The 72,089-nt window shown below is 37.7% G+C and overlaps 4 protein-coding genes, 1 long non-coding RNA gene and 2 other non-coding genes across 7 annotated transcripts; 4 read left to right on the top strand and 3 right to left on the bottom strand.

Moving 5' to 3' along the window:
- The first annotated feature begins 9,061 nt into the window (after nt 1-9,061).
- On the top strand, nt 9,062-9,168 carry LOC117278851 (small nucleolar RNA R71). Its single transcript, XR_004509212.1, has one exon. It is a non-coding gene; the product is annotated as a small nucleolar RNA R71 (small nucleolar RNA).
- Nucleotides 9,169-33,988: 24,820 nt separating this feature from the next.
- On the top strand, nt 33,989-34,417 carry LOC138892927 (uncharacterized). Its single transcript, XM_070176683.1, has one exon. The coding sequence runs from the start codon at nt 33,989-33,991 to the stop codon at nt 34,415-34,417; it is 429 nt and encodes a 142-aa protein (XP_070032784.1).
- A 4,288-nt stretch (nt 34,418-38,705) lies between these two features.
- LOC104090255 (uncharacterized) lies at nt 38,706-42,580 on the top strand. Its single transcript, XM_009595315.4, has 5 exons — nt 38,706-38,942; nt 39,046-39,119; nt 41,002-41,137; nt 41,253-41,567; nt 42,121-42,580. The coding sequence occupies exons 1-5, from the start codon at nt 38,799-38,801 to the stop codon at nt 42,391-42,393; spliced, it is 942 nt and encodes a 313-aa protein (XP_009593610.1). The 5' UTR covers nt 38,706-38,798; the 3' UTR covers nt 42,394-42,580.
- Nucleotides 42,581-43,149: 569 nt separating this feature from the next.
- On the bottom strand, nt 43,150-46,406 carry LOC104090253 (annexin D2-like). The gene is made up of 5 exons (XM_009595314.4): nt 46,131-46,406; nt 44,974-45,119; nt 44,591-44,809; nt 43,825-44,037; nt 43,150-43,636 (listed from the first exon to the last, which is right to left on the bottom strand). Exons 1-5 carry the CDS (start codon nt 46,204-46,206, stop codon nt 43,340-43,342), a joined length of 951 nt encoding a protein of 316 aa, XP_009593609.1. The 5' UTR covers nt 46,207-46,406; the 3' UTR covers nt 43,150-43,339.
- Nucleotides 46,407-50,890: 4,484 nt separating this feature from the next.
- LOC138891822 (uncharacterized) lies at nt 50,891-51,951 on the bottom strand. Its single transcript, XR_011408155.1, has 2 exons — nt 51,253-51,951; nt 50,891-51,127 (listed from the first exon to the last, which is right to left on the bottom strand). It is a non-coding gene; the product is annotated as an uncharacterized lncRNA (long non-coding RNA).
- Nucleotides 51,952-56,775: 4,824 nt separating this feature from the next.
- TRNAR-ACG (transfer RNA arginine (anticodon ACG)) lies at nt 56,776-56,848 on the bottom strand. The gene has a single exon. It is a non-coding gene; the product is annotated as a tRNA-Arg (tRNA).
- Nucleotides 56,849-56,971: 123 nt separating this feature from the next.
- LOC104116812 (oxidation resistance protein 1) lies at nt 56,972-62,517 on the top strand. The gene is made up of 8 exons (XM_009627749.4): nt 56,972-57,378; nt 58,378-58,883; nt 58,991-59,063; nt 59,732-59,812; nt 59,899-59,962; nt 61,102-61,189; nt 61,724-61,808; nt 61,997-62,517. The coding sequence occupies exons 1-8, from the start codon at nt 57,205-57,207 to the stop codon at nt 62,078-62,080; spliced, it is 1,155 nt and encodes a 384-aa protein (XP_009626044.1). The 5' UTR covers nt 56,972-57,204; the 3' UTR covers nt 62,081-62,517.
- The last annotated feature ends 9,572 nt before the right edge of the window (nt 62,518-72,089 follow it).

The following is a 72,089-nucleotide window of genomic DNA, read 5'->3' as shown; positions in this document are numbered from 1 at the left end:
CCCCAAACTCCATCACACACGCACGGGGCATATCCTCTAATGTATGAATAGTGCGTTGGAACTGTCCATCCTTCTGAGCTCAACTCCACTCGAGTACCCAAATCATGTTGCACGGCCCTCCAGAACCATGATGTAAACTGCGTACCCCGTTCAGAGATGATAGGTACCGGTACACCATGAAGCCTGACGATCTCGCGGATATACACCCGAGACAGCTGCTCAGAAGAATAGGTAGTCATCACAGGAATGAAATGAGCTGACTTGGTCAGCCGGTCCACAATCACCCAAACTGCATCAAACTTTTGCTGAGTCCGTGGAAGCCCAACAACGAAATCCATAGTGATCCGCTCCCATTTCTACTCCGGAATCTCTCACTTCTAGAGCAACCCACCTGGTCGATGATGCTCATACTTCACCTGCTGGCAATTTAGACACCGAGCTACATACTCCACTATGTCCTTAGTCATCCTTCTCCACCAGTAATGCTGCCTCAAGTCCTGATACATCTTCGCAACACCCGGATGAATAGAATACCATAAACTGTGAGCCTCCTAGAGAATCAGCTCACGCAAACCATCTATATTGGGCACACATAGCCAGCCATGCATCCTCAATGCACCATCATCCCCAATAGTGACATTCTCAGCATCACCGTGCTGGACCGTGTCCTTAAGGACAAGTAGATGAGGGTCATCATACTGGCGCTCCCTGATACGATCATAAAGAGAAGACCGAGAGACCAGAAAAGCCAATACTCGACTCGGCTTAGAAACATCCAATCTAACAAATTGGCTGGCTAAGGCCTGAACATCCAATGCCAATGGCCTCTCTGTTGCTGGAAAATATGCTAAGCTCCCCAAACTCTTCGCTCAGCAACTCAAGGCATCGGCCACCACATTGGCCTTCCTGGGATGGTACAAAATGGTGATATCATAGTCCTTAAGAAGCTCCAACCACCTCCGCTGACGCAAGTTAAGATCCTTCTATTTGAACAGATGCTGCAAACTCCGATGATCAATGTAAATCTCACAATGGACCCCTATAAGTAGTGCCGCCAAATATTCAAGGCATGAATAATAGCTGCTAACTCAAGGTCATGGACAGGATAGTTCTTCTCATGGGTCTTCAACTGGCGCGAAGCATAAGCAATTACTCTACCCTCCTGCATCAGAACATATCCAATACCTATCCGCGAGGCATCACAATACACTGTGTAGGAACCAGAAGCTGATGGCAGAACTAGAATTGGAGTCGTGGTCAAGGCAGTATTGAGTGTCTGAAAGCTCTCCTTGCACTCATCCGACCACCTGAATGGGGCACTCTTTTGGGTCAATTTGGTTAAGGGCGATGCAATAGATGAAAAACCCTCCATAAAATGACGGTAATATCCCGCCAAACCAAGAAAACTCCTAATCTTCGTGGCTGAGGATGGTATGGACCAACTCTGCACCGCCTCTATCTTCTTCGGATCCACCTGAATACCCTCACTGGACACCACGTGCCCCAAGAATGCCACTGAACTGAGCCAAAACTCACACTTGGAGAACTTTGCATTAAGCTTCTCCTCCCTCAATCGTTGTAACACAATCCTTAGATGTTGGGCATACTCCTCCTGGCTACGAGAGTACACCAGGATATCATCAATGAATACAATGACGAACGAGTCTAAATACAACTGAAACATAATGTTCATCAGATGCATGAACGATGTTGGGGCGTTGGTCAGCCCAAAAGACATCACAAGGAACTCATAATGACCATATCGGGTCCTGAAAGTTGTCTTAAGAATGACTGAGTCTCGAATCTTCAGCTGGTGATACCCTGACCTCAAATCAATCTTGGAGAACACCATCGCTCCCTGAAGCTGGTCAAACAAATCATCAATACGCGGCAAAGGATACTTGTTCTTGATTGTGACCTTGTTCAACTATCTGTAATCAATGCACATTCTCATAGTACCATCCTTGTTCTTCACAAATAGAACTGGTGCACCCCAAGGTGACATGCTAGGCTGAATAAACCCCTTATCAAGGAGTTTCTGAAGCTGCTCCTTCAATTCCTTCAACTCAGCCGGTGCCATACGATACGGTGGAATAGAAATGGGCTGAGTACCTGGCACCAAATCAATACCGAAATCAATATTTTTGTCGGGCGGCATGCCCGGCAGGTCTGCAGGAAACACATCCGGGAAATCTCGCACCACCGGAATAGAATCAATAGCAGGGGCCTCTGCACTAACATCCCTCACAAAGGCCAGATAAGATAGATAACCCTTCTCAACCAACCGCTGAGCCTTCAAGTATGAAATCACTCTACTGGGAACATAGTCTATAGAACTGCTCCACTCAACTCTTGGCAACCCCGGCATTTCTAACATCACAGTCTTAGCGTGACAATCTAGAACAGCATGACATGGAGACAACCAATCCATACCCAATATCACATCAAAATCGACCATACTGAGCAGCAAAAGAACCATTCTGGTCTCTAGACCCCCAATATTCAAGAGTAGATACATGAATAGATGAAATTAAAGACTCACGGGACATATCTAGAAAATGAGCGAAATATGAGGAAACATATGAATAAGTGGAACCAGGGTCAAATAATACAGAGGAATCTCTGTGGAAAACTGAGACAATACCTGTAATCACAGCATTTGAAGCAATGGCATCTGGTCTGGCATAGAAATGGGTGGCCACCCCCTGATCTGCCTCCCCCTCTCGGGAGACCCCTAACTAACTGGGCTCCACCCCGAGCTGGCTGAGCGGGTGGTGAAGAGACTGGTGCTGATGTCGTAGACTGGCTCCTCTGCTGAGGCGGACCTCCCGTAAGGAGGGGACAATGTCTCCTGATGTGGCCAAACTCTTCACACCCATAGAAACTCCCCGGTTCTGTTGCTGGGGACTGAAGGGAGCCCCGAGCACCGGGATGACTGGTAGAAGGACCCGGCATAGACGAGCCCTAACCCGATGGAGCACGGGACGAACTCTGAGTTGGGAGGGCACTGAGAGATGAATGGACCTGTTGATAACTGTGTGAACCAGGGCCAGATAATGCACCACGGTGGACCGAGCGAGCTGTCTGAGCATGTCTGAAAGGACGACCCCTACCGTGGTGGAACTACCCCCAGAAGGAACACCGCTAAATCCACCATGCTCACGAGGCCTCTTGGCCTCCCTCTCAACCATCTCCTGACTGCGAACCATCTCAATCTAAAGCGCAATGTCGACAATCTCATCAAAAGTAGCACCAGACACTCTCTCTCTGGTCATAAGCAATCGCAGCTGAAAAGTGAGGCCATCTATAAACCTCATGATCCTCTCCCTGTCTGTGGGAACCAACTAGATAGCATGACGGGCCAACTCCAAGAATCACGTCTCATACTGCGTCACAGACATATCACCCTAACGAAGCTGCTTGAACTGCCTGAGAAGCTCCTCTCTGCGGGACTGTGGCACGAACTTCTCCAGGAATCGCTCGGAGAACTACTGCCATGTAAGGGGTGCTGCGCCGACCGGCCTACGCCTCTCATAAGCCTCCCACCAACTGAAGGTAGCCCCAGAGAACTAAAAAGTAGTGAACGAGACCCCACTAGCCTCTAGAAAACCTATTGTACGGAGTATCCTCGGACACCTGTCCAAGAAACCCTGTACATCCTCTCCTTTGGTACCACTGAAAGATGGAGGGTGGAGTCTCCCAAACCTCTCCAATCTATGCTGCTCATCCTCAGGCATAGCAGGAACCACATAGTCCTGAGAAGCTGCAACTGGTTGGGATGGTGGTGACCCCGATGTCTGGAATCCCTGTACCACTTTCTCTGGCGGCGGGCGGCGGGAGTCTGAGCACCTCCCCCAGCCTGAAATGTGGCTGCTGCGGCCAGAAAAGAGACCGCCTGAGTAAGACTGGTACACGCGATCAGAATCGAAGTTTCCTAAGGGTTCGGCAGCCTCTCGAAGATAAGTACGGACGTCTCCGTACCGATCCGTAAGACTCTGCTAAACCTGCTCATGACTCGTGAGACCTATGTAACCTAGGCTCTGATACCAACTTGTCATGACCCAAAACCTAACCCGTCGTGATGGTACCTATCGTGGTACTAGGCAAGCCAACCATTCCAAAATACTTTCAAAATTTAACAGAAATGAATTAAGACATTTAAAATAACCAGAGTTTTTCATAACACGAGGGTAAAACCCAATTAATACATAAGTGCGGAAAAAAATAGCCTGACATCGGGGTGTCACTAAGTCACGAACATCTAACAACCAATCTAGAAACAGAGTCTATTACAGTCTGTGCCAAATGCCAATACAAGAAAGAAAAGATAATAAGAAAGGAGAAACAAGGACTGCGAATGTCGGCAGCTACCTCGTGAGTCTCTGATAATCAGCCCGCGCACGAACTCAATGACCGCCAGAACCGTACACACCTGGATCTGCACATGAAGTGCAGGGTGTAGCATGAGTACAACTAACTCAGCAAGTAAAAGAATAAAATAAGGAACTGATAAGCAATGACGAGCTATAAAAATACAGTTCATTTCAAAAGTTTTCAGTAAAAAGTGAACATGTTCTCAATTCCGGTGGTGTAAGTCAAATCAGTTTGAACTCAAGTAAAACAGATATGAATCTTCCAGAAATTTCACCAAAACAACAGACAAAAACTAAGTGCAACAATAAATAAAAACAAGTACAGCCTCTTAAGGCAACAGTCACTCAACTCATCTCAACAACTCATACTCTCGGCTCTCAACCCTCAATACACACTCTCAATAGGTACCTGCGCTCACTAGGGGTGTGCAGACTCCGAAGGGGCTCCTTTCAGCCCAAGCGCTATATCGCTGCGGCGTGCAGCCCGACCCAATCATATAAATAGCCATAAGGCTCGTCGCGGTGAGCAACCCGGTCCACAATCCATAAATACCCATAAAGCTCGTTGCGGCGTGTAACCCGATCCATATAACCTCACATAGCTCACAGCTCGGCACTCAGGCCCTATCTCAGTCACTAACCTTTCCAGCCCCTCGGGCTCACATAATATCATAATAATCAGCCCAAATAGAGAATACAACTAGTATCAACAAGAACTGAGAGGGAATAGAGATGTAACACAAAAGTAAGACTGTGACTGGGTACAAGACAACAATTAGTAGTCAATTCAACGAGTATACGACCGATGCGGGTCTCAACAGTGATATCATATGGCATGGTTTCTAACATGAAAGGCACTCAATTGCTCAAAGAGAAGGAAAAACAAGTAATAATAATGGCTATTCGACTTTACAGTCTCACGGGATGGACCAAGTCACAATCCCTCGCGGTGCACGCTCACACGCCCATCACCTAGTATGTGTGTCACCTCCAAACACTCACACCATATCAATTCTCGGGGTTTCATACACTCAAACCTAGATTTAAGACTGTTACTTACCTCAAACCGAGCAAATCTCTACTCAGAAATGCCTTTGCCTCTCAAATCGGTCTCCAAACGTCCCGAATCTAGCCACAAGTAGAACAATACAATCAGTATAGGCTAAAGGGATCAATTCCACAAGAAAAGTACTAAATTATAGCCAAAAATCCGAAATTGGCCCGAACCCTACTCCCGGGCCCACATCTCGAAATCCGACAAAAGTCACAAGACCCAAAAGCCCATTCACTCACGAGTCTAACCATACCAAATTTACTCAAATCCGATAACAAAATCTCATTCAAAACCTCAAAATCCTAACTCAAGAGTTCTTCCTCTTTTTCCCCAATTTCTTACCCCAAATCACAAATTAGATGATAAAATTAAAGATGAAATCATGGGATTTAACCAAAACCAAGTAAGAATCATTTACCCTAATCAACTCCAAGAAAATCCCTTCAAGAATCGCCCAATTTCGTGTTCTTTGGCTCAAAATATGCAAAAATGGGTTCAAACCCTCGTTTTTGAAATTAATACTGCCTGCCCAGATATCCTTCATCGCGATCGCGGAACATTCCTCGCGATAGCGAAGCACAACTATGCTGCCCTATATTTTTACCCTACGTGATCGCAGAATCATCCACGCGATCGTGGATCACTGCCTCTCATACCTTCGACGTGAACGCGATCTTAGCCACGCGTTCGTGAAGAACATCTTCGCACACATACGCGATCGCGTTCCTAACTCTGCGATCGCGTAGAACAAACTCACCTCTACCCCAAATAAGATTACATGATAGCGAATGAATCCCTGCGATCGCGTACAAGGAAACCAGAACCTGCTACAACCAGAATTTCAGCTATCAAGCCAAGTCCAAAAATGATCCGTTAAGCATCTGAAACTCACCCGAGGTCCCCGGGACCTCAACCGAACATACCAACCAATCCTAAAATACCATACGAACTTAGTCGAGCCTTCGAATCACTAAAAACAACATCAAAACACCAATTACACCCGGATTCAAGCCTAAAGAACTTCTAAACTTTTAAATTCCACAAACGACGCTGAAACCTACCAAACCCCATCCGATTAATCTCAAATTTTGCACATAAGTCATATTCAACATTACATACCTATTCCAACTTTCGGAATCGAAAACCGACCCCGATATCAAAAAGTAAACCCCCGGTCAAACTTTCCAAAATTCGACTTTCGCCATTTCAAGCCTAAATTAGCTACAGACCTCAAATTCATAGTCCGGACACGCTCCTAAGTACAAAATCACCCAACGGAGCTCTAAGTGTCCCAAAACACTCCGAAATAAAAAAACAAAACCTCCCGGCAAGTCACATCAGCAGAAACAGATACGGGAAAATAATAAATAGGGGATCGGGGCTACTACACTCAAAATGACCGGCCAAATCATTACAGATTTGCACAGTTGCGGCGCCCCATGCGCCGCAGAAGTGAGGTCTTCTCAGAGTACGGATCTTTCTTGCGTTTTGACGTCCATACTTGGTCCTCGACCTCCGAACACAATCCCGGATTAATCCCTTTGGCTTTTACTCAGATTTCAAAGCTCCAAATCACTCGAATTCATTCCATAACATCTAAATAGCTCGAAATCAATCCTACAAGGCATAAAACAAACAATAAATGCAAAACACTATCAATTAAAACTCAAAATGAGTAAAATACAGTAAATTAGAGTGCAATAAGCGACTAAAACCTGAGATTATAGCCTGCCATCAACCAGATTTTGCTCATGTGTACCTGTCAAGTCAGCAGAAATAATCACAGAAAAATTATTAGTTTAAAAAAAACATATTTCAAGTGAGTGGGGAGGACTTTCAATTCCACATTAGGCTTAGAAGCCTCCTCTTTTAGTTCCTCCACATCAACCAATTGATCCTCAGTTTCAAGAGCTTCAATCTCTTTCTTTAGTTCAAGATCTTCATCCTCCACTATACTAGACTGAGTAATACACCTCTCTAGAGTATCTGTCACAAGCTTGTAAAACTTGTATTTTTCAGCCAATTCCCCAAAAACATCTAGCTTGAAGCACGAGTAGGCAGACACCTCATCACTGGGGTATTTCATCATCCTCTTTATCTGGAACACTACTTTTTCATTTCCCACTCTGAGCATAAGTTGCCCCTCATAGATATCAAAAATAGCTCTACCTGTACAGAAAAATGGCCTTCCTAGAATTAGAGGCACCTCCTTGTTCACCTCCATATCCACCACAATAAAGTCTACAGGGAACACAAACTTGTCCACCCATACTAGAATATCCTCAATAATTACCTCAGGTAAATGGTGGTCTGGTCAGTCAGTTGTAGGGACACTGGTATTAATTTGATCACTCCAAGCTCACCTTCCAATTTCCTGAATACAGACAGAGGCATTAGATTTATAGACGCACCAGAATCACAGAGGGCCTTTTCGAATTTCTCACTCCTCAACGAGCATGGTATGGTGAAGCCTCCTGGGTCCTCACACTTTTGGGGAATTTTATTTTGTAATATGGCACTACAGTGGGCATTCAGCTTGATCACTGTTGTCTCCTCCGATTTTCTCTTGCTAAACAGGATTTCCTTCAAGAACTTTGCATAAGCAGGCATCTGAGTGAGTACCTATGTGAAGGGAATGTTCACATAGAGTTGTTTGAGCATCTCTAAGAATCGCCCAAAATATTTGTCAAATTTTTTCCGCTTCATCTTTTAAGGGAATGGTAGAGCAGGCATATGTATACTTTCTTCAATATTCTTTTGTACCCCACTATTCTGGCCTTTCTGCTCTTCACTCTTTTTCTCTTCCAGTGCCTCGGGTCTTGCTTTCACCACTGGTCAACCAATGTTTTGCCACTTCTTAGAGATACAACTTTGATGGTTTCCTTTGGGTTCTTTTCAGTGTCAGAGGGTAAAGTTTCAGGAGCTCTCTCAGATAATAAATTTGTAATCTATCCCAATTGTCTTTCTAAATTTCGGATGGTTGTGCCCTGCTCTTGGATGGATGTGCCCTGAGTCTCAAATTTTTCATCTGATTTTTTGGTGAATGCCTTCATGGGATCTTCCATACTAGACTGATTTGACTGTTGTGGATAGTATTGTTGCCTCTGCTGGTTCTGAAAACCTGGTGCTCCTTGACCCTGGGGTCTGGGATTATTTTGTTCCCATGAGTTTAAGCTCCTAGTAGGTGAACTTCACGAAAACCTGGATGTATTTGACCCATAGCATTATAGTTGTTCCCACCTTGGTAGTTTCCTCTGTTAAAGTTCCCCACAGCGTTGACTTCCTCAGCTGATGCTTAACACTCATGTGTAGGGTGTCTCATTCCATAAAAGCCATATGTTGCTTGCGGCTCACTCTGTACCTTGGCCATTGTCAGCTTTCTTATCTCCTTGGCCATAGTGTCTAGTTGGGCTTGCATGGATATATTAGAGTCCACCTGGTGAACCCCAACTGATTTTCATCTGTCATTACTCGCAGCCGGCTACTGGTTAGCATCCTTAGATAGTTCATCAAGGATAAGACAACCTCCTCCAGAGTTTTCTTCATTAGTAGACCTCCACATGCAGTATTCAGAGTTCGTCAAGAAGAAGGTGTCAGTCCATCCCAAAAATCTTAGAGTTACATCCACAAATTAATGCCATTGTGCTGACACTTTTTGACTATCTCCTTGAATCTTTCCCAAGCTTTGAAAACTGTTTTTGTCTCCTTCTGGCAGAAATTGTGGATTTCCCTTCTGAACTTCCTTTTTTTTGCAGTTGAGAAGTACTTGTCAAGAAACATTATAGTCATATCATCCCATGTCCTGATTGAACCTGTGGGTAAGCTACGAAGCCAGTCTTTCAATGAAAAGGGGAATGCCCTTAAGTAGACTAAATCTTTTGATACTCCGTTATATTAGAATGTGTTCATGATTTCTTCAAAGTCCATCAAGTGAGTGTTAAGATCTTCGTTCACTTTTCCTATGAAAATGCAGTTGTTTTGGATAGTTTGAAGCAAGCCTTGGTTCAATTCGAAGTTGTTTGCTACAATGGGTGGAGGTCTGACACTTGACATTCCTTGATAATATACTGGCCTAGCATAGTCACCCAATGATCTTCCAGGACTGGGTGCTGCATTCTCGAACTGGTCTTCAACCAAGGGTCTGTTTAGATTGAATCTTCGACCCCCATTATATTCTACAATCTCATCAGCAATTCTCCGGGCTGCTTCAGATGCTATCCGTACAGCTTCTTGGTGTGCTGCCTCTCTTGCAGCTAAGTCTACTCCATTATTCTCTTTGTTTGCCATGGTATATTGAGTCGAAGTTTGACCCAAGAATTTTTCTGTTAATTCTCTTTCTTTTCTCAGTTGTCACATGTGTTTCTCCAACTCTGGTTCATAGGGTATCACTTCTTGTAGTACTAGAGTCATACACTAGAGAAATCAAACCTGCATCTTACACACAAGTGAGAAAACGTGAATACACTAAAGTAAGAATTGGTTCCTGAATTAGTACTAAAAACTATTTTAAACACTATTGATTGCAAATCTCTGGCAATGACGCCAAAATTTGACGAGTGCCAAACACAACATAAAATTATTGCTTCCTAATCAAAGATAGTATAGATTAATTATCGCCTCTACATGGATTGGATTTAAACAGTGTTCAAATAATCTCCAGTTGATTACTATCCAGGAAAATTAACACTTGATTTGATGACTATTACTGTAATTAACTACTAAAAATTAAGCAAATAACAATTGATCACAAAAGACAGCAGATGAGCAATGAAGAAATATCAATGAGAGGAATAAGGGTATTTGACTAGATAGGTGCAAGATAACTGACTCGGGATCCAATTCTTAAGTTAATTCATTTTATAATATGGTTGATTCTCACGAATTCAACCGATAATCAGATTACACTTGAAGTTAATATTCCTCTTTCGATTAAATGTTAATTTCAGTAATTAATCCAATTGAAGCACGGTAAACAATTGCAACAATAAAATGATGGTTATGATCTAAAGGGTAACTTCTCACGAATATTTCCCTATTTTCTAGTTCGATTAACAATTCAAAAGGCTCTTTCGATAACCTATTTGAATCACAAATTTGAACTAGAGCGTAAGATGTGAAGAAATTCAATATCAGACTCCTCTTTCGATTAAGCAAAATAATAAATAACTCCACAATACAAATTAAAGCTCCATCAATTTATTCTAACAATTATCAAGAATCTACACTATTCTCACATTCCACTTAATTTGCTACTATTTCTTTTTCTGTTTTCTTTCTTATATTTTGTTGAAGAATAATTGGAAATATGGAGTGATATATAATGTAAGGAGAATCAGCTTTTCCATATTTTATCTATACTCGATAGGTATCTGAGACGCACTTGATGTTGAAGTTAATGGAATTTAGAAAAAGATCTCTTATTTTTCTTTTTCTTTTTTCTAGATTTCTAACGTAATTTTAATTTCTGTTTATGAAGTTTTATAAAGTGATATTACAACATGGGGTCATGGACTAACACAAGATTGTATAATGCAAAGCAGCTGAAGAATATAAGTACACGAGTCATGATATGTGGGTATAATTCCATAGTTTCGTACATTATTTACCTTGCATTTTACATGCATTAATAATAAATTACACTTTATTTGCGCGTAATGGAGTCTATTTTATGTGTAGGTGAATTAGAGATGAAAGTAGAACAAAGGGGATACTTAAACATTGAAAGTGTGCTCGAGAACAGTGAAAAGGAGAAAGCTGGCGACGCCGGGCTTGTATGCAGGCGTTAGACCTGGTGAGGCTAGGCAAAGGCCAGCTTAACCGGGCGTTAGACCTGGTGAGGCCAGGCAAAGGCCAGCTTAACCGGGCGTTAGGCTGGCACTGCAAGGCAAAGGCAGTTTAACCGGGCGTTAGCTTGGCGACGCCAGGCCTAGGGCGAGGTCCAGTCCGAGTTTTAAAGATTTATTTCGTCTCCTGGTTTGACTGGGACTTGACCTACACGTTTATGTCTTTTCCTACACATATAAATAGACCTCAAAAGCCACTTTGAGGAGTTTTTTGACGACCGGAGACAAGAACATCATGTGGACAACTTTTGGAGGAGAAAATTATGAGTTCTTCATCCCTTTATTTTTTCTTTGTAATTTGTTTATGCAAAATACTTGAAAAATTATTACTACAAACATGAGTGGCTAAGCACTCTACGTTCTAGGGTTGTGGTTAACATGATTATTAACGTTTATTAATTACATTTTCGTTAATTCGGATTATCATCTTGTGGTTGTTTCATTTATTCTAGTTTTAATTTGTGAATTGTTGTAGCTACCAATTCATACTACTATCTATGCTATGCTTGGGAAAGCCGTGTTTAGATTAGAGTAGAATTAGAGAGAGCTTGTTTCTGAACCCGTGGCTCGGGGAAAGATTTCGCGGTTAGGATAGAAATATACCTAACATTCTTGCTTAATTAAATACCGTATTATATTCGTTCATGATAGACTTAATACCATAAGAATATAAGATTGATATATTGTGGGCAGACGAGTAGTATTATGGGAATATGCTATTCATATAAACGAACCGGTTAATTAGCAACCATAGATAATCTGGATTAACGAGTGTGATCACTGAACTTAATAGGATTGATAAACCAACCACAACCCTGGAATTTTCATCTCCTCTGAAGTAAAATCTCGTCATACAAAATCGTATTCTTGATAATTTAGTTGTTATTTGTTTAATTTCCGTAATAGTAGATTAATAAAAAAATATCACTCTTAAATACCTTGGACAATTAATTGATTTTAGTTTGCTTAGTTAACGATCAATCTAAGTCTTTGTGAGTTCAACATCCGACTTTCGAGTCACTTTATTACTTGACGACCACGTATACTTACGTGTGTGTTTGATCCCAACAAGTTTTTGGTGCCGTTGCCGGGAACTTAGTTATTGATTGTTTATCTAAGTTAAGCTTTTAATTGATTTCTGTTCAAGTTTTTAATTTTCCTGTTTTGTTATTTTTTTATTAGACTTTTACTTTTATCTTTACAGGTTTTGCTTATTTTTTCTTTTTGTAAATATTTTAACAATTTAATTTTTCTCTTAGTGTGTTCATAGTTCTCTCAACATGACATCTGGGGATGAAATATCCAGAGGTAAGGTTATTGATGAAGACGCTTGGTTGACAGAAGACTTTTATGGCCCGTCCTTTTGGGCTTGTCATGACCTGAACTATGGGAGGTCTGAATTTGAATATGGGAGTAAGGGTTGGTATTGAGACGAATATTCACGATTAAGGAAATATGAGGAACGGCGTTATCTTCTAACAAAGTTGGTGAATGATTGGTCGAAGGAGAGAGTTGATCTTGCGCAGGAAATTGATAAGTTTGGCTTGGCTTTGCACAACTTGGATGCAGATTTGAGTGCAAAGGTTGATGCGTTCAACGCCAAACAATTTAATGATGAGTTGTGTGAAACTGAAAAAAATCTTCTAGACCAAATTGAGGAGCTAAAACGAGAATACTAAGCATTAGATCATATTTTTCTTGAGGATGCCAATGCTGAGATGAGTGGTCTAGATTCATGTGAGGAAGTAGATAATATTATAATTGAAGACTCTAGTCTGTGTACATATGAGGATATAAAGAGTAATACAATTCTAGAGTTAAGGCTTATTGGTCCTCATTCCATACATTTTTCAACATTGTGTTTGGATAATGACATGGAAATCGAGTCATCCGAGCCTTTGAAAGAGCCAATGGACGAGGAACAGGGTGCCTATATTCTTGAATTTGTTGTGCCAAAAAGCAAAAATTACATTCCTCATCTAAAGGTCAAGAGGTATAGAGCGAAAATTTTATTGCTTGGCCTGGTTTTCTTTGTCCACCGAAGGAGCATAGCCACAGACTAGATACCCTATTGGGGGTTCAATTTATAAGTTCGAGATGGAGACAAAAAGTGCTACAAGTCGTGCCGCGACGTTAAATTAGGCGCCTGTTGGGAGGTAACCCATCTTTACTGCTTTCTTTTATTTTTATTTTTATCTTATTATTGTTGTAAGGTTGTTTTGTTTTGTAGGATTATAAGAATAGGAAGAATAGCCTTTGAAAGAACGCAAAATCAAGCTAGATGGTGAGAACTAAGTGTGGGGTGCCCGCATAAAGGATCATGCTTGGGGAAAGTCTGAGTACCCCGTGAGCCGCTATTGCTTCAGCCTTTGGACTTTCAGGGAGTTTTTTGTCCACCCTTGTTATTATTTTACTTTATTTATGCATTGGGGACACTGCACTCTTTTAAGTGTGGGGTGGGAGAAATCTCTAGATAATTAGTAGTGGGATGTAGAAAAATATTAACTTCTTATTTTTGTTTTCGTAGTTGTGTAGTATTTTAGTAGCAAAAAAAAAAAATCGATAAAAAAGGTAGAAAAATTGGACTCTTCCCGACGATAGATCTCCTAGACAGTTTTCTTGAGGGATTTAAGTCTAAAAAAAAAGGACAAAAAGATTTTCTTTGTAGGTAGTGTAGTAATTCCCCCTTGGTTTTTCTTTGTGCCGTGGTTCTTTTCCAAGGATTTTGTTTGAACCGGGTGTAGGTAGTTTTTTTAGGAGTAGGATCCATTGTGGTATGAATTGAATTGAAGCAATATCTCTTGACTTTGTTATGCCTTGAGAATAGTGAGTACTTTGGTTGTGACGCTTAGGCTCAGTTTTTAACTCTAGCATAAGTACCTTAAATTGTATAATTTTAAATTTGCTTAACTGCTTTGGCTAGAGTATCTTGATGAAACCAATCCTGAGTGAGTTATGTGCCATGTGTGTGAGAGGTTTGTGTGTTATTCTGTGCATTGCATTTGATGTCTAGAACTTGCCCCGTATATTTGCAAAGCGAAATAATAGTGTTGTTCAGTCTTGGATGTGATATAGGTATTTCTTTGTTGAGCCAGTTATATGATTTTACCCGCCTAATTATTATGTATCGTAGTTAACACCTTTTGAGCCTGTAATTCTATTTCTTTGGCAACCACACTACAAGCCTTACCCACTTGTTTGAATTAACTATCTATTTGAACCTTTTCACCTTTCATGAGCACTTGAATTGAAATGAAATTTGTAAAAGTTAAAGAGTGGGGTGGTTGGTTTGGCTTTTGAGTAGAACTAAAGAAATAAAGAGAAAGGTGCACTGTTTTGAAAAAATAAGAGCCACTTGAAGTGAAAAAGAAAAAAAAAAGAGGAAAAAATAGTTGTATTGCTGTGGAAAATATTCCTTGATCGTGGTGACTCTTGATGTAATTGTGCTTAAAAGAAGTATGGAGTTAATATACATTGATGTGAAGGTGGAGTATGGTTTGACATAAGTAGTGGGTTTGGACGTTAAAGTATATGTATTAAAGTACTTAGGGAGGTGTCGTCACTCGTATATCCAAATGTATCATATCCGACCCGCAGCCTACATTACAACCAATTAAAGTCCTGCTTGATCCTAGACTGAATGAGCTCAATTAGTCGAGTATTAAACTATGGGCAAGCCTATGGTGCTTCTTTTGTAGCATATGAATGTTATTTCTGAGAGTGAGTGAATTCTTTCTAACTTGAGTTCCTAATTGTTCTTAAAATTTTATTGTGTGTGGAACTACTCTCTTTTGTTGTGTGAGGGCACTTGATTCATGAAGAAAAGGTAATGTCATTGACCTCTAGGTTAGAGTAAGTGAGTGAGTTGTGAAATAATGCATGGTACTTGTGAGTCAAATCTTGAGGTGAAGATGTTACCCCCTTGTGCTTAGTCTATTTTAAAGATTCTTGGTATAATGAGTTAAGGGGATTGCTTAATAAGTTGTGTCTATAAGTGTAGTTTGACTGCTCGAGGACGAGCAATGTTTAAGTGTGGGGTATTGATGTGTGGCTATAATTCCATAGTTTCGTACATTATTTGCCTTGTATTTTACATACTTTAATGATAAATTACACTTTATTTGCGCGTAATGGAGTCTATTTTATATGTAGGTGAATTAGAGATGAAAGTAGAGCAAAATGAATACTTAAACGTTGAAAGTGTGCTCGAGAATAGTGAAAAGGAGAAAGCTGGCGACGCCAGGCTTGTATGCAGGCATCAGATCTGGCGAGGCCAGGCAAAGGCCAGCTTAACCGGGCGTTAGGCTGGCGACGCCAGGTCTAGGGCGAGGTCCAGTCCGAGTTTTGAAGATTTATTTCGTCTCGTGGTTTGACTGGGACTTGACCTACACATTTAGGTCTTTTCCTACACATATAAATATACCTAAAAAGGCTACTTTGAGGAGATTTTTGGCGACCGGAGGCAAGAACATCATATGGACAACTTTTGGAGGAGAAAATCATAGAGTTCTTCATCCCTTTATCTTTTCTTTGTAATATGTTTATGCAAAATACTTGGAAAATTGTTACTACATACATGAGTGGCTAAGCACTCTACGTTCTAGGATTATGGTTAACATGATTATTAATGTTTATTAATTACATCTTCGTTAATTCGAATTATCATCTTGTGGTTATTTTTTAGTTTCTAATTTTAATTTGTGAATTGTTATAGCTACCAATTCACCCTACTATCTATGCTATGCTTGGGAAAACCGTGTTTAGATTAGAGTAGAATTAGAGAGAGCTTGTTTCTGAACCCGTGGCTCGGGGAAAGATTTCACGGTTAGGATAAAAATATACCTAACAGTCTTGCTTAATTAAATACCGCATTATATTCATTCATGATAGATTCAATACCATAGGAATATAGGATTGATATATTGTGGGCAGGCGAGTAGTATTGTGGGAACATGCTATTCATATAAACGAACCGGTTAATTAGCAACCATAGATAATCTGGATTAACGAGTGTGATCACTGAACTTAATAGGATTGATAAACCAACCACAACCCTGGAATTTCCATCTCCTCTGAAGTAAAATCTCGTCATACAAAATCGCATTCTTGATAATTTAGTTGTTATTTGTTTAATTTCCGCAATAGTAGATTAATAGAAAAATATCACTCTTAAATATCTTGGACAATTAATTGATTTTAGTTTGCTTAGTTAACGATCAATCTAAGTCTCTGTGGGTTCGACATCCGACTTTCGAGTCACTTTATTACTTGACGACCACGTATACTTGCGTGTGTGTTTGGTACCAACAAGTCGTTAAAAAATTAAATATCACTGAACTTACTGCTTAGCAAGTAGTATAAGTACAATCACAAATTTAAGATGTAGTATTTGAGAAATTTTCGAATTTGTAAAAGGTTAAGATCCGAGATTTGCATTGGATGGTTTCAGGACTCGTGGTATTTCTGTATTAATATGGATTCTACATTTCAGTATCAAATAGGTTAAGGAAACAACTTTAGATTCACATAAGGTCTCTTTAGAGCGGGTATCTCCGATGCGGTACTTTTGGGTGTTAAAGAGGGTATACAACGACTTATGGGCCTTAAGACGACGTGGTTTCATGTTAGGATATCTTGTGATGACGTTTGGTTAAGGATCATGATGTATTGGCAAGGAGAAGTGTTAACTTGAAGGCAATTCGGAAAGAACAAAAAATTATATGTAAATTAAATTATCAAGAATCTATATAATTAATTGCTTAGATGGTCACTCAACAATAAAAATTATCTTAAAAAGTTAATTTTTTATTTTGTAATCAAAAAGTCACTTTGTTAATGCTATTTAACACACAAAGTCACTTTTTTTTTTACCCAGTACACACAGAGTGCTCACCACAGAATACTCATCCGAAAGACAGGGACTGTGACAAAAGCTGTAGCGGCTACGAATTTTCTTTGGTTCCCAACATTCCACCAAGATTTTCTTTTTCTGACCCCATCTTTTCCTTAAAATTGGAAGATACGTAAGGCAGCTACTCCAGTAGTCAAATGACTTTATAAGGAGAAAAAGAAAGAAGAAAAGAAACACAGACGATAATGCAAAGGTATTAAAATGAATATAAGTCACATGTTAAATTGGGGTGCCATATTTTAATAGCTGACTGGACGTTCCTGCATATCAACCCACTAATTAAGACTTAGTAGATGCCACATCTACAAGAAACATTCTACCTCAATGCTTATCCTAAGAGACGTTTCACACATTTTTAACCTTTCAAGAGTCCAAAAACAAATATTTACTTTAGCTGCATGAAGAATCCTTTACGAGATTAGCACTAATTCTCATTGGGTGGGTACTTCTGTTTTTCTTATATTTTATAAGGACAATTATTATTCCAGCTAGCTAGTTGCTCCTTCCTGGTAAAGTTACTCCACTTTCCTTCCACTGCCCAAAGTGAAGCATTTTAATTTTTCCAACTATAAATACCCCCATTAACTAAGTACTTCCCATCACCAAAACAAACCATCTCTCAAAGAAAATAAGACAACCCTAACAAAGAAAAACCGTATTTTTTTCAATGGATAATACTCAAAATTGTTCATCTATTAGTTGTGAAATACAAATCATAAGAGGAAGAAACATAGAGCAAAGCTTTTTAGGAAAAAGCAACCTGTTTGTTAGATGCTATCTTCCAGCAGGAAACAACCAAAGAATTCAGCTAAACAGCCAAGAAATTTCATCATCAAAATCCGACAACTTTTTTTGGGATGAATCTTTCTCATTGGATTGCATGGGAACTCAAGAATCCATTAACATGCTGAAGCAAGGAACAGTCGTTTTCGAGCTCCGATCAAGAAAATATATTCCAGTTTTGGGGGAAAATATTGGTGGATCACAAGTGTTGGGGAGAGCTGAAATTCCATGGAAAAGAGTGTTTGAGTCAACAGAAATGGAGATTGAGGAATGGGCAATATTCATGGCTACTACTTCAAAGAATAATAAGCGTTTGCATAATGAAGATGTGAAACCTCCAGCAATTAAAATAGCAATGAAGGTTAAAGTAAAAGAGGCATTTAAAGTTACTAATAAAAATGAGAAGTTGAGAAGATCATGGGATGAGTCATGTGCATGCAAGGGTTACTGTGGGTGCAATGGTAGTAGTATTTTCAGTGCTGATGATTATGAAATTTTTGCACTTGGAGCTGCTTTAGATGCCCTTTAATTTAAGGTGATAGGCTAATTTTAATTTGTACTAGTGGTTTTAGGTTTTACAGTTTCTAGAAATTTTATGCCTCTGATAGAATACAAGCTTTTGAAAAAAATCTTTTCAGAGAAATTGTTCTGAGTTAACTTCATTCAGTTTCCTTAAAGTGAATCATGACTTCTTATTTTTAACTTTCAGCACCACAATGGCACGATAATTAACATATCATATATATGTGATTTCTTACAATTAAATAAATCACTATCTAATACAAATGACAAAGTTACGTTGTTCATGCAAATTAAGATTACGAAAAAAGTTTAGACCCCCAGTGGAAGAAACTTTTAAGAGTCCAGCAATTTGTTTCTGTTGGTTCTTTTAAAATTTGGAGCCGAAAAAGTGTTTCTGGGAATGGGGTGTTGAAGGCAAGTAGTCAAAGCAGAAAGAGTTTAAGGGTCAAATGCCTAACCCTCACTACGATAGTGGTATTTAAATTACCTATTTGATTGGGCATAGAGTTTAAGAAAAAATGAAAACTTTTAAAATTTGTGGTTCTAAACAAGTCAAAAAAGGGTCGAGAGTATTTGTGTGGTTATAAAAGCTTTTCACTAAGGGTAAAATTAGGAGTCTAAGCTAAATTATTTCCAAATTTAGAAATGAGTCATTCTTTTTGGAACGGACCAAAAAGGAAATAGGTTCACATAAAATGAAACGGAGGGAGTATTAAAAGAAAGAAAAAAAGCAGTCTACCCACAAAATAGAGGGATTTATGTGTTGTGTATGAGATGCAGTTTTTATGAGATTACACAATAACACCTCTCTATAACATCCTTATATAATAACTATTTACTATAAAATCCGAGTTATTCTCGGAACCGAATATTATATTATGTTATAATATATGTCCTCCATAACAGCACTTCACTATAGCAGTCAAAAGATTTCGGAACAAATGAGGTTGTTATAGAGAGGTTTGACTATAGCCTGTTTGGCCAATCTACAAAAATTAGCTTATTTTGAAAAGTATTTTTCTCAAAAGTACTTTTACTGAGAAGCAGTTAGTGTTTGGCTAATTTATTTGAAAAACACTTTTGAGCAGTAATTATTATTTGGCCAAACTTTTAAAAATTGCTTCTAAGTGTATTTTTCTCAAAAGTATTTTTCAAAAAAGTGCTTTTAAAAAAAAACTACTTTTTTCTGTTTTGCAAAACTGTTTCTGCTTCTACTCAAAAACACTTTTTTTTTCTTCTAAAGGCTTGGCCAAACACTTAAACTTTGAAAAAAAATATTTTTTTTGCAAAAAAAAAAAAAAAAATACTAATTTGGAGAAGCTTTGCGAAACATGCTATTAGATATATAGATTGTTTCATATATACCTGAAGCATAGTTAATGTACGGATGATAAGTACCTAATGGAATAGTACCGTCTCTTCACACTGCAATTAGATACTCTTATATACTTTACTACTAGTATGCTACATTTATTCTTCCTTTTACCGCAAAGAATATAAAAGGTAAGAAGAGATATGCGATTGCGGCGAAGATTTGATCTAAAACGAAGCATTTCGTCTATAGGCATTGTAGAAAGGATAAAATTTGAGCCTAATTATTTTTCTCAAATCGTTTCAGTACGATGAACCAGGGGCTAGAAAAAATGCAACACTGATAGAAAAGTTCGCTCCGCCGCGTAAGATACTCGAATCTACCACGACTACCATTTGAGGTCCATTTTCGTTCTCTTCCATGTCCAGAAAGGGGATCAAATAAAGGTAGTATGCTTCTCTCCTGGACGGATGACGATTTATGTAGTTGGGCTATGTCAATAAAAGGTAATACCTACTAGTTAGGAATATAATTTAGATTTGTTAGAGAACTTCTCTCTCTCTCTCTCTCTCTCTCTCTCTCTCTCTCTATATATATATATATATATATATATATATATATATATATATATATATAATTTTATTTTATTTTTACTCATCTTATTTTATTTCGGTATGATAATTATTTTGAGTTGAGTTTCAAGGAAGAAGTGAGGATTTATATCGTCATCCCCAACTTGTTTGGGACTGAGGCATATTTATTATTTTCGTCGTCAATCATTGGGTTTCTATTTTCTACTTTAACAGATGAAAATTTTGAATACTTGAAAGATTCGTTTTCAACCTCCGATCTTTCTACTATTAAAAATCCTCATATTAAAAATCTTCATTTGTGACCAAAACAGGTTAGTGCAAGATCATGTGAGTAAATTAAGAACAGTATACCACAGACAGAAAGACTCCTTAGGCTCCATATTAAGACCTTAACTTGTGACTTAAAAGATCTTACCAACTTCACATGGCGTCTGCTAGTAGCAATTTTTTTAAATTAAAGTCATCACCAAAAGCTATACTAACTTGGGATAGAGGGTTTGGAAGGGCTTTACCTATCTTTAGAAGCATGCTTTGTTTAATTGATTAATGTGATATAATTTTTCTCATTAGTTGTTAAAGGGGCCTCAAATATTGAGCAAGCAGAATCAATATCAAGACATAGTACATATAGTTGTCTAGTTGTATAAAATATAGTTGATTATAGATTTTTGGTCTAGTTGTATAAAATATAGTTGGTTATGGTTTTTTATCCTTTTTTTTAATTTTTATATAGAATTGGTTATGGGTCTTTGTCTCTTTTTGTTTCCCATTTCTTTGTATAAGTAGAGGTACATATACAATGTGCAGACATAATGTTGAAGTAAAAGGTGAAAAATATTCCTACTGCTTTCATGGTATCAGAGCAAGTGCTCTAATTTAGAGATCTTATTTCTCTATCTTTTGTTATTTTTTTCCCCTTTTGTTTTCTCCTTTCATCTTTCTGTTCTATCATTTCCTTGCTATGGATGTTGCTTTAGAATCTGGTATTTCATCTGGAGAAGTCACACCCGGGACTGTCCTTGATGCTGTTGTTGGGAATACCATAGTAGTAGCTTCAAATTTGGTGGATGGAACACATTCATATTTTCTCAACTCTTCTGATTCTCCTGGAATGGACTTTATTAATGTCAGTTTCAATAGAACCAGTTATAGAAATTGGAGAAGGGGAATATTAATCTCTCTTTCTGCTAAAAACAAACTAGGATTCATCAATGGTTCATGTTAAAAACTAGTTAAAAACTCACCTCTGTTTGCACAATGGAGGAGATGCAATGACATGGTCATTGCTTGGTTGTTAAACTCCTTAAACAAGGATATAGTAGAAAGTATCATTTACTCTCAAATAGCTGAAGAACTTTGGGCTGAGTTAGAACAAAGATATGGCCAAGCTGATGGTGCAAAGTTATTCCAGCTGCAAAGAGAACTTAACAACATTTTGCAAAGAACAAATGATGTTGCAGTATACTTTACCAGGCTCAAAAGAATCCGGGATCAAATGAAAGTTCTTAATCCCTTCATGACTTGTGGGTGTGAGTGCAATTGTGGAGCAAAAATTCACAATCACAAAATGAATGAAGATCAAAAGCTAATCCAGTTCTTGATGGGGCTCAATGAGGGATATTCTGGAGTAAGGGGGAACATCCTCATGATGAAGCCTCTTCCTTCCACAGCACAAGTTTATTCAATCATTTTACATGAAGAGTCTCAAAGGGAGGTACATTCTGGTCACCATATGTCGGCTGAGCCTAATGCCTTCAAGGTTACTACAAAAAAAAAAAAAAAAAAAAAAACTAACAGTGAGTACATCGGTAAAAATTATAACAGTAACACTAACAGTGAGTATATCAATTAACTCTAATCAAGTAACAAAATATTTCTAATGATCAAATTTATTCTTTTATGTACAGTTTTCTCTCTCTAGGTTGATATTTGCTAGTTTTGGACAAAAATTTTGTCAACAAATATTTTTAGATTTATACTTTTGAGTACTTTAATTTAGAATATTATAGGTTATAACTTTATGCACTAGTTAGTATTCAAACCGAATAAACCGAAGTTACCAAACCGAATAAACCGAAACCGAAAGGAGAAAAACCGAACCATACCGAATTTAATTAGGTACAGTATTGCATTTTAAGAAATCGAATACCGAAAATACCTAACCAAAATGTCTAAATATCGTATCGTACCGACCGACGAACCCCTAGTTGTTCCTATTGTGCAGTACAATGGGCCTCAAATACTACGGAAGTGACATAACAGATTTTTATGGTTAACTGGAAATTAGGCCCACCAACGCTGGCCCATCCTTGGTTCAGAACGATAGATCGATAATGTCATAAATCAAGAATAGATATTTTGGCAAACTCACACTTGGCGGAACACAACTATGTGAAAGAAATCGCCGGCCGGATGGGGGGGTTAGGGGTGACACAACAAGGAAGGGGGGAAGTGGTTGCCGGCCGGATCTGTCGTTGGCGGAACACAGCCCTAGCTAGGGTTTCTAAAAGTAGGGGAGAAAAAAATCGAGGAAAAAAAAAAAGAAGAAAGAGGAAAGAGAAAGGAGGAGAGAGGGAAGAGAGAGGGAGAGAGAAAAATAATACACAGAGTATTTAATGACTTAAAGGTAGGAAGTGGTCATAAATAGATATTTTGCTATAAAAATTAAAAGGTAGCTATATGAGATAATTTTTTAAAAGTGTATTTATCTATAATAAATAAGGTATCAACCTTTATTATAGGAGGTAAAATTTTCTATTTTAATCAACATTTTCGCCACTTCAGAGATTATTTTTAATCATGTTTTTGGTAGATTACTCGAATAATAATTAACGAATAACTAACATTAATAATTACTAGTTAACTCTATTAACAGTTGTATATTAGCTAAACATGATTATTTTCCATAAAATAGCCAAATAACGACCTGCATAAGTATTGGTTTGTGCAGCATAAACTCCCAAAATCGTTGCATATTGTAATTAACGATTTCTTATCTTTTTCCTGCAATATCTTGACTTGGAACCAAACGCAAATAAAACATAAATTAAAACGAAAAAGAACAGAAATAAGAAGAAAAAGGGGAAATGACCAACAACAAAAAAAATGCAAAACTCAAAACCATACAACGAAAAACTAACCACCAACTAGTTTTTGAAACTTCAAATATGAAGTTGTCTTTAATAGAAAATACCGAATTAAAAACTAAAAAAGAAACTTCGGACAAAAAGGACCATGAATCATGTTCAAAGCATTTTAGTCAATCATGGCAAAGCTGCAGTTAGCAAGCACTACTTTTTCTTTGCCCTCACATCAATGTTTGAGCATTAATTTGGTCCCCATTTTCCATTGATCGATTCTTGAATTTACCCAAACCCTGAATTTGAAAAAATAAAGTTGTAGGCCAGACCCTAACAGAACCACCAACACCTTTAATTGCTTCCATTTAAGAGACCGAAAACAGATAATTAATGTGTGGGCTCATTTCTACTTGGCATGTATACTAAAAATAAATTTTTATTTTTACTTGTCACTTTACACATATCAAGAGAAGACAAATTTCTTTTCCTGTTATACCCACAATATTTATTACTCATTTTAAATAATTTTTTTAAATCAAATAAAATATACATCAATTAATATAGGTATTATGGTAAATTATGCACTTCATTTATTATTTTTTTAAAGGGCGTTTAAAAACAAAAGTGAACAGGATGCATATGGCTATAGATATGTGGGATAAGTTTTGCATGTATGTCACTTTTTTCTTTTACTTCACTATTGCATTTAAGTGTGATGTGTAGGAGGCGGGAGGCCCCCCAAGATACTTTTGAAAGTATAGACTACTAATTAATGGTCTCATACTGTCAAATATGCCAAATTTGAGTTGGTTTAAACAGGTTGAAATAACAAGAGATTGGGTCATAGTATATCCAAACAAATTTAGGATTTGGATAATTTTTTCTTTCCCATGTTCTATGTATCAAATCAAACACAAGAGTTTTTTTTTTCTATGTTTGACAATTTATGCAGCACAATTTGATCCAAGTTTTAGATGACTTTGCTTATTTTATTCAGATTGACTCGCTCAATCTAAGTCGTCCAAGTTTAAATATATTAGAAAAGTTATTTTTTCATAGGTTAAATTTGAAATCCCTGATATATGAGTTGTCCCTACACATGCACTGCAATCTTTTAGTAATGAACTACAAGAACAAATATAGTTATTTTAACTTTGTTTTTGGTTGCCAATTATCTATTCAATTTCTATTTTGCGTATTACCACTTGAATTGCAATGATGATCTAAAACCAAAAGATTGAAATATTGTTGAGGTTTTTGTTTTTAAGATGAAATAGTCTTAAAATGAGGGTGAATGGGAAATGGAGGGAAAATGAAATTTTTGAGTAAAATTTTAAGTTTCCCCCTCTTGACAATGAGACATTGTCCCATATTGGAAGATGAAGAGATTTTTGGTGGGTATATATATAATTGCTCTTCTTGTAGCTCTTAAAGAGTTAAGAAGAAAGCAAGCCTCGCGCCGTCGTCGTCGTCGTCGCTCGCTCGGCTTCGGCTTCGGCTTCGGCTTCGGCTTCGGCTTCGGCATTTATTTGTTAATAGTAAATATTAACGTAAGATTATCCGTATTTGTAACGGATATTTTTCAATCTGTGTATTGACTACAAGGTAGCCGCCTAATGCTCTTCCCACTATAATTGTGCTTGCTCCACAAACAAGCTAATGCTTGCTCCACCATGGAGCTGTTGAAGAAAGACACACAAGACACAAACTGAAATCGCTCAACAGATTTGGCTATACATTGCACTCCTTCCTCTCAGCATTTCCATACGATTTTCTGAGTATCTACTCCTTCGTTCTGCATTGTTTTAACTTCAAACAAAGCAACTGTAAGTGTGATTTGCTACCGAACTTTGTGTTCGCTGAAACACTGGGGTTTGAAGTACCGCTACACCAGTGTGTGATTCGTTCTATCCTGGGAGGAAATAATCTATTACCTTGGGTACTAGGAGGGGATTAAATTCCTTAAGGAAACACTGTGAATTCAGTGGGCTCGAATTAGTTACTGTTTCATTACGATAACTTATATTTTGCAGAATTATTATTTACAAATACAGCAATATTGGCGGGAATAACAATCTTAAGGAATTTAATATTTATTTTTGTATTTGTGTTATTCTTATTATTCTGCAAACTAAAACCTTTTTGGTTTTGTGTACTCCCATTTTGGAGAGTAAAGCCTTCGTGGCATTTTGTTAGAGATTAAAATCTACGTGATTTTTACTCCAGTTTGAAAACGTGTATTAAACGTTTGTTTGTGTCATTATTTTACAGAAAAGATGACGACTGAAAGCGAAAACCAAGCTATTCTGATGGTGACTACCAACGCATCAACAAGCCAAACACCGGCGTTGGCACCGGTGGAAAAACCCGAAAAATTTTTCGGGATTGATTTCAAGCGCTGGCAGCAGAAGATATTCTTTTACTTAACTATGTTATGTCTACAAAAGTTCATCAAGGAAGATGTTCCTGATCTTCCAGATAAAACTCCAGAGAATGAACGCTTTCTCGTAATTGAAGCGTGGAAGCATTCTGATTTTATATGCAAGAATTATATTCTTAGCGGACTGGATGATAATCTGTATAATGTATACAGTAGCGTGGAGACGTCAAAAGAATTGTGGAATGCGCTTGAAAAGAAATATAAAACTGAAGATGTCGGGATGAAGAAATTCGTTGCCGCAAAATTTTTGGACTCCAAAATGGTAGATAGCAAGTCTGTTATTACCCAAGTCCAGGAATTGCAAGTGATTATTCATGATCTACTTGCTGAAGGTCTTGTCATCAACGAAGCATTCCAAGTAGCAGCAATGATTGAGAAGTTGCCTCCGTTGTGGAAGGACTTCAAAAATTATTTGAAACACAAACGAAAGAAAATGTCCCTTGAAGATCTCGTTGTTCGGTTGAGAATCGAAGAGGACAATAAAGCTGTTGAAAGGAGAGGCCGTGGTAATTCAACAATAATGGGAGCAAATATTGTTGAAGATAACAAAAAGAGGAAGAAGGCTTCTGGTCCGAAATACAACCCAAGCAAGAAGCGGTTCAGTAGAAACTACTACAACTGTGAAAAAATCGGACACAAATCTACGGAGTGTCGTGCTCCGAAGAAAGACAAGAAAAGGGGTCAAGCAAACATGGTAGTAAACCATGATGATGTTGATAACTTGTGTGCCATGCTTTCTGAATGTAACTTGGTGGGAAATCCTAAACTGTGGTGGTTTGATTCAGGAGCCACTCGCCATGTTTGTGCAGTTAGAGAAGCTTTTGCTACTTATGCTCCTGCTGGACCCGGAGAGACAGTTTATATGGGAAATGCTTCAATAGCAAAAGTTGAAGGATATGGGAAGATATTTCTGAAAATGACTTCTGGCAAGGTCATGACTTTGAACAATATCCTTCATGTTCCCGAAATGAGAAAGAATTTAGTCTCTACTGGACTTCTTGTTAAGCACGGTTTTAAGTGCGTTTTTATGTCCAACAAGATTGTCATTAGTAAGAATGAAATATTTGTAGGAAAAGGTTACCTCACCGAGGGCCTTTTCAATCTGAATGTAATGGTTGTGGAAAACAATAATAATATTTCAGCTTCTTCTTACTTACTTGAGTCAAATGATTTATGGCATGTACGTTTGGGTCATGTCAATTATAAAACCTTGCGAAAAATGATTAACTTGGAAGTACTGCCCAAGTTTGAATGCGAAAAATCAAAATGTCAAACATGTGTGGAATCTAAGTATGTTAAACATCCTTATAAGTCAGTTGAAAGGAATTCAAATCCTTTAGACTTAATTCACACAGATATTTGTGACATGAAGTCAATACCATCTCGCGGTGGAAAGAAGTATTTCATAACTTTTATTGACGATGGTACTCGATATTGCTATGTTTACTTACTGAATAGTAAAGATGAAGCAATAGACGCATTCAGGCAATACAAAAATAAAGTTGAAACGCAACTTAACAAGAAAGTAAAAATAATAAGAAGTGATAGGGATAGTGAATATGAATCTCCTTTTGAAGAAATAAGTTTAGAATATGGAATTATTCATCAAACAACAGCCCCTTACACGCCCCAATCTAATGGGATTGCGGAAAGAAAGAATCGCACATTAAAGGAGATGATGAATGCGTTGTTGATAAGTTCTGGTTTGCCACAGAACTTGTGGGGGAAAGCCATTCTTACGGCTAATCGAATATTAAATCGAGTGCTCCATAGCAAAACACAATCTATTCCATATGAAAAATGGAAAGGAAGGAAGCTCAACTTGAATTACTTTAAAGTGTAGGGGTATTTGGCAAAAGTGTAAGTTCCTAAACCCAAAAGGGTAAAGCTAGGACCGAAAACCGTTGATTGTGTTTTCATAGGATATGCGACAAATAGTAAAGCATATCGATTTCTGGTTCATAAATCAGAAAATTCCGACATTCATAATAATACGGTTATAGAATCAGATAATGCTGAGTTCTTTGAAAATATATATCCGTATAAAAAGGAATGTGAGTCATTTGGTGAAGGATCTAAACGACCTCGGGAAGAAATAAAAGAAAGTACATGTAATCAGGAGGATCCAAGACGTAGTAAACGTCAAAGAACGTCTACTTCATTTGGACCAGATTTTGTGACTTTCTTATTGGAGAATGAGCCTCAAACATTTAAAGAAGCTATGACTTCTTCGGAATCATTATTTTGGAAAGAGGCAGTCAGTAGTGAAATAGAATTCATATTGAACAACCATACATGGGAATTGGTTGATCTTCCTCCTGGAAATAAACCTTTGGGTTCTAAATGGATTTTTAAGAGAAAAATCAAAGATGATGGCACTATTGATAAATTCAAGGCAAGACTCGTAGTCAAAGGGTATAGACAACGAGAAGGTCTAGACTACTTTGATACATACTCTCCAGTTACAAGAATTACGTCCATACGGATGTTAGTAGCATTAGCTGCAGTGTATGGTCTTGAAATTCATCAAATGGATGTTAAGACGGCCTTCTTAAATGGAGAGTTGGAGGAAGAAATTTACATGAAACAACCTGAAGGGTTTGTGGTTCCAGGTAAAGAAAAGAAGGTATGTAGACTTGTTACGTCTCTTTACGGACTAAAACAAGCACCCAAACAATGGCATACAAAATTTGACCAAACAATATTGTCAAATAGTTTTAAGATAAATGAATGTGATAAATGTGTGTACATTAAAAATGTTCCAAATCACATAGTCATTATTTGCTTATATATGGATGATATGCTGATAATGAGTAATGACATTGCCAGCATAAATGCTACTAAGCGTATGCTCAATAGCAAGTTTGATATGAAAGACTTGGGAGTTGCTGATTTAATTCTGGGAATTAAGATCCATAAGACTCCTCAAGGTCTGGCATTGTCACAATCTCATTATATTAAGACAGTACTTGAAAAATTCAAGCACTTGGGCTTTAAAGTTGCAAAGACTCCAATTGACGTGAATCTTGCATTAGCAAAGAATAAAGGCCAAAGCATATCACAATTGGATTATGCTCGTGTGTTGGGATGCTTAATGTATATCATGAATTGTACACGACCAGATATAGCTTGTGCTATAAGTAAACTGAGTCGATATACGAGCAATCCAGGCCAATCTCATTGGATGGCAATGAAACGAGTTTTGGGATATTTAGAACATACCCAGAACTTTGAATTGCACTACAGTAATTTTCCTGCGGTGATTGAGGGATACTGTGATGCAAATTGGATCACCGGTTCAACTGATTCTAAGTCCACGAGTGGATATGTATTCACTATTGGTGGAGGAGCGGTATCTTGGAAGTCGTCCAAACAAACATGTATTGCCCGCTCTACAATGGAGGCTGAATTCATAGCCTTAGATAAAGCCGGTGAAGAAGCTGAATGGCTCCGAAATTTCTTGGAAGACATTCCATTTTGGCCCAAACCGTTGGCACCAATATGCATACATTGTGATAGTCAAGCGGCAATTGGAAGGGCTGGGAGCGTTATGTATAACGGTAAATCTCGTCATATACGACGAAGACATAAAACCGTTAGGCAATTACTCTCTAGAGGAATTATCACGATTGACTATGTAAAGTCAAGTGATAATGTGTCGGATCCACTTACAAAAGGCCTAACTAGAGAGGTAGTTGAGAAATCATCAAGGGGAATGGGGCTATGGCCGAGAACAAGTCATTGTGGCGGTAACTCTACCTAGAAGACTGGAGATCCCAAGATCTAGGTTCAAGGAGATCAAACAAAGTCATTAATGACGGTTCAACATTGTCAAATAAAATTTTAGTCTGTTCTCGTGATGAGACAATGTTCAGTACCAAGGATAAAATATTAAGGCTTTTTAATAATTTCTAAATTTGATACGAGGTATATCAAATAGTGTATCTACAGGATGACACGTTTAGGAATCACCTATGTAAGTGTGAAGTGTTAGCCGCTTCAAGGAGAACTTTGTAAGGCCAGTTCTCTACGCACTTATGAAATCAGGCGGTGTTTATGGCTGAAACGAACACAACAATGAGAACCAAAGACGGTTAAGGATTGATTGTGTGACTTATGGTTGTCTAGGTATACACCAAAGATCGACGGTTCAAAGATATCAAATCTACCGATTGACCGAGTATATCCGACATAAGTTTACTACGGAAAGTTCAAAGAGAAACCTACTTATCCAGATGCGATTAATCCTTGCTTGTAAATCACACAGTTTTTCCATGCATACTTCCGTGATATAGCCATTCCCCATTCATGTGGGGGATTGTTGAGGTTTTTATTTTTAAAATGAAATAGTCTTAAAATGAGGGTGAATGAAAAATGGAGGGAAAATAAAATTTTTGAGTAAAATTTTAAGTTTCCCCTCTTGACAATGAGACATTGTCCCATATTGGAAGAGGAAGAGATTTTTGGTGGGTATATATATAATTGCTCTTCTTGTAGCTCTTAAAGAGTTAAGAAGAAAGCAAGCCTCGCGCCGTCGTCGTCGTCGCTCGCTCGGCTCGGCTTCGGCTACGGCTACGGCTTCGGCTTCGGCTTCGGCTTCGGCTTCGGCTTCGGATTCGGTCAAATGATCGATTGATTGATTAATTTTTTGGACCAAATTTATTTGTTAATAGTAAATATTAACGTAAGATTATCCGCATTTGTAACGGATATTTTTCAATCCGTGTATTGACCACAAGGTAGCCGCCTAATGCTCTTCCCACCATGATTGTGCTTGCTCCACAAACAAGCTAATGCTTGCTCCACCATGGAGGGTGGACGATTGTTCTTCTTCAACACTAGCTGCTATATATATATATATATATATATATATATATATATATATATATATATATATATATATATATATATATATATATATATATATATGTGCAGCAGCTGTTGAAGAAAGATACACAACACACAAGACACAAACTGAAATCGCTCAACAGATTTGGCTATACATTGCACTCCTTCCTCTCAGCATTTCCATACGATTTTCTGAGTATCTACTCCTTCGTTCTGCATTGTTTTAACTTCAAACAAAGTAACTGTAAGTGTGATTTGCTATCGAACTTTGTGTTCGCTGAAACACTGGGGTTTGAAGTACCGCTACACCAGTGTGTGATTCGTTCTATCCTGGGAGGAAATAATCCATTACCTTGGGTACTAGGAGGGGATTAAATTCCTTAAGGAAACACTGTGAATTCGGTGGGCTCGAATTAATTACTGTTTCATTACGATAACTCATACTTTGCAGAATTATTATTTACAAATATATCAATATTACGGGAATAACAAATACACCATGTGATATTTTGATCTGCTTAGTGTCCTAGTGGACATCATGATTGAACGTATCTTACGATGTTTAGCTGTAAAATGAAATAGAACAACGTATACTAGCTATAGTTTAATAATACTGAGAAATGGTCATAAAATTTTCATATCTCCTTTCACTAATCCATATATCTTGAACAAATTAATATGCACTAGGTGTTTTCTGTTTTATCGCTAATCTTGGTCCTAAAGTTTGTTTAATATCAATGTTTTATTTGTTTTCTTTTCACATCTTACAAGTTACTATCCAAAATCTCTCCATGCTGGAAAAATTAAATACGCACGAGGAGAGGAATAAAAACTCCAGTTTCTCCGCAATAGATTACTCATAAATCATATTAATATATGTTCTACTTGAGTAGTGTTTCCGACGAATCCTTCCTTAATTCTTTTCATTTATATTTAAAGGCTAAAATTTCGATGCCGATGAATATAATAATATGCTAATAAGGGAAGACTTAGAGTAAAACTTAGGAAAAGGTGCCTGTAGTCTATGATTTCCTTTTCTTCCTTTGACTTTTTCTTGCTTAGCATTAGTTGCTTACTAAGAAGAAACATATATAGTTGGCTCTTAACTTGCTTATTTTAAATGAAATAGATCAAACCTTTGTAATATTAGTATAATTAACATTATTTGCTTTTCTCTCTTTTCGAAATAAACTTTGCCCTCACTTTGGCACGTTTTTACTTCTCAACAGCAATCCAACCCTAGGTTTTTATTTTAATCATTTTCTCCTATCGTGTTAAGATACAAACTCTAGTCTTTCAAATAGATTAAAAGATGTGATCTCTTTAAGAAATTAAATTTTTAGATAAGATAGTCACATACTTCAACATGATGATATAGTAAAAAAAGGTCTTGAAATCAAGTCTCACGGCTACTCTTTATCAAAAAGAATTTTCGGGAGTTTGGTCTATAAAAAGAATCAGCCCTCGATGCATTTATATATAACGTTATGTACTCTCAATGATATTCCTTTGAGGTTACTCTTCTAATTTCTTGAGTAACTAAAGTCAAATTAAAAGATGTTATCGTTTTAAAGGTCAAAGCAACTCGATAAGGACATGTATATTAAAATAAACAACGAAATTTGTCTGAATATTCGTGAAATAAATAAATAAATCTAATTATTAATAATGGTTACCAATTTATTGCGATTTGAACTGATAATGAGGTGAGAGAGCGGTTACCGAAAATCTTTCTGGATATGTTAATGTTAACTCCTAGAATCACATGGGTTACGAATGAAATTATTTGAATTGTTGCATGTATTAAATTATATTAACTCATTATAATTAACTATTAACTATTAATTATTAATAAGAGAACATATTAATTGACCATAAGTAAGTCATAAAGTTATATTGAAGTCGCTTGCTATACAGTTAGGAGTTGTTTGGTTCATATAGGAGTATTAGTTATGCAGTATTATAATACGGGAATTATTTATGCGGTAAATAATAATAATGAACAAACTGTTATGAGATGAATAAAAATACGAGGAGTATTACCCGAGGTTGATAATATGAGAACGATTTACAAGAATTATTTACTGTAAGAATATTTTTATCTTTAAATATTTCTATTCCCCCGTTCCTAATTCACGTTATCCCATTCAAAACTACTCTCGTCCGGTCCACTTTAATTAAATTTTTTGACTGTTTTCATATATATATATATATATATATATATATTAAGAAATCCACCTTTTAACATTAATTAATAATAATATTAATGCTGTGAAAGAATACTAGTACTAGATAAAATGTTGAAGCTGTAAAATTATACTGTTATTTTTCTCTCTCTAGAGTATTTTCTCTCGACACATGATAGGAGAGCCCTTATCGTACGCCTCCGCCGGAAATGCCTAGAGGCCGGCAAAAAAAGCAAACAAACAAAATTCAGCTCTCGGAGGTTAAGAAACTCAAGACAAATCGACGAATACTTACAAAGGAAGCGCTAGTAATTGCATCTGAGGAAGAGGGTCGGCACGAGCTAGGAGCTATGACTGATGGAACCCTAAGGGGAAAATCAGGGGGTTCTGCTAGAGAGCACGTGGTCACAATGAAGAGTCCTGCTACATCCAATTTTACGGCGGCACTGACTACAAGTATACCCGAGAATGTAGCTAGTCCTAAATTACCTGGGCAATCAAGTGAGATGAAGATGACCCCGACAGGAACTCCAATGAATAAAATTGCAACGGGTGCAGCAAGTAGTGCATCTCGGTCTAACCAAAAGTTGAACGATATGCCAATTGAAGCACAGAAGACAGCAATTCTAAATCAAACACAGAGAGGGAATTCATGGGCCCACCTATTCTCTGAGAACAAATTTGCCGCAAGAGGTATGGAATTGAGCTATATTGCACCTATTATTATATAGGGGGAGATGGTTGCACGACTGTTACAGGAAAAGGTGGACAAGAAAACTGAGAAATGGAAGCATGCTTTGATTATGTATGTGGTAGGTAATTCACCTTCCATTGGAGCAGTTGAGAGGTTTATTGCCAACAACTGGAACTACATTGCTAAACCAAAGGTATACTATAATAATGAAGGATACTTTATGGTGAAATTTGCTAGTATTGGGGACAGGGATGAGGTTCTATGCTCTGGGCCACACATAATGAACAATCGACCAATAATTGTTAAGGTTTGGGAAGCAGATTTTGATTTCAGCAAAGAGGTATAGCGGATGATCCCATTACGGGTTAAATTCCCTAATCTCACTCTTAATTGCCGGAGTATGAACTCTCTAAGTCGAATTGGTAGTGTGTCGGGGAGACCCCCATATGCGGATGAATGTACTTCAAAGGTAGATAGGGTTTCTTATGCTCGTATGTTGATAGAAATAGATGTTACTAAGCCTTTACCAAACACGGTCAAAGCCAGGGATCCAATGGGGAAAATATTTGATCAAGAAGTTGTGTATGATTGGAAGCTGGAGTATTGCCCGACTTGTCTGTTAATTGGACATAGTTGTCAGAATCCTCCTCAGAAGAAAACTGCAAATATGGCTCAAGGGATGCCAACTAAGCAGAAGACTGTCTGGCAAAAGAGAGAAGAAACGACGACTGCACCTAAGGACAATGGGCAGAACAAGACCTTACAGACTATACCATAAGTGAATGTGCAGAATCAAAATCAAAAGGGAAATTAGATAGAGGTAAGGGGGAAGTTTGCTAGTAAGAATGCTCAATCTAAACCCAAAGATGGCAGGCTAGCTATTACAAATGGTTTCAGCTCATTGGAGGTAGCAAATACTCAGCAACAACAAAACCACTCAGGAGGGGGAACATCGGGGAGCAGCAGTGGTTACATGGGTACTGGTACACGACCTCCTGACGTTTGTTCTCAATGAAGCTTATAACATGGAATGTTAGAGGTGTTAATAAAGTATATAAGCAAGTAGAGTTAGCAAAGTTTATTAGAAAGAATAATATAGGTGTACTTGCCTTGCTTGAGCATAGAGTTCAAGAGATATATGTTGCTGGGATAATTAGGAAAGTGGCCCCTGGTTGGCATTGGTGCTCTAACTATAACACTTCTGAGAAGGCTAGAATATCGATAATATGGAATTCAAATGAGTTTGAGTTTACGGAGATCATCAACCACACATAGCTTATCCATGGGAAGATCAAAATTAATTCGCTGAATGTAGAGTTTCATGTGACAATTATGTATGGCTTACATACGGTTAGGGACAGGAAAGCATTGTGGACTGAATTGAGATCAATTGCAAGTATACAGCAAGGAGCTTGGCTTGCTATGGGTGACTTCAATACCATCAGACATCTTGATGACAGACTAAATGGGAACCCAATCCAGGAATTTGAGGTGGCTGATTTTCAACAATTCCTAGTGGACACTAATATGACAGAGCTAAAGACAATTGGAAGGAGGTATACTTAGAGTAATAATCATGCACATAGCAAGATCGACTGGGCATTGGGTAATAGTAAATGGATCAGTCGATGGACACACTTGGAAGCTACTGCTCTTGACCTAGGATTTTCAGACCATGCATCACTAGTTATGGAGTTTGCAGACATCCCTATTAAGGGTGCATTTGGTGCAACACCCGGATTTTCTAATTCTGGTGGGCAATGAATGGAGCAATGGAAGACATAAATAAGGGATGCATAACATCTGGACTAGATTGCAATAGGTGAAGCAAGGATTGAAAAACCTAAAAACTAAGGGGTACTCAAAGATAGGTGAGAAGGTGGAGGAATGCAGGAAACTCTTGGCTGAAATCCAAGTCCAAACAAGAGATCCAAATGAACAGGTGGTACTAGCTGAGAGGGAAAAGGAGTTTAAAATGCAGTTAGAAAAATGGATATCCATTGATGAGAGCATTCTCAAGCAGAAATCAAGAGTTAAATGGCTACACCTGGGGGACTCGAACAATGCATACTTCTTTGCGTGCATGAAGAACAGGGTGGCACAGAATCAAATAAGACGATTGAATACATTGGATGGCAACATTGCACACACAGAAAGAGAGGTGGAGACAGAAATCTTAGAATTCTATCAAAGTTTGCTAGGATCTGCTGCAACATGTCTGCCTATTGTTCAATTGGACATATTTCAGGAAGGAAATAGACTTATCAGAGATCGACAATTGCAGCTGATCGCACCTATGACTGCTGAGAAAATTTTGAATGCTTTGATGGACATTGATGATCAGACGGCCCCTAGATATGATGACTTTAATGCATATTTCTTTAAGACAATCTGGCAGGTCATTTAGGGAAAATCACTGAGGCTGTTGATAACTTCTTTAAGACAAGAGATATGCACAGGCCCATCAATTGCACTGTAGTGACACTCATACCAAAAGTAAGGAACCCTCTTAGTGTGAAAGAGTCTAGACCTATTTCCTGCTGTACTGTGCTATATAAAATTATATCCAAGGTGATTACTAAGAGGATGAAAGCTCTTATGCCTGAGTTAGTTGATAATAGTCAATCTGTATTTGTGCTGGGTACAGTTATTACAGACAATATCATCTTGGGACATGAACTTGTCAAAGGTTATGGTAGGAAAGGGATACCTCCCAGATGCATGCTCAAAATTGATATGCAGAAGGCATATGACTCTGTAGAGTGGGTATTTATTGAACAGGTACTACAAGATTTTCACTTTCCAACAAAGTTTGTGAGCTAGATCATGACCTGTTTGAAAATAGTGTCCTACTCAATCAATATTAATGGCAAACCAAGTAGACCTTTTGCAGCAAAGAGGGGACTTAGACAGGAGGATCCAATGTCTCCCTATTTATTTGTGCTTGTGATGGAGTACTTGAGCAAACTACTAAAAATTATGATAGAAAATCCAGCATTCAAGTTCCACCCTAAGTGTGTTAAACTTAGGATCACTCAGCTTGGATTTGCTGATGACCTACTTCTATTTTGCAAGGGTGATAAGACTTCAATGCAACTATTATTCAATTGTGTTAGGGAATTTTCACGGGCATCTAGACATACTGCCAATCTTACAAAGAGCTCGGTATACTTTGGGGGAGTTAATCCAGTGCTTCAACAACATATATTAGCTATACTAGGATTTTCAAAAGGGGAGCTTCCATTCAGATACCTGGGGGTGCCCCTAAGCTCTATGAGGCTATCTATTACACAATGTCAGCCATTGATAGATAAGATGTTGGGTAAAATCACAAGCTGGACCAGTAAGTTTCTCTCATATGCTGGAAGAGTAATGCTAATTAAGAGTGTCTTGTTTGGTATTCAAACATATTGGTCGCATGTTTTTTGTTTTGCCAAAGAGGATAATCAACTTGATAGTGACAACATGTCGAAGATTCTTGTGGATTGGAGATACAGGAAGTTATAACAAAGCACTTCTTGCTTGGAAAACTTTGTGTTATCCCATGACAACGGGGGCAGTAAACTTTGTTGATGTAGAAATATGGAACAGAGCTGCCATTTGCAAATAATTATGGAACCTATGCAAGAAGAAGGACAGATTATGGGTGCGCTGGGTTCATGCTTACTATGGTGCAAACATTTCAATCTGGGAAGCTAGGTGTAATCAGGCGTCGTGGTTGCTACAGAAAATAGTGAAAGCTAGTAAGTATGAAGATTCAAGCTGGTATGGGCATGCAAGATTTGATCAATATACAACAGTTCTCCATCAAAGACTACTACAAGAAGCTAAGGGGGGACTTCCCTAAAGTAGCTTGGAAAAAATTGGTGTGCAATAATTATGGTGCACCAAAATAGATATTCATTCTAAGGCTAGTTGCTCATAAAAGGTTATATACTAGGGACAGGTTGATGCAATGGGGTATCACCACAAACTCAACTTGTCCTTTGTGTGATGTAGAGAATGAAAGTGTGCTGCATTTGTTTTTCCAGTGTGTAATATCTGCGAAGATATGTCACCAACTGCTATAATGGCAGGGAATAATCAGACGACCAATGGGATGGCATGATGAGGTAGCTTGGGCAGTCACCCACTGTAATGACAAGAATGTAGATGCCGAAATCTACAGAATTTCACTTGCAGGCTGTGTTTATTTCATATGGCAGGAGAGAAATCAAATGTTATTTCAGAACAAAAGGCGAGGCAACCACTGCATCATCATAAAGATAATATAGGAAATATTTCACCAAGGGACCATGAAGCCACATTTGTCAAGAAAACTAGATAGCTACCCTTAAGCATGAGAGAGCACTAGTGTAATGTCAATTAGAAGTAACTTGTTGGCGTAGATGGTAAGATAGGGAAACTGTAGTCTGGGACTATGTCTAGACTATTTCTGGTTCTTAGTTTTGTTTTTCTCTTGAGCTGTAAATATTATTACTTGGTAATGAAAGTTATTATTTACCAAAAAACTAAATAATAATATTAATCATATTAACCTTAATTTGTTCATTGGAAATATAATAAATACTCCTAGACTCTTTATTCCAATACCAACTTTAGAAAAATAATTTAATTACTTTTTGATATCTGAAAAAGTAAAATATTATGGACCACGAAAAAAGGCTAAAAATTTAATTAACGTGCACCGAAAATTATATAAAATCATGTATAACTTACTATGTGTATTTCACTAATACCGCTAACCAGGCGTTGCATCAAATATGAAGAATTTATTATTTTATACAACCTTAAATGTTGTATTAGGTATGTAGTGACTAGTGAATACTTATATTTTACTATCACTTCAATCAAATAAATATAGTACTAATATCTTATGTTAGGAATTAGGATTAGTTTACCAAATTAGTTGGGTGCATACTTAACGCAGTGTCTCACTGATTGCAATAAGTTTTGTAGCAGCTTTTACGATGCACGTTCCATACTTTACCATGAAACGTGGGTCCCACAGGCCGTAATTTTCCAACTATCCACTTGACCTGTAACCTTAGCAAACTTCACATCAAATTAATTCATTTCAAATTTCTTCTTGGATAAATCAAACATTTTCAAAAACACTCAAACACTCTTTCAGCTGCTTAGCTTTACACACACAAACAATGGAGAGAGCAACACCTGTACGGAAACCCCACACCAATACCGCCGATCTGCTCTCCTGGTCCGAAGTTCCGCCGGCAAACAACTCCTCCGCTTCCTCCGTTGCCTCCGGCAATGCCTCTCGCTCCAGCGCGCGTTCTCATCAGGTAAAACATTGCCATTTCACATTTGTGTTATTTCCTCATATGATTCGTTAGTGATTTATTTATTTATTTATTTGTTATTATTAATTACTTTTTGTTTTTTTAGCCGTCTGACGGAATCAGTAAGACGCTGTTTGGAGGTCAAATCACTGATGAGGAAGCTGAGAGCTTGAACAAACGGTAAGTATATACGCGATCTGAGGATAAAGTGATTTCAATGTGTTTTTCTTATTGTCATTTTTATTTTGCATTTTTATGTTTTAAAAAAAATTAAATATGTAGTGAGTTTTCTTATATGCTTTTTCGTGATGCTTGTGATTTCGATTTCAAAAAGTTTAGATCTTTACTTGAAATGTCCAAATTTTCTCTTTTCTTTCCAAAGCTTCGATGATTTCTTAGATCTGGTAATACATTTTCTTTTTTGCCTTTTCCACTTTTTAATGTTCCTGTCATGGTCTGTTGCCCTTCCTTGTTGGGCTGCTCGGGGTTCTGGTTTACAAATTACACGTGTGATAAAGTGGCCAAATGAGCTTGTTCCGTGTCTTCTTGTTTTTAGTTCCAGTGATAAAGTGGCCTCCACTTCCAACCAAGAGGTTGTGAGTTCTAGTCACCCCTAGAGCAAGGTGGTGAGTTCTTTGAGCGAGGGAGCCGAGGGTCTATCGGAAACAGCCTCTCTACCCGAAGTTAGGGGTAAGGTCTGCGTACACACTACTATCCCCAGACCCCACTAGTGAGATTATACTGGGTTATTGTTGTTGTTTTTCTTTCTCTAGTGAAATACAGAAGAAGAAGAAGATGAAGGAGAGAAGAAAGGGAATCAATATTTGAAAATCTGAAAAAGTGGGGTGCATGGGCTATGTTGCTCGGACTCTCCGAAAATGTTGCCGGGTGCGTGTCGGATCCTCCAAAAATAGTGTGATTTTGGAAGATCCGACACGGGTGCGGCATCATTTTGGAGAGTCCGTGCAACATAGTGCATGGGGGTTCTTTTTGAAATTTCAGATGTTTTAATAATTTCCCTCAAAATTTTAGTAATTCTGGTTTTTACATATCAGGAGTTAGGGAGAGCTCACAGAGTCCGCTATTCAGTACTTCACTTCGGCGAAAACTTTGCTTGATATCATAACTCTACTATTATGTAAATTCTGTTGACAAAGCAGGTCCCATGATTTTTGAGTTGCTTGTTTCTGAGAGGATCAGCATCTCTCGACATTTCAAACTGCTGCTCTATTGATGTTCATTAAATAGGTAGGATATCCGTAGTTAGGGGGTGTTCATAAAAACCCGAAAAACCGAACCAATCCGACCAAAAAAGTTTCTATCCATAGTTAGGGGGTGTTCATAAAAACCCGAAAAACCGAACCAAACCAAAAACCGAACCAATCCGACCAAAAAAGTTTCTATCCATAGTTAGGGGGTGTTCATAGTTAAGAGTTTCATGGCTGATCTCATGTCCTTCCTTTAGTTTCTTACTGATCATGATTTAGCATCCAGAGACCAATGGTGGGGCATTGTCGTGAAGGTAGTCCATGAGAGAAATAAGTGGTTTACAATTTTATATGATTCTCTCTCTGTATTGGGTGGAGGCCTTAGGTGGGAATCAAAGGCTTTTCTTCAAGTCTTCTTTTCTTTGATCACCTAAGTCCTTGAGTTTGGCTCAAATGAAGTCATCCCATCAACTTCTTAAAGTGATGATTATTTTCTTGTTTGGTCACATTGAAATTTGCAGCCATAAGAACCGTATTAAATCGGCTAATGCAATACATGCTTGCTTTTAGGCTGGAAACCTAATTTAGTAGATGTAAAAATGAAAAGCGCCCAAATTCAGTGAAGCTTCTCTGTCAAAGTACGCGTAAAGTTGAGAGTTTTTTCTTCTCCACCATTTGCAACTAGTGGAATCAAAATCTATACATGGAGATCTGGAATATATTTTTGGGTTATAACTAGTTTCATTGAATCAAGAGGTTCCAATGTTTGGACAATAAAAGAAGAGTCCAGAGATTAATGGTCTCTAAGTGAATGTGCTCTGGTCCTAACCCTGCTTGAAACATGCTGTCTTCAGGAAACCTTGTTCAGGGTATAAACTGAAGGAGATGAGTGGTAGCAATATTTTTTATGCTGATGGTGAAGATGATGCCTCAGAATCTGGAACTGTTAATGGTAACTTTAACAACCGGACATCTGTCCGCATTGTTCAGGTACTATTTTCTTCTTTAGGGTAAAATTGTGCTCTTGTGTGGATAGCAATTTGAGCATGCTACAAAATAATCTAGTATATGGAAATTTCGTCTAAGGTTTTGTATTTCATTGTAGCAAGCTGCAAACGGGATAAGCCAGATTTCATTCAGTACTGAAGAAAGGATCTCTCCCAAGAAACCTAGCACTCTGACTGAAGTGGCAAAGCAGAGAGAGTTGAGTGGAACACTAGAAAGTGAGTCAGATAGCAAAGTGAAAAAGCAGCTGTCAAATGCAAAGAGCAAGGAACTCAGTGGAAATGACATCTTTGGCCCTCCTGCAGAAATTCCTCCTAGATCTTTGGCTGCTGCCCGATCCATGGAGTCAAAAGAAAGCAAGGACATGGGTGAACCTGCTCCACGAGCTGTACGGACGTCTGTCAAGGTTTCTAATGTGAGTTGTGTATTAGACTTGTTTTCTTTTTTCTTTTTCCAATATCTGTCTACAGTCTTCATTCTTCACTTAACACCTCTTCTAACCCTCCGCCCTCCAGACCAAAAGAAGTACGTTTATGCAGTCCACTGAACTATCTTTTTTCTCAAATGAAGCCAAGATATTCAATATGGTAATATATGAGTAGGTGTTGGGAGAAACAAGAGGCTTGCCGGGCCTCATTTTGATTTTAACTTGAACAAAGATTGGGATCAAGTAGATATTTGGTAATTTACTGAAAAACTGGCATAAAATATGTAGAAGGATTTAAATTTAAAGCGTCAGGCAGATTGAAAGTTGAAGGAGAAAGAGTAGTAGTTCAGTGAGGTGCTTCTCAATATACCATGGAACTGGAAGAAATCTATCAAACAACTACTAATTTTTTTGTACTTCCTCTATGTCTAAAACAACTGTATTTCTTGAGAATCTTTTTTTTCTTTTCCAAAATTGGGTTTTCTCCTTATTTTGGCTTATTAGCTGTTATGAGCTCTCATGTGGCTGTGTTATTCTGTAGCCTGCTGGTGGTCAAAGCAATATCTTGTTTGGTGATGAACCTGTTGTCAACACAGTAAAGAAAATACATGACCAGAAGTTTGCAGAGTTGACCGGCAATGACATTTTCAAGGGAGATGTCCCTCCTGGATCTGCAGAAAAGCCACTGAGCAGAGCAAAGCTGAGAGAAATGAATGGCAATGATATTTTTTCTGATGGCAAAGTTGAATCCAGAGATTACTTTGGTGGCGTGCGCAAACCACCGGGTGGAGAGAGCAGCATTGCACTAATTTAGATATATGCCACCAAACTGCTTTTATGTTAACTTATAGTGTTCGTGCAACATTTCAGCTGCTGACTAGTGATGCTTTTAGTGTTTCGTGGAATTAGGACTGAGGGTTGTAGACTTTGATGTGTTAACCATGTCGTACGAACAACTTCCAAAATCTAATTCACATCAATTTGGAGGATTATTAGCCTAACGGAGTATTTTCACAGATTTTGCTCTTTATGCTTGTAATAAGCTGTTGTGTTTGTTGTAGATTTTAGTAATCTAGAAAGCACCTAGCCCATAAACTTGGTCCTAGCGGGCTTGATCAGTTAGGTTTACTTTTCCGTTTTTCCTTGAGCTGGGGTCTATCAAAAACAACCTCTTTACTTTTACAAGATAAGGGTAAGGTCTGCGTACACTCTGCCTTTCAAATCTCACTATGTGGAGATTACACTAGGTTTGTTATTGAGATTATAGTTGATTCTCTTGAAACGAAACTACAAAATGAAAAGGCTACCGAGGAATCCACTTCCCATTGGGTTTCTTGAGAAGAGCGTTGAATTCAATCATAACTAATAGTGTGATTACGTTTGTCTAGTGAGTTTCATGAAGCACAACAATTACTACAAATCTAAGATAAAGAAGGGAGTTGTGGTAGGTTGATAGTCAAGATTTGTTTGGGCAATTCCAACCACTTTTTGGGAAGCTCAATTAGTTGATTGGAAAAAATAATTGGCAGTTTGGTATGCTGACCTAGATGATAAACAATAAGATCACTGGTTGAGGAAGTCAGAATATATAGAACCAAACCATGACAAGTGAAGAAAAAAACAAAACACAACACCTGGATTATTTAAATCCATATAATGCAAACCAAACTCTGGGCATACATGCCACACATCATCAAACAAATTCAAACTTCAGACATTAGGAAATAGTTTCTTATCCAATCTTAGAACACATATTCCATTCAAGCATCTCCATGCCCAATCAAAGCCAGAAGCATCCTTTCATAGTCTCCTGAAGTGTCTCCAGCAATTGCACGGTCCAATGGAACACTGTTCCTCTTATGGTACTCTTCTTTGATACGTTCCATGTCAACTTCAGCCCGAGTAGTGACAACTCTAGTAAGGTCCCATTCGTCTGTGCCTGTACCCTTGATAGCCAATCGAAGAACTTTCTCAAAGTGTTTCTCTGGGGTTTTCAAGCATTCTATTGCTGCGCTGAGTAATTTCAGGTACTCATCATCAGAATCAGTTTCCAGATCCTGCATCCGTGCCCAATACAATAAATAGTTATATTTGATATGAGTTGCCAAATAAGAATCAATATGAAGATATTGAAGCAATGATTCAAAGTGAGCAAATAGAATTTCAAAGATGGAATAGCAAATAGATCCCATGTAAACAATGGTAAGTAATCAAATTGCAAGTCTTTCTAATGTTTGAGTTCTACCTTGTTGATTTCACTGCCATGTTGGTCAAGGTAGTGGTTGAATGTTGCATTCAGCTGTGCTTTACTCCTAGTAGAAATAATTCGGATGAGCTCCTCATCATTGTAAGCCTTGTCAGAGATCTTCTCGTGTAGTATATTTGCCTCCTTTCTTGCCAATGTCATGTTCGCCTCTTCTCCTTCGTATCTGAATGCAGTTAAAAGAGGAACCAAAAGCTGTTCGGGGATTAGTTTACAGTGAAATGAGCAGATCAAGAACGGTGATTGTAAGACTTATTTGTTGCGTGTATTCTCATTATTCATTGGAACAACGACAAACAATGTGAAGGTTAAGGTGATCATCTAACTTTTGACAATGTTATCGCAGAGACTGTGTACCATTCAACCTTTTCTTTTTTCTGGACACAGTAAACTCTATCCCCAATTTCCCCTTCCCAGAAGCCCAACGGTAATCATTTTCCACTTTGTTCCATTGGTGATCTGAATTCCCAACATTTAGGCGGGAGGTGGATGGTCGTTACCCCTAGGCTATCTATCCGTTGTCACCATTTATCATTCATCTTAACATCACAAATGTAACCAATAGGTGCAACAGCATATATGGTAGAAAGAATCATCCCTCAGAAATCATAGTAAGCAAAGAAAAGAGTTAATGAGCTTGACTTGGCAAAGGACATACTGGTCCTAAAATGAATAAATAGTTAAACTAGGTTCACTAGCACTAGAATAGCAATGAATCAATTCAGGCACTGCAGATCTTATGAAGTACCTTACGGAAATCCCCAGTTGTGTGATAAGCAACATCTTCTTCAAGTGATTTCTTGTATCGAGCATGGTAGGCCTGCCTCGCCTTAAAGAGATCATCAGAAGACCTTGTACAAGCAATTTCCAAGATAACCCAATTGCTAGAAGTCAGACGTTTGGTAGCTTCATTAACCAAGTAGGCGTCGCGCTCAGCAGGACTCAAAGTCCACAGAAGCACTGCACGCTGCAATGACATGTGAATCAAATTATATTCTAGTCAAAGCAATCTTTGCCATAGGTTAGTAACGTAAGCCAAAGCACGGCTTTAAACATTCAATACGCTTCAATGATTCATAGACGGGGTATTTCAATACAATTTTGCACAAAAACGGGAAAATTGAGCCCAACCTGAAAATCACTTGTCAGTTCAGCATCCAAGTCCTTGAGAAGATCCTCTCCATAAGCTGCAGCATAAGTTTCTCGGATTAACTTGCGTTGTGCTGCATTTCTATGTGCCAGAATCTGAATAATAAGTGCCTCATTTGTACCCCATCCTGCATAACATTTAGCAACGATCAGACATTATCAGTTCTCGTCTACTATCAAAGACAAAATTTGTCTCCTTCCCTGCAAGCCCACTAAATCAAAACAAGCATTGTCTAATGAGATTTTCCTTTTCTTGTTGTTGTTTATTTTTTTGTTTAACCATCTGGTGGTCCAGAACTTATTGGCCCGACTAATCAGCTTTTGCTCCATAGAAAGCCCACTATTGGGGGGTTTTGGTGATCTCTACCAAAGAGGACTCTATTCTCATAGCTCGAGCCTGAGACCTCTAGTTAATGATAAAGTAACCTTTACCATTCCACCAGCCCCCTTGACGGTCTAATTATCTTTTCCAAAATTACTACGACATTCAATTATAACCACAAGATGGAAATCAACTCTTTTAAACAGCCAAATAAATTATGCAAGAACCTTTTATCAACAAATTAATAAGCATTGCCGAAGCTAGATGCAACTAGACAACAGACAGCTAGACCAACCAACGTCCATATGTTGAGGAATGTTAAAAGAGAATCATAGAGAAATGTCTTATACAAAATGGCTACAGGCGAAGATAATCAATTTCTACCTTATCCTCCAATTACTGAACAGATCAAAAAAAATCTCACCGCCTTTTTGCCCATGCCCACCTTCAAACCGCGCAAATTCAAGATTTAGAGTCAGTGGGCGCACTCAATTATCCATATACGTTTTGAAAAAAAAAATTGGAATATGTATAACAATCAATTATGAAAATCCAAGAATTAATCTCCGTCAACAAGGAATAACAGGTAAGGAAAAGTAAAAGTCAACTTCATGGTTATCAAAAAATTAAATGTCAATCTCAAAGTCTAATTAGTCTTCAGTGATCAATCAAAAAAAGAGCAAATGCAAATGTAAATGAGTAAAATTTCCACGATCATGTTCTAAGATTAAAATTCCAATGCTACATACGACAATAGGGATCTGAATATATTCAAACTGGGACAAAACAATTAACAGAAAGAAAGAAAAAAACAAACCAGCAAAAGCTTTTTTGAGTTGCTCAGCATCTTCATAAGGTTCTGGAACAGATGTTGGAACTTTAAGACTCGCCATTTTTTTGTTTTCTTGTACTGTGGAGAATTGTGGATGTATTGTTGAGTTGATGATCTATGACTCAGTCCCTGTTTATGTACAAAGTCGAGAATAGTAGAAACGTCTTTTTGGTAGGTGGAAAATCGAAATTGGTAGGAAATAAAAGCGGATTCGGACAATTTTTGTAATTGCAAAAGACATTGAGATCCACGCCCCATGACCGTGTTTGATTATTTTACAACCGCTTTTGTCGGAACATGACTTTTATGACTTAGACTTTCATAATACTACTGCCAGCCAGGTAAGCAATTTTCCTCTTTGAGGAAGGTACGGCAACATTTGCTTCAAGAAAATTTGAAAAACTTATCAATCTGATCTATATGCAGCTACAGAATGAAGTTTAATTCTAAATAGTTACTATAGCTAACAATATATACAACCTTCTAACGACTAAATTAACCAACCAACTAAATACAATGTACAGCTGGCCCCAGCTAGTGTCCAGCTCAGCATTAGTGCACTATAGTGCATCTATCTAATTCCTTTACATTCCTCTCAAACTAGGCGAGATGAAGATATTCTTCCTTCCTAGCTTGGATAGAAGATAATATTGATGAGCAATAGGAAAACCCTTAGTCAAGATGTCAGCATGTTGCTCTGATGATGGCACATAGAGAGTGTCCACCAGACCTTGATGAATCTTCTCCCGAATGAAGTGATAATTAATGTCTATATGTTTAGTCCGCTTGTGGAACACGGGATTAGCAGCAATCTGTATGGAAGACTTGCTGTCACTGTGCATAGGAATAGGCAAATGTAAGGAAACTCCCAATTCTTTGTATAGACCTATGAGCCAAACGATCTCTGCCACAGTGGTTGCAAGACTCATGTATTCAGCGTCAGTTGAGCTTCTATCCTGTAACTGACTTTTTAGTGTTAGGGCAGGAGGCCCAGTCTGCATCACAAAAGGCATGAAGTGTAAGAGAGATATGAGATGACATAAGGATACCAAGGCCAGGTGCCTGTTTGACATATCTCACTACCCTGATGGTTGCTTCCATGCGAGAGGCTTTAGGAGCATGCATAAATTGGCTCAAACATTGCACAACAAAAGCAATATATGGCCTAGTGATGGTCAAATAAAGCAGTCTACCTATGAGTCTTTGGTAGCTGCTAGGGTCCTCTAGTGGTAGATCAGAAGATGAGCCAACATGGGCATCAAATTCACTACTGGTAAGCTTCTGATTCAACTCCACTGGTACACCAAGTGGTCGAGCACCTACTAGCCCCGTGTCTGAGATTAATTCCAGAGAATATTTGCGTTGATGCATCAGAATACCTTCATTACTTTTGGCAAATGCTATCCCAAAATAATACCTGAGCTCACCTAGATCCTTGATCTTGAAATTGTTTTGCAGAACAACCTTCGTGGCATTAATAAACTCAAGATCATTTTCAGTGATTAGGAGATCATCAACATAAACCAGAATCACCACTAGTTTGTTGCTTGATTTTTTGGTGAGCAAAGAATAGTCCAAATAACTTTGTGTATAGCCAGAAACAGTCAATGCCGAGATCAACTTAATATTCCATTGCCTGGATGCTTGTTTAATCCCACAAATGGACTTGTGTAATCTGCATACTTGATGTTTACCAACTTTAGAACTGAAACCTTGAAGAAGGTCCATGTATACCTCCTCATGTAAATCACCTTGCAAGAAGGTATTGTAGACGTCCATTTGGTGTAAGGTCCAACCTTCGACTGCAACTAAAGAAACAACTGCTCTAATAGTGACCATTTTGATAATATGAGAGAATATTTCTTGGTAGTCAATTCCCTCCTTTTGATTGTAGCCCTTAGCCACTAACCTTGCTTTAAATCTTTCCACTTCACTATTTGCCTTATACTTGATCTTGTAAACCCATTTATAACATATGCATACTTAATGTTTGCCAACTTTAGGACTGAAACCTTGAGAAAGGTCCATGTATACCTCCTCATGTTCCTCATGTAAATCACCTTGCAAGAAGGCATTGTAGACGTCCATTTGGTGTAAGGTCCAACCTTCAACTGCAGCTAAAGAAATAACTACTCTAATAGTGACCATTTTGATAATAGGAGAGAATATTTCTTGGTAGTCAATTCCCTCTTTTTGATTGTAGCCCTTGGCCGCTAACCTTGCTTTAAATCTTTTCACTTCACCTTGCTTTATACTTGATCTTGTAAACCCATTTATACCCTATGCCCTTCTTCCCCTTAGGTAGTGATACAACCTCCCAGATCTTGTTTTCTTCCAATGCTTGTATCTCAACTTTCATTGCCTCTATCCACTTGCTATCTTTGGCAGCCTCCTGATATGATCTGGGCTCATTAATGATGCGTTCTGGTAGGGCCTGGACAGATGATCATAACTAACCATTATTGAAATAGGATAAAAGCATGTGTTTGCCACTGTCTGTCCCTTGCCTTGAGTTACATAGTCCTTGAGCCAGATGGGAGGCTTGCTGACTCTCTCTAATTGCCTGACTGCATTGTGTATGGGCTTAATATCAACAAGTGGCCTGAGAAATGGGAGCTGAAGACTGAACATGTGTATCGTGAGCTGGTGAAAGAGAGTCAGCCATGGGCAAGACTTCCTGATGATGTGCTTGTTGTTCAATGGGATCAGTGATGAGCCTGTCTACCTCCAGCTCAGGTTCCCTCAACACATGTGATTGCTGACATGAGTGAAATAGCAAGTAGTCTGGGCTGGAAGAACAATCTGTCACGACCCAAAATTCACTATAGGTCGTGATGGCGCCCAACGTCGCCGCTAGGCAAGCCAACGGTGAACTACCAACTTAATTATTTATTTTATTATTTTTAAAATCATAAATCTTATTTAGATAGAGATGTTAGTGCATTAAAATAAATCATAGTTACGCACATTTTAATTAAAATAATAAGTAAAAGCGTATCAATGTAGAACAATCCATAAACAAATTCTAGAACACCCCAAAAACCCGGTGTCATAAGTACTAGAGCATCTACTAGAAGGTACAATAACAATACAACATATGTCTGGAATACATGTTAGACAGAAAAATATAAATAAATTATGATGGAGACTCTGTATGTTGCGGGTCGTAACACAGGATGTATCGCACCGTAAAGTCCCCGCAATAGATGTGCCTTTGCGCCCAGAAGACCACCAAAAATATATACCTACACAATAAGTGTAGAAGTATAGCGTGAGTACATAAATCAACGCGTGCCCAGTAAGTATCTAGCCTAACCCCGGAGAAGTAGTGACGAAGGGTCGACATCGATACTTATTAGTGGTCCGATAAATTAAGTGCAGTAAAAAGTAAACAAGTATGAGGAATGGTAAATAAACAGTGTAAACAAATATAAGTACGTGGTACGATCCTCATCTGAACAGTAAACACAAGCTCTCAACTATCGTTTACCTCCTCAACCAGTGTGTGTGTGTGTGTGTGTGTGTGTATATATATATATATATATACACCGTTAGCTAGACCGTTAGTTCTCCGACAACGGTGCCAAAATTTGATCACGCCCAACTATGCCTTATAAAAAGGACTAAGCGGTCGCTGCAAAAATAATCCAATTCAAGAGTCCGGAGTCGAATCCCACAGAGAACTAAGGTTTAGCTACAAATATTCACTATCACCAAGAAGACAAGCTTGAACAATTCCTAAGTTATAAATATTAAGATTCTTATATCTAACTAATTAACTAATAAACTAAAGCAGTAAATTAACAACTAAAGATACTAAGGGTTGGAGACTAAATTCAGGAGGTCTAGAGTTATGATTTTCCCAATTGTCGGAATCCTTACCGCTATGTTTCCTACAATTTTGCCTATGTATTATCTATTGATCATGAGCACTTTAAGTGCTGTAATTCTCTCTCGAGCAACTACAATAATTTACTAGGCATATTCTCTCGAACTACGCTAGTTGGCTTTATCAAACTGCTCACTATGACCACGCCAAGGCTTTGTTATTTCTAAACCTACCTTTAAACCCATTGTATTGATTTCTCACATACGTTAGGAGTGACATTGTTCAACAACCACCTAAATATGTATCCTTTCTCAAGAAACACATAATATATAGGCACAGTCAATCGATGACCATTCAATCAACTGAAATAAGCACGTAGTTGACAAATAGATAAATTCAAAGGTTAAATTATATTAAAACATAACAAGAATTCATCCTCCAAGAGGTTCCATCAAAACTCTAGATAATTAATTAGTTACTCATAATAGTATGTAATACTACAATACTAAAAGTCATAACCAACAACGAAAAGTAGGAAGAAGAAGGGGAAAAACTCGTGGTTAAATCTTCCTCCTTGATCCTAGCGTATTCTTGCCTCCTTGGGTGTTGTCTTACCCTAAAGTGGTGTCTTCCTCCTCAAAATACTATTTTTCATATATATATATATATATATATATATATATATATATATATATATATATATATATATATATATCAAGTAGGGTCGTGCCTAAATAATTATACCTTCTACTACGCGAAAAAGGACACTTTTTCCGGACAGGACGTGCACGGCCGCACACTTTTCACACTTTCTGCCCCATATGCGCGGTCAGTGCATGGCCGTGCACTTGCCGTGCAAGTTTCACCCTGTTCTATTAGGAATGTGAAAAAACGTAAAACATGAAAGTTGTATCCCTTTGAATTAGCGTTCCAACCATATATTGTGGAGCCCAAATGGAGTTTTGGTCTAAATGTTATGTACATTTTACTAGATAGTGCGCAATATGCCTGCTCGATTCTTCGTTCGTTCTAAACTGTTATCCGTTGATCTCCGAACATGATCCCGGCTTAATTCCTTGGGCTTTTACTCAGACTTCAAAGCTCCAAATTACTTTAATTCATTCCATAACATCTACATAGCTCAAAATCACTCCTACAAGGCATAAAACACCCAATTAGTGCAAAATACTAGCGATTAAAGCTCAAACTCAACTAAAGTGCAGTAAATTAGAGTGTATTAAGCGACTAAAATACGTAATTATAGCCTATCGTCAGAACCTCATCAAAACCACGCAACCGCTAACCTCCTCATCGGAGATAGCCCACCTGTGTAGCCTCGTACTGACCTCCTCCAACGTCATTGCTATAGTTACATCCATCATGAGATCAATTAACCTCCTTGGGTCTACACTGATCCGCCAGCCGTAAAAATCCCTTTATTCATTAACAAGAATTTTTTTTCCAGATCTGGGTTTACCCATAATAACACATAATAGTAAGAATTGAGACGAAGAAGAAGGGGGATAGTGAAGCTGGAGTTCATATTTTCCGTTCAAGCAAAGTACAATTTTTTTTGCGAAAACGCCAAAATTTCGACCAAAGCTATACAGATCCGCCCAACTCGAGGTTGCCGACGTTAAGTTTTTGCCTAAATCTGGAAGTTGCGGCGGGTCAGGGGTGATCGCTGAGTGACCGGCCAATGGGAAGATAAGAGACGGGGATGAGGGATGAGAAACGAGGAGTAGGGGTCGCCGACCAACCTTCATCGGTGATGAAATCCGATGGGCGGCTGGAATCAAAGGGGATGAGGGCTGCCCTTATTCTCTCAACGAGAGAGAGATGATAGGTGTTGGGCGACTATTTCGAGAGATAAGCCATGTGGGTGGCCGAAAATCGCCAAGCGGAGAGAGCTTTCATGAGAGGCGGTTGCCCTCTTAGAAAGTGAGAGATTGAAAATGAAAATTCAGTATCTGATGGTCCCCCTTTTTGTGTATGTGTGGGTAAAATATAAATGTGGAGTGTGGGGTAGAAAGCTTAGGGATTAAGATTTAGGATAGGACAAAATAATGAGTTTTATCCAACGGGCAAAAGGGGTTTTACCCATGGAGTAAGAAAATGTCATGTCATATCGATTGGCATGTCACATCATGATGTTGACGAGACACGAAGTTTGACTAGATTTGATCGGTATTTTAAAATAAATTCTACCGGCTTTCATGTAATTATTAGACTGTGCTTTAAATTAAAAAAATAATTATTTAATTAAAAAATTATATAGTATTTATTTAACATTGTAACTACTACGATGACGTAGTAATTATTATTTATTTTTTGAAGGACAATAAATTGATATAATATTTGAAAAATAGGACAATTATCAATAAATTATTTGAAATTTAGAAAAAAATACACAAAAATTGTAGTATTTAACTGATTGTAATAGAATGATAAAAATTCCTATATTTTATAAAAATAGGGATAATTATCAATAAATTGCATTAAAGTCAAATAATATGCAAAAAACTACAATTTTATTATTTTTATTAGAAAGCCCGCAGAAGTTAATTTTAAAATACGGATGGTCAAAATTGAGTGCCACCAAAGGGTAGATGTCCTCATGAAATGTGACATCTCTACTAACAAAAATAGATCTGTTAGTTACATCATATAACTTATACCTTTTTGATTTGCAGCATATCCTAGTAAAACAAATTTTATTGCCTTAGAAAAATATTTATCCTTCTTTATGACATCTGTGGCATAACATAGAGATCATATAACTCTCATGTGCAACAAAGAAGGTGCTTTCCTATAGACAAGCTCATAAGGAGACTTGTTGTCTAATACTACAGATGGCAACCTATTAATAATATACACAGCCCCAATGATTCATTCACCCCATAATCTGATAGCTAAGTGTACCTGAATTCTTATTGCTCTAGCTGTCTCTAACATATGTCTGTGCATTCGCTCAACCATTTCATTTTGTTGTGGAGTGTAAGGTCAAGAGCTTTGATGAACAATTCCATTAGTTTTGAACAAATCACTACAATTGGAGTTGAAGAATTCCGAGCCATTGCCAGACCCGAATACCTTAATTTTCTGATCAAATTGAGTAGCCACCATCATAATAAAATCCTTCAATAAAACTACAACGTCAGATTTAAGACGCAAAAAATAAACTCAAGTCCATCTAGAGTAGTCATCAACCAATGCCAGAAAATACCTCATTCCATTATGTGTTGGCACCTTATAAGGGCTCCATACATCCATATGTAAGAGAGCAAACATACTATCTGCCTTGCTACTACTAATTGAAAATGGAACTCTTGTTTGTCTTGCTAAAGGACATACTTCACAGTGAGTAATACAAAACTTATCACTATTCTCAAAAATAGTAAATTTCCTAAGAACAGACATGGGAACATGTCCCATTCTCTTATGTCAAAGTTCTGCAGGTATACTGCTTATTGTTGCCAAAGGCTTTATATCTTCAAATTGAACTGTCTTATTTTGTGAACATAGAACATACAACCCATCTTCACCTCTACCAATCTCCTTCACCCTCCTAGTGAAGAGATCCTGAAACACACAAAAACCAGGAAAGAATGTGTAACAGTTCAAATCTGTTGTCACTTTTGATACAGACATGAGATTGAACTTAAAAGTCGGCACACACAATATATCTTTGAGGACTTCACCTCCTGTCAATGAGCAATTTCCAATTACACTTGCTGAATCAATAGTTGGAAGTTGCACCTATCTAGAATTTGCAACTACAGGATTTGTGACTGATACACCAGTGTTCAATATGGATTTATCACCAACCATGTGGTTAGTTGCCCCAGAATCCATATTCCATTTCAAGTTAGTTAATGCAGAAAATAAAGGTTTACCTGCCAAATTTACACTTGCACCAGACATGTTTGCCTTCTTTAACATGGTTAAGATTTGACTGTATTGTTCCTTAGTAAAGAATGGTGCTACTGGTGTATTCATGTGAACAACTGACTACTGACCATAATCTCCCCATGCATTCACCAAGTTGACCTTCCTTTTCCTTTTGAAATCAGCTGTGGCCTTTGTTCTTACAAACCTCACATTTCATCAGCTTGAAGCAATTTTTCCTGTTGTGTCCTTTCATGTTACAATAGTCACAATACATATTGTAATTTTTTCTATTCCTCTGTCTTACTCATGTGCCTCCTTTTGCTGTGAATAAAGTTGTTGGTTCAGTGTCATTTCCTCCCAAATTTAGCATTCCAGAAGTAGCTTTCTGACTCTCATCTTGCACTAGCATAGCATATGCTTGATTTACACTAGGAGTTGGTATCATCATAAGGATTTGATTCATTGTTTGACTATAGTAGTCATTACGTCCCATTAGTAACTGCAGTAAGATGAACCACATAATCTTTAGATTCATCATAATTACAAGAAAGAAAAGCAATAATTGAATCCATTTCGTCCCAAAAGTCTTTCATTTTTGAGTAGTAAACAAAAATATGTGAAACACCTTGTGTTAGTGTACAAATTGCCCGAAGCAAATGATAGATTCTCGTCAGGTTAACTTTGTCAAATCTCTCCTGAAGGTCATTCTAGACACAAAATGCATTTGAACTATAGAGAATTCCGCTGAGTAAATTTGCACTTACATTGCTGGTAAGCCACGAAATCACCATTGCATTACAGCGATCCCACTATTTCACCAGATCTCCTCTGTAATCTTCTCGTCGCACTGAGCCATCTATGAAACCTAGCTTGTTCTTCACTAGTAAAGCTACTTTCATGGCTCGACTCCACAACGAGTAGTTTCTCCATTCAGACCAGCTGAATTCCGATCTGAACGGCTCCAGAAGTGTCGCCGACACCAATGAATAAAGGATAATTGTGGTCAATCACCATCGAGCTACCACCAGTGACTCCGCTTAAAGTATCACTCATGTTTTCAGTAATTGTGTCCTCAATCGCCATTGGATTCGAAAAAAGGGTTTGCTTGCTACACTATCTCTAAATTCCTCGTTTTTCACTGTCAGTTCTGTGAAAAATCCCTCAATTCAGTAGCTAGTTAGCTCTGATACCATGTTAAGTTGGCTGATTCTCAGCCATGATCGAAGAGATTAAGAGCAGAAGAAGAATGAAGACAGAGCAAGGAGAAATCGATAGCTTCTAGATTGATCTGATCTACATGCAATTACAGAATGAAGCTTAATTCTAAATAGCTACTGTAGCTAACAATATATACAACTTTCTAACCGACTAAATTATCAACCAACTAACTACAATGTACAGCTGGCCTCAGCTAGTGTCCAACTCAGCATTAATGCACTGTAGTGCATCTATCTAGTTCCTTTACACAAGAAATTTAAAAAAAAAAAATTAATTCTGCAAAAGTTGAAATCTTTATTATATATTTTGTTGGAAAATAATTTCAACCTCTACTTAGATAACGAGAGTAACAGATTTTCATGGGTCATATAGACTATGGTGATATTATTGTGGAGATTCTATTTTTCTTCCCAGTTATGAAAATTCTATTGACTGGCAGAGGATTTTTGTTCAAGTAACTGCAGTTTTTTCACAATGATTGAAAAGAGCAGTTTGAACATGCATGTTACACAATCAGAAAACTAGCTAGTGAAATGACGTCTTGTCTATTTATTACTCCCTACATTGTACTAGCATGTTGCAAATGGGAAAGTCAGCTTTGACTTAAGTAGCAAAGCACAGAAACTTGACTGGCAATGACTTCAAGCCGTCAAGGGAGATGTTCCTCCTGGCTCATTGAGAAGGGCAAAGCTGAAATTTGGAATTGAGTGACATTGATATTTTTTCCTATGGCAAAGTTGAAATCTGGAGATTAGTACAACCATACTAGTAGGTAAATCATGACATCAAGCTGCTTTTATGTTAACATATAGCGTTCATGCAAAATTTCAACTGCTTTCTGTCTAGTGAAAGCTTTTCGTGTTTTATGGGTTTCAGGACCAAGGTTTGTAAATTTTCATGTATTAACCAATAAACCGGTGGCGAAGCCACATGATCATAACTGACCACCCTTCGTCGAAAACTTGCACTATATAAATAGGTAAAATATTACGTTTTAGAGGTATATAACATATACTGAACACCCTTTATCGGAAAAATTAATTACGGCAGCCTAGGAACCTAGCTAGTTCTCAAAGTCAATTGTTTCCATTTGCAGCTGACACATTCTATCTAGTTCAGAATTCCATTAGTTATATCGTTCATCATAAATAATAGAGTAACTAAAGTTGCCTATGTGAGTTAAAGCATAACCAGTCCAAACTCCAGATAAAGAAAAGAGTTGTGGTAGGTTGACACAGTCAGCATAGAGCTAATCATAAAATATCCTCTGGAGATTCATATAAGTTAGTTTGGATAGTGCAGTTAATTTATTGAAACAATAGAACAATTGGCATCTGTGTATGCTGACCTAGATGAGCAACAGTAAGTACAAAGGGAAGCGAAGTCTGAATATAAAGAATCATGACAAGTGAAAAATGTTTGAGCAATCAAATCGGCAGGCTAACAAAGAGCTTCTTTTTCAAGAACAATTGTGAAATATCGTGTACAACTTCAAAGATTTGATTGCAAAAAGATCACTATTAGTCATTAGACAATTGTTAAGTAATCAAATTTCACGATAAATATTTCCACTGTTTTTGAGCTCTAATTTGATGACTGCATTGCCAAATTGTTGCATTCAGCTGTGCTTTACTTACGAAATTATTGTAGTGTCTTTGGAAACACTACAAAAATGAAAAAAAGATATATATTCGACTCTGCTGGGGATCGAACCCAGAATCTCTGGTTTCGTAGACCAGCGCCTTATCCATTGGGCCACAGAGTCCTTTGAAAATAGGTTTCTTAATTTATTTTAAATACTATTTGATATTTTACAGAAACAAAAGCATGGTGAGAAGGTTGATGATTATCCATGTCTAACCACTGATGAGAAAGAAAAGTCCCTTCCAACGCACTCTTTTTCTACTTTCTCCCGTTTTCTCCTAATATTCCACCCACTTTCCTTTTTGTTTTTTTTTCTTTTTAAAAGAAAATAAAAAGGGTATATTCTGAAGTCTTTTTGCCTTTGAAGGTATTGAAAAATATGGGATATTAGAGCAGCATCACAAACCCAAAAAAGCATAGTGGAATTTCTTGTCATCAAAAGGAGAAATACCAAAGCTTTAATAAATAAGATTAATAATGGGTAGTGAAAACAAAGAAGAGGAAAATCAAGAGAATCTTGTTCAGGAACAGCAGCATAAGAAGAAGAGTTCATTAAGGAGTAAAGCAGCACACTTTGTATCAGATGTTGCCACTGTTATTCTCAACCCCATTTCTGATAAACCCTTAAAGCCCCGTCCACCTCCTCTACCCGTAAGTTTAATTATTTTTGGGATTCTTCAAATTCGAAATTTCATGTGATATTAATTAATGCTTTCTTTTCTGAGGTTAATAATTTTCTTTATTGGTGATAATTTTCAGCTCTTGAATACCCAATTGGAAATTGATCAGCAGTAAAGATTTAGGTTGACTATTGATTGTTGCGTAGTTGTGCTCCGCCTAATTCTTGAGCTATTTTTTTTTTTTTTTTTTTGCTAAATTGCAATTTTGGAGAAACATTCTGGTTACTGCTTACTACAGTAGTAATTTTAATTTTCACCTATTAACTATTCAATCTGAGATTTATGCTTTGGGTCTGTGTAAAAGATAATCTGGAATCTTTAGCTGAACTGGGTAATTGCTGATTTTTTTTTTTTCTAATCAGAGTTAACTCAAGTGAGTTTTCTTTTCTTATATATTCTTGTTGGAGTTTAACTAATATCCACCAACCGTCTTTACACTATCAGGTCACTTTTACCTTGGTAATCTGCCTAATTTTCAAGATTACAAATTCCATCTTTTTATGGAGGGTTATCTGGAAATATCTTTCGAATGACCTGATAGTGTAAGCATTTCTTTATACTGTCAGTATATATAAGTTGAACTCTTTTTGTTGGTTTTCAGAGGGATTCAGTTCAGTTTGCCGCTCGTTGATTTTTCCACCATAAGGTAATCGTTAGGTCATCTAGGGTTAGAGAAGTACAAGATATGACTAGGATTGCAGCATCATAAGCACTTTTTAGTATTCACTACCTGTTATTTTAGACGAATAATGCAGCGTAGATAACAGTATAAATATTGGGGCATATAATTTGGAATTCAATATGAGTTTAAATGGAGTAACATGGTATAGCCGACCTCCATCTTGTTTGTGACTCGGGCGTATTTGTTGTTGTATAACTTGGTATGCAGTAACTCACAACGAAGAGGTTTGTAATATTTCCCATGTTAATTTAAAAGAGTATGCTAATACTAATTCTTATGTTTCTTTAGGAAGATGGATCTGATTCAGAGGGAAGTAAGCATGATTCATATGCAGAGGAAGATGCCAAGGATTTAGTTGATGGTCCTGATACATCTTCTTTCACCGCATTTCTATATTCTCTGCTGTCGACCACAGGATCTGATGGTAAGTCTAACATTAGTGGCAAGCAAGACGAGTCAACACCTGAACCTATAATGAAGGAACCTAGCAGAAGAAAAAGTATACTTTCCAGAGGTAAACAGTCCCTCGGTAGAGCGTTTCACGGAGTCGCTAGACTAGGCGGCTTTAGAAATCAGGGTTCTGCAAAGGGCAGTTCTGAGATGGTGTTTGATGATGGAAGTAATTCCAAAGTTGATGATCAGATACCTTTGGAAGATATGAATCAGAAACTTCCTCCGAGCAAACTTCCGGAAACTTCTGAGCCTTCAATGCTCCTCTCTGAGAAGGCTAGAAGCACTCTTTATGCTGCATTGCCGGTGCTTGTGCAGGACAGGAAGTGGGTCTTGTTATACAGGCAGGGGATCATAAGTTGAATTAAATTTGAATTCCTTTCTCAGCAGCATCTATATGTTTATTTTCTCTTCTACTTTCCACTTTAACTTCTCGTTTCTATTTTGTCAGTACATGGAGGAATGGAATATCACTCTCAACGTTATATAGGAGAAGCCTACTCTGGCATGGCATCAGTCTGCTGGTAATTATGTTAAGAGATATTTATATGCTTATAAAGGCGTATGTACCAGGAGTAACATATTGGAAAATAGTTTTGTTTACATTTTGAACAGTTGTTGATTACGTGGGTCCTGTTATCTTTTTATGCCCTAAATTATTAGTGTTGCTGTCACAGTCCAAATTATATTTTCAAAAACCAAGTAATCCTTCCAATTTCAGGGAGGTCAGCTAGATTTATATTTTCACTGAAAAGACGAGGTGTGTCCTTGTTTCATAACAAGACCTAAGTAATGCCTCTCTTGGCTGATAAACTCATAATTTGGTAATTTATTCCTTCTGATATTTTTGGAACTCAAGATTTCTGGGTTAGGCGTTATTGTTTTGAAAAATATAAAAGATTGATCATGAGCTGGAAACGCCTCTGAAGTTCGCTGTGTGCCATTTTTGAAGTCAAAGGGCGGTAAAATTTTCACTTTAGTTTTTGATTCTAGCTGGTTGCTCTTTTTGTATGAGTCTGAGCGCTCCATCTCTTTTTGCATTATTGAAGTTAAAATCATTCCTGTGTCTGGTGTCTTTTTCTTTTCTGTCACTGTGAATTGTGGATGTAGTCATTAAGACGTCAGACTTGAGATTATTAAATCTGGTATGAGACGCTAGTTGTGTCTCTCTCATGTCGTCCATATCTTATAGGTTGTGGGGGATCGTAACGGTGCTGTATTTGGTGGCCTAGTTGATGCACCTTTAAGGGCAACAACTAAGAGAAGATATCAGGTAATTCTTAGCTGAAAACTCAAAACATGTCGCTTTGTGTTTGAGTTTCCATTTTTCTTCTTTATTTTGATTGTGGTATTTGGCAGGGTACAAATAATTCATTTGTTTTCTCAAATGTATCTGGCCAACCTGTTATATTTCGACCCACAGGTATCTCTTTTTTCCTTATATTTTTACCAGACATTTCATGTTGGAGAACAAATTTCCATTTTTGGTTTTTGTTTGCTGTCCTGTATAAATTTAATTAATACATTGGGATGGGAGTGGATTGTTCAGCATCTCATTATCTTTTGTTGTTTGTGAAATTGATGATCGAAAGGAGAATCAAAATAGTGGTCCATTTGTGGGAGAGCATGGGGTTGAAACATTTTCAATCCATTGGTTACATGATTTACTGTCATTTGTGATGATGAAAACATAAGCATACAAGCTATGAAATATTGTATTCGTGGTGTATACTAAAGATGTAACAATCTTTTTACTATTTTCCAGAAATTAGTCATATTTTTCTCTACGAAACCACGACTGTCCCAATCCTGGCATGAGTCGCATGACTGGAACGAGAGGATAGGGGATAATAATCCCGTGGAAAAATGTGGGATCATTTATCCCGCGTTGGTTGAGTTTTTTATTTCGGTACAAGTAATCCCGGGATTTTTTGTACCACAATTGTGGTATTATTTTTATACCACACTTTATGTGGGATAACAATCTCGGGATTACTGATACCCAGAGACAAACCAAAAAATGACACTCTTCTCGAGAACTCTTCTCTCTAAGTCTTTTAAGAAAGCCAAGGTTAAAATTGGAGATAAAAGTTTATCCAAGTCTATCTAGTGTAGTATGACATGATATATATTATACCCGCATATACCATTTTTAGTCCAACGATCCAAATAAGAAAAGGTGAGCCCGCACCCCGGGGGGTGTGATGTAGACAACCTACCCTAATGTAAATATTAGTGGCTGCTTCCACGGCTCGAACCCGTGACCTATAAGGTCACACAGAGACAACTTTACTGTTGGTCCAAATTATTTATTGGATATACTTTTAATGATCCAAATATCTACCAATAAAAGTATATCCAATAAATAATCCTGTCATGATTTAATTTAAACCCCGTATTATAATCTCAGTATAACTTGTTCACAAACCAAACGATCCCGAACTGTTTCTGTTTTTGACTCTTATTGTTCATTTCCTTTTGCTTTTTATGGATATGTTTCAGCCTTAGGACTGTTTAGAATTCAAATCAATTCTAATGAAACTGATACTGGTGCCTAAGTAGGTGTCAATCGCTATTTCACTGTCTGCTCCACCGAGTATTTGGCTTTGGGAGGTGGTGGTCATTTTGCTCTCTACTTAGATGGGGATCTGTAAGATTTCTTTCTCCTTTCTTTTGCTCCTGATTTCATTGCTTTATGTTTTTTAATAAGTAAAGATGAAATCTAATAAATGGTGTAACAACACTAAGATAGTGCGTTGCAAATTGTGCAAGGCCCCCATCATATCTAATATGGAACTATATCTTTAACAAAAGCCAGGTTGCACCAAAAAAGCTAGCCAAAAGATTGTGTTGGCTATGTATGTTTCAACTTATTGAATCTACTGTTGAATTATGTTTGTATGACTTTTCACCACTTCTCACTTAGTATCATAATGTCCTCCAATAAAGGGAGAAAAAAGAGGATTATCGAATGCCCCACAGCCTCTTGGGAGTTATCTTCTTTGTCCATCCAAATTTTTGTTGTCATGTCAAAATTTGAAATATTAACCTTCTCAATGAACTTAAGGTGGAAACTATCATCATCATCGTCATGAACCTCACCTTTTTGACTTAATATATTTACTATGAAATCAAATCTGATGATTCCAACTTATTTGGGATTAATTCAAGTCGACTTTTTCAGGCTAACAGGTTCAAGTGCAACATCAGAAACGTATGGAAATTCTTGTTTGGCACACACTGAAGACTTTGAAGTTAAGGAAGTTGAGGTAGACTCACAACTGTATCTCTGTGTGTGTTTGTGTTTGCATACGTGTGCGGGTTGTGGCCTGCCTTGTCTCTGTCTGTATATGTAAATGCATGTGTGTGTCAGCCTGTCACAGGGCAGTTTGTTTGCACTTAGCTATATGAAATTTAACTTTAAGAGTGCAATATACATTTATCATGTGCCATGCAGTTATGGGGCTTTGTATATGCTTCCAAGTACGAAGAGATGGTTTCCCTTTTGCGAACGGAGGCACCTGGAATTTGCCGCTGGTAAATACCGCTTTTCAGATGCTTGCCCTTCAAGTGTAAATGATCGCGTCTGTTGGATGCCTGTGCTTGAGCACCATGTGGAATGCAGGATAGTTTTTGTACATATTTTGTCACATGTTAAGCAACAATGTTACACTTGTATAGATGTGTTTCCTAACATGTACAGCGAACCAGTTTGATAAAATGCTCTTCTCTTCTTATTTGCTATGGCAAATAAGAATGAATATGAGAGCCAACTGAAAATATCCCTTAAACTGTTCTCCAGTAACTGAGGCTAATGTGCTGTGATTAGAGGCGAAGTCATGATTATGATTTGAAGTTTATAGGCTTGAGATTCTAGTTCTTTTTAAGTTATGGGTTCCAAACTAATATTTTGTACATATTCAATGAATTTCTTAAGACAAATACAGGGTTTGGATCAAAGCTACTGGTTATACCGAACCTATAATCTACACACTAGCTCTGCCCTTGTGATGCTGCAGAAGAATTTTTCTTTACGGAATTTAAGATGTAAGTTAGACTTGTTTGAGCAGGTGCTTGGTGTTGTCTATTTACATCCGAAGAGTCGGAATCTTTGACAGTATGATATTATGATATTTCGTAGTGACAAAACCAGGTCCTGGTGTTGGGTCAAATTAAACCTCTCAAGCCATATTCTCAAGTGTTGTGTATTGAGGCAACCCCCTGAAGCAATTCCTACTTGAATGTGTACTCATTAAGCTAATTAATTTGGTATCTTGAAGTCTTTTGCTACAGTTTTGGCTATGGTCGATCAACCATTGATCCTACTGATGAGTTAAATGTATTATTACAAGTGTTCATTGCAAGTACACCTAAACCAATTCAATGCGGATTCTAATGGGACGAAACTTGGCCATTTTCTGTAGCCAACTGAAATTCTTAACCATCCGAGGGAAAAACATTTGAATGGTGAACAAGAACGTTACATATTTATTTTACATGAGTTGTACAAGGTCGTTAATAATAGATAACTTCTCAAGATGCAATATAATTCTACTTATCGATTTGATGCATGGATGTGGGAATAAGTATATTTATTTATGTTCCATCATTTAAAATTGTGGGCATGGTATTTGAGAATGTGAAGGAATTCAGAGAAGCGGTAACCAAGTATTGCGGTAAAGAAGGGAATTCAGCTAGATAATCCCAATGAGCCACATATGGTGAGAGTTAAATGCAAGGTAAAGAAGGGAATTCAGCTAGATAAGGAGACTGGTTGTCCTTGGATGTTGTTTGCTAGCAAAGAAGGTAGGAGTACAAACTTTACAATCAAGACTTACAATCCAAGTCACAAATACAATAAAATCATTTATAACTATCTATGTAATTCATAATATTTGTTAAAGTATTTCAGAGACAGAATTACCTCACAACCTAGAATTAAAGATTGAAAAATTCAGGAAATAGCAAGGAAAAAGTTTGATTTATATGTTGGTAAGGATATTTGTTTGAAGGCAAAAAAACTTGTGTTGAAAGAAATAATAAGGGATCATGTTGCTTAGTTTGCTAGGTTTCTGGACTATAGGGATGTGCTACTCAAAATAAATCCTAGTAGCACATGTGTAGTGAAATTGACAGAGACAGATGATGGGCAGAAATAGTTTTTCAGTTTCTATATTTGTTTTGCAGCTATGAAGAAGGGGTTCATGGAGGGCCGTATATGTATAGGGTTAGATGGATGTTTATTGAATGGTATTTGTAAAAGTCAAATGTTGGCAGCAGTAGCAAAGGATGAGAATAACCAAATGTTCCCAATAGCTTGGGTTATTGTAGGCACTAAGAAAAAGCAAACATTGAGTTGGTTCCTCGGGTTATTACAAAGTGACCTAAACCTAAGAGATGGCAGGGAACTCACCATGATAAGTGATATGAAAAAGGTATATATTTCAGCTTTGTTTTTACTTTTTTGCTTTTAACACTAACTCTTTTTATTTTTCTATTTTTAACACATGCTTCTCTACTCTTAATTATGTACTTGATTTCTTATTTGTTATGCAAGGTCTATGTTCAGTTTTTGAAGAGATTTTACCTGAATGTGATTACAAAATGTGTGTTAAACACATTCTAGCAAATAGAGTAATAAAATAGAGAGAATTGGAAGAAGAAAATGATTCTGGAGTATTGTTAGATCAACCTTTGAGTCTGAAATAAAAAGAAGGTTAGATGATTTTGATAAATTGGGTCATAATATTTGTGAAGACTTAGTTAAATAAAACAAAAAAAAATGGTGCAAAGCCTTCTTCCAAACATTCTCCAAGTGTGATAGTGTTGATAATAACATGTGTGTGTAACGACCCGACAAGTCGTTTTGAGTGTTGTAGCCTCGTTCTCCCATTTACTGATTATTATGTGCTCAATTTTTGTTATGTGACTTGCCGGGGTAATTGGTTTGGTTCCGGAGATATTTCGGAATGAATTGGGACACTTAGTCCTAAGGTTGGAAGCCTAAGTTGAAAGAGTTGACCAGATATTGACTTATGTGTAAATGGCTCCGGAATGGAGTTTTGACGGTTCCGATAGCCCCGTAGGGAGATTTCGGACTTAAGAGTATGTCCGCATATTGATTTGGAGGTCCGTAGATGATTTTGGCTTGAATTGGCTAAAGTTAAAAAAATGGAAGTTGGAGAGTTGAGAAGTTTGACCGAGAGTTGACTTTGTAGTTGTCGGCTCAAATTTTGGTTTCAGAAGTTGGAATAGGTCCGTTGTGTCAATTATGACTTGTGTGCAAAATTTGAGGTCAATCGGAGTTGATTTGATAGGTTTCGGCATCGAATGTAGAAGTTAGAAGTTCATAAGTTCATTAGGCTTGAGTAGATGCGTGATTCATGGTTTTAGTGTTGTTTGATGTAATTTGACGCTTCGAGCGAGTTCATATGTTATTTTAGGACTTTTTGGTATGTTTGGTTGAGGTTTCGAGGGCCTCGGGTGTGATTCAGATCATGTTCGGTGCATTTCGGAACTATGAAGGACTGCTGATTTTGCTGGTGCTGGTTTCCTTGTACGCGATCGCGAGATGAGGATCGCGATCGCGTAGTGTTGTTGTGGCAGCTGGGATTTTTGTTTTGTGCGTTCGCGAGCGTGTGTCTGCGATCGCGTATCTTGGAGAGTGAGTGAATTGCGAACGCGTGGATTAAGTCGCGTTCGCGAAGAGGAAAGGCATAAGCTGGGGTCACACGCTTTGTTCATCGCGATCGCATAGGTATGGGAAATTTGTGAGTCACGTTCGCGTGGATTTATCCGCGTTCACGAAGAGTAAATTTTGGCAGCTGTGGATTTGTGTTTCGCGATCATGAAGCATTTCTCGCAATCGCGGAGAAGAGTCACCCAGGCAGAATATAAGTTTCAAAAATGAGGGTTTGAGTTATATTTCACAATTTGATTTTGGGAGCTCGGATTGAGCCGAGTCTTGGAGGTATTTTCAAGGGAGTGATTGGGGTAAGTAATTCTAACTCGAATTTGGTTAAATTACACGAATATATTATTATTTTCATCATTTAATTAGTGTTTTGGGTTGAAAAAATAGGGAAAAATTGTAGAAATTTCATAGGCTTTAATTTGAGGATTTGAAGGTAGAGTTGTGATCGTATTTGAGTAATTTTGTATGGTTGGACTCGTAGTTGAATGAGTGTTCGGATTTTATTAATTTTGTCAGATTTCGAGACGTGGGTCCTGGATTGACGTTTTGAGTTTGACTTTTTGACTTTTATTAAAGAACTTAGCTTTTTCATATGCAATTGATTCCTATAGCCTGAGTTGATTGTATCAAGTTGTTTTTGGTTAGATTCGTGGCGTTCAGAGGCCGATTCGCGAGGCAAGAGTTTATTGGAGTAGAGATTTGCACAGTTTGAGGTAAGTAACACTTCTAAACTTAGTTATGAGGGTATGAATCCCTGAATGTCGTGTTATGTGATCAATGTTGAGGTGACACACATGTTAGGTGACAGGCGTGTGGGTGTAAATCGTAGAAATTATGACTTAGTCGATTCCGTGGAACTGTGTAGTCATCTTATTTGAATATTATTAGTGTACTCTATGTGTTAGAAAATTTGAGTTGTGAATTATGTTAGAAATCCTGTTTAGGCTAAATGCCGGTACTAGTGGGACCCACAACGGTCGTTCTTTTGCTATTGAGTTATTTGTTTAATCTGCAGTTATGTACTCAGTCGCATTTATCATTACATATCATATCTCAGTCTGTTTTATCATTTATTGTCACATCTTGTATCATTATTTTGGGCTGATTGCCATGAGTGTTGTGAGCCCGAGAGACTAGAGAGATTGATGACTGAGTGAGGCCGATGGTCTGTTTGTAAGTGATATTGATGGGATCGGGCTACACGCCGCAGCGGGTACAATTGACTCATGATGGGAGTGGGCTGCACGCCGTATCACGCACTATTGACTCATGATGGGATCAGGCTGCACGCTACAATATGTATTATTGATTCATGATGGGATCAGGCTGCGCGTCGCAACATATTTTATTAGCGCTTGGGCAGGATCTGCCCCTCCGGAGTCAAACATACCAGCAGTGAGCACATGTATCGTACAATGTTGAATGACTGAGTGTGATGAGCGAGAATTGAGACAGTCAGATTGAGTACTCTGAGAGTGTTAGTGTTGAGTATTGAAGTTTTGATGATTAACAAAATGTGACTAATTACTCAAAGAACCAGGTCTTCAATGTAGCTGTTTAACTGTTGTGAAGAACCATCTTCTCAGGTTAAATGATCAACTCCTCATGATTGATAGTTGTATGTTTGTACAAGACAATGTAACTTTATCTCAAAGTTACCAGGTCCGAGTTTGGTGGAAGATAGCTGCTGTAAGTGATAAAGGTCGCTGCTCAAGAAGATATGGATAAGTCCGTCAGAGACAAAAGTCCCAAATCTTGTGGAATCCTTGGAACAATAGGAGTCCTATCAAAGAGAAAGCTAATTATGAATAGGACTCCTAGAAGATATCAAGTCGTGTTTAAATAGGATTGAGTTTGGACTTCTGAACGATCCTTTTACTCATCAACAACAGAGTCATAAATGTGGTTCACTTATGGTGAGTACTTGTCTTGTACTATTCCCAAGTTAGTCTAGTAAATGTGTTTTAGGAAATTGAGTTGTAATCAAGTGTTATAAACAATTAATGAGTTGAAGCGAGTGTTTGGTTTTATAAGTTAGAGTTACTTGTGAATCAAATAGAAGTAGTAGGAGTATTGGAGAGTAATTAATTACAACATTGTAATTGATACATTTTGGCTCATTGTTCTAGTGGAGTTGGAGCTGAAAATTCTACTTGGTAGGTGATGATTTTTGCACCTTTTGAACCGGGTGATTTTCTACGTAAAAATCAATGTGTTCATTTTATTGCTTGTTTACTTTTCGCTTAAGAAACATGGTAAATAACCAATTTCTTAGTTATTTAAATGGGCACTCAAACTAAAAATTTATATCAGAGCAGGTTCTCTCATTTACATGGCTAACACCTAGAGAGATCTTGAAAGAAAGATGAGTGCTCCACCTAGAATTAACGAAGGATAATCAACTACCAGACCACCCCTGTTCAATGAAAAATATTACAGTTGGTGGAAAGCAAGAATGGAAGATTTTTTGACAGCTGAAGACTATGTACTATGGACCATAGTAACCAAGGTCCTTTGATTCCTTCTAAACAAAATGCACAAAGTGAAACAGTTCCTAAGGACCCCTCCGAATTTGTGGCAGTAGATTTCAGAATGATGGAGAAGAATGCAAAGGCTAAGAAAATCCTTTATATGTGGACTTGGTCCTGATGAGTACAATAGAATTTATGTGTGCTCTAATGTGAAGCAGATTTGGGATACACTCCAAACTGCTAATGAAGGAACAAATCAAGTTAATAGATCAAGAATTGAACTACTCACAAGAAACTATGAGCTTTTCTCCATGAAAGAGTCTGAGCCCATCTAGGATATGATGACTAGGTTCTCTATAATAACCAATGAACTAAAATCACTTGGAAAGGTGTTTACCTCAGAAGAGTTGGTTAGCAAAGTCCTAAGAATCCTTCCAGCTTCACGGGAATCAAAAGTCACTGCAATCCAGGAAGCCAAGGAATTGGATAAAATCTCACTTGATGAGTTGGTTGGAAACTTAAAAACTCATGAAATGAGAAAGATGGAACTGCGTAAAGAAGAACCAAAGAAGGATAAGGCCTTAGTCCTTAAGGAATATGAGGATGATGAATCTGACTATGATGATCCTGATCTAGCAATGTTTGCCAAGTTCAAGAAGTTCATGAAGAGTTTCAAAAGTTCATCCAAAAGAGAGACCAGTAGTAAGCACAAGCAGATCGATAAAGCTAACTATGATGGGTGCTACAAGTGTGGCAAGCTAGATCACATGGTAAAGTACTACCCAATGTGGGAGATCGAGCATAGGAAAGAACGAGCTGAAAAAGAAAAACGGGAGAAGATGAGAGAGAAGGGTTTCAACAAAGGAAAAATCCTAGGCAAAGGATTTATTGAAGCTATGAAGCAGGCATTCTTGGCAACATATGAGGATAGTGAGAGTGATCAAGAGGAAAAAAAATGAAGGATGAGGCTATTAGTCTCTATGCTGTGATCGATGAACATCAAGCTGTGAAGACAGAACCCCCAGTACAACTTGGGATGCACATTGGATGACCTTCTCTGTTTGATGAACTCCACTATGATGAATAGAAGCTACGTATGGAAATATTTCTTTATGCTACTGACTTTGGTCTATGGGTAATCGTCAGTCATGGACCAATTTTCCCAACCAACTTGGATGATGAAGGTAACAAGTGCAACAAAAGAGAAGAGAAATACGATGAGGAAGATCGTTAGTTAGTTCAGAAAAATGCCAAAGCAAAGGACTTGCTCTACAGAAGTCTGTCTAGAAACACCCTCTTCAGAGTGTCCTCTTGTATCTCTACTCATGATATATGGAGGACATTGGAAACTGACTTTGGAAATGAAGACATCGAAGTGGCTCTGGTGGCGATTGAAGAATAAAAAATAGAGGAAGAAGTGATAGGAATGATGGCCATAAGTGATTCAGAAACTGAAGATGAAACAAACCAGGTAAGTATATCAGACTTGAAAGAAAATATTCATGCTATGTCCAAAAAGCAACTGATGGCCATAATTATGACTTTAATGAATGAAATGGATAAAATGAGTAATGGAAATGATGAGCTAATCAGTAATCTTTCTTGTGTCAAATGTGACATCAAAGAGCTTGAATCTGACAAAACTAGTTTAGAGAAACAGGTCAAAGACCTTAAGAACCAGGTTCTTGAATTAGCTTCTGAGAATGAGAAGTCTCCGGATACATATGGCAAAGGCAAAATGAGTAATATGCAGGATAAGCTTGAAAAGGAATTAAAAATTGCTAATGATAATTTTTATAAAGCTGAATGTAGAAATAAAGTCCTGCATGAGAACCTAGAAAAGGCTAATTATGAACTCTCTAGACTAAGCAAATGACATAGATCTTCTGATGCCTTGAATTGGCTGAATGAAAACTGTAGCACTAACAAATCTGGAATTTGCTACAGAAAACCTGTCCCTAAGTTTGACCCAAAGTATGTAGAAATTTCTGATAATAAATTGTGCACTCATTGTGGAAGAGTAGGACATTTTAGAGACACATGTCCTGCCTTAATTCATGCTCAGTTTAGAAACACCTGTCCTACCTTAATTCATGCTCAGTTTAGAAACACCTTTGGTATTGCTAAAAATGTGAAGAAGGAAGAGGAGCCAAAGGTTTATCCTCTTATCCATACTAATTGGATTAAGGTTAACACGAAAGTAGCTTCTAATCCTCTTCCCTTCTGGGCAAGAAGGGATCTGATTCATGCTTTTTCAAACAAAAAGGGACCCAAGCTAGTCTGGGTTCCCAAAACTAACTTGTGAATTTTGGTGCAGGCTAAGATGAGAGGAAATAATCAGGACTGGTATCTAGACAGTGGATGCTCAAGACATATGACTGGAGAAAAGAAAAAATTTCTCTCACTGACAACCTTCCAAGGAGGGAGTGTGTCATTTGGTAATGAAAAAAGGGCCAGATAACATGTATTGTTAAGATTGGCGAGTCACTCTCTCATGCTATAGAAGATGTGTATTATTTGGTAGGTCTTAAACACAATTTTCTTAGCATCTCTCAAATGTGCGACAAAGGAAATGAGGTAAAATTCAATTCCAAAATCTGCACTATCACTAAGCTTGATACTGATGAAATTGTGCTAAAGGGAAAGAGACATAACAATGTCTACAAGATATCAATTATGTCACTTCCCTACAGTGAGCACACATGCTTGAGTGTAGTGGAAGATGATCCACTACTATGGCATAGAAGATTGGGACATGCCAGACACTCTCAACTCAATAAGTTGGCAGCTAAGGACTTAGTCCTTGGGCTACCTAAAGTTGAATTCACCTATGACAAAGTATGTGATGCCTGTATTAGAAGTAAACATGTTAGGTCATCCTTTAAATCTAAGAAGTTTGTAAGCACTTCTAAATCTCTGGAACTCATTCACATGGATCTATGTGGACCAATGAGAATAAGGAGCAGATGAGGTAAGATGTATATGTTTGTGATTGTTGATGACTTTTCTAGGTATACCTGGACTTTATTTTTGGGATCCAAAGTTGAAACCTTTGATGTTTTCTCTGTATTTGTCAGAATGATTCAACTAAAGATAGGATGTAATGTTTTAAGTATAAGGACTGACCATGGAACGGAATTTGAAAATTCAAAATTCCTTGAGTTCTGTGGCTCACATGGGATTGACCATAATTTCTCTGAACCAAAAGCTCCACAACAAAATGGAGGTGCAGAAAGAAAAAATAGATCCTTAGAAGACATGGGGATGACCATGTTGATTGCCAGTGGACTGCCTAAGAACTTCAGGACTGAGGCAATAAATACTGCTTGCTATCTGCTAAATAGATGCATGGTCAGACCCATTCTTGAGAAAAATCCCTATGAGTTACTTTGAGGAAGAAAACCCAACATCACTCATCTGAGAGCCTTTGGGTGCAAATGTTTTATGCATAATAATGGGAAAGAAGCTCTAGGTAAGTTTGATGACAAAAGTGATGAGGGAATTTTCTTGGGTTACTCTCCACATAGTAAGGCATATAAGGTTTTAAATAAAAGAACTATGTGTGTGGAAGAAAATATTCATGTTATTTTTGATGAATCTAACAATTTGACTGAGAAAGGTTTGCAGGATGAAGATTATGACATAGGATTCACTAGTGACAGAGATACAAAGGAATCTGATGAAGATGGATCTGAAAACCATAAGGAAATTGACAGTGATAATGAGGAACCAGAAGAAGACCGAGCTACTCTAACTGCTGATCAGATTAATGAATTCACACCCACTGAACCTGTTCCCTTGGGTCACTCCTCAGGTGAATCTTCTCTGGGTATGCAGACCAGACCATGAAAGCATCAAAGCTCACTCCCTCTTGAAAATATCATCTCCGATCCAAAAGCAAGAGTGCAAACCAGGTCTTCTCTAAGAAATCTATGTGCACTCACAACATTTCTCTTACTAGTTGAACCTAAGACCATCAAAGAAGCTCTAAAGGATCCAGATTAGATCATAGCCATGCAAGAGGAGTTAAATCAGTTTGAGAGATGCAAGGTCTGGCACCTGGTACAAAAACCCAAGAATAGAATAGTCATATGTATCATATGGGTGTTCAGAAACAAGTTGGATGAACAAAGAAATATCACAAGGAACAAGGCCAGACTGGTGGTTTAGGGATATAATAAAGAGGAGGGCATTGACTATGATGAGACATTTGCACCTGTAGCTAGAATGTAGGCTATAAGAATGCTGATAGCCTTTGCCTCCCACATGAAATTCACTTTATACTAAATGGATATAAAGAGTGCCTTTTTGAATGGGTACCTAAAGGAGGAGATGTTTGTCAAACAACCTCCTAGATTTGAAAAGGAAGAATTTCCCGACAATGT

The sequence above is a fragment of the Nicotiana tomentosiformis genome, chromosome 5, assembly GCF_000390325.3.
Source record: "Nicotiana tomentosiformis chromosome 5, ASM39032v3, whole genome shotgun sequence".
Classification (NCBI taxonomy): Eukaryota; Viridiplantae; Streptophyta; class Magnoliopsida; order Solanales; family Solanaceae; genus Nicotiana; species Nicotiana tomentosiformis.
This window is presented reverse-complemented; position numbering and strand designations above follow the sequence as displayed.

Bases quoted from the DNA above. Each gene is read 5' to 3' on its own strand.
- LOC138892927 (XM_070176683.1), top strand. From the start codon at position 33,989: ATGATCCCATTACGGGTTAAATTCCCTAATCTCACTCTTAATTGCCGG.
- LOC104090255 (XM_009595315.4), top strand. From the start codon at position 38,799: ATGGAGAGAGCAACACCTGTACGGAAACCCCACACCAATACCGCCGAT. The intron at 41,138-41,252 runs GTACTATTTTCT...ATTTCATTGTAG, and splicing joins CATCTGTCCGCATTGTTCAG to CAAGCTGCAAACGGGATAAG. The intron at 41,568-42,120 runs GTGAGTTGTGTA...GTTATTCTGTAG, and splicing joins CGTCTGTCAAGGTTTCTAAT to CCTGCTGGTGGTCAAAGCAA.
- LOC104090253 (XM_009595314.4), bottom strand. From the start codon at position 46,206: ATGGCGAGTCTTAAAGTTCCAACATCTGTTCCAGAACCTTATGAAGAT. The intron at 44,810-44,973 runs GTTGGGCTCAAT...ATGTCATTGCAG, and splicing joins AACTGACAAGTGATTTTCAG to CGTGCAGTGCTTCTGTGGAC. The intron at 43,637-43,824 runs GTAGAACTCAAA...GCACGGATGCAG, and splicing joins ATGGCAGTGAAATCAACAAG to GATCTGGAAACTGATTCTGA.
- LOC104116812 (XM_009627749.4), top strand. From the start codon at position 57,205: ATGGGTAGTGAAAACAAAGAAGAGGAAAATCAAGAGAATCTTGTTCAG. The intron at 57,379-58,377 runs GTAAGTTTAATT...ATGTTTCTTTAG, and splicing joins CCCGTCCACCTCCTCTACCC to GAAGATGGATCTGATTCAGA. The intron at 58,884-58,990 runs GCAGGGGATCAT...CTATTTTGTCAG, and splicing joins AAGTGGGTCTTGTTATACAG to TACATGGAGGAATGGAATAT.